This window comes from Lolium rigidum, chromosome 7, assembly GCF_022539505.1.
Source record: "Lolium rigidum isolate FL_2022 chromosome 7, APGP_CSIRO_Lrig_0.1, whole genome shotgun sequence".
NCBI lineage: Eukaryota > Viridiplantae > Streptophyta > Magnoliopsida > Poales > Poaceae > Lolium > Lolium rigidum.
Window position 1 is genome coordinate 94,801,895 of NC_061514.1, and position 72,089 is coordinate 94,873,983.

At 45.8% G+C, this 72,089-nt stretch overlaps 2 protein-coding genes across 2 annotated transcripts; one reads left to right on the forward strand and one right to left on the reverse strand.

The window, feature by feature from the left end:
• Positions 1 to 5,591: 5,591 nt before the first annotated feature.
• On the forward strand, positions 5,592 to 25,667 carry LOC124671695 (pentatricopeptide repeat-containing protein At2g16880-like). The gene is made up of 6 exons (XM_047208037.1): positions 5,592 to 5,788; positions 13,452 to 15,969; positions 16,184 to 16,365; positions 23,856 to 24,022; positions 24,161 to 24,285; positions 25,391 to 25,667. Exons 1-2 carry the CDS (start codon positions 5,592 to 5,594, stop codon positions 15,865 to 15,867), a joined length of 2,613 nt encoding a protein of 870 aa, XP_047063993.1. The 3' UTR covers positions 15,868 to 15,969; positions 16,184 to 16,365; positions 23,856 to 24,022; positions 24,161 to 24,285; positions 25,391 to 25,667.
• A 31,672-nt stretch (positions 25,668 to 57,339) lies between these two features.
• LOC124678060 (brassinosteroid-responsive RING protein 1-like) lies at positions 57,340 to 58,427 on the reverse strand. The gene has a single exon (XM_047213997.1). It carries the CDS (start codon positions 58,398 to 58,400, stop codon positions 57,768 to 57,770), a length of 633 nt encoding a protein of 210 aa, XP_047069953.1. The 5' UTR covers positions 58,401 to 58,427; the 3' UTR covers positions 57,340 to 57,767.
• Between the last annotated feature and the right edge of the window lie 13,662 nt (positions 58,428 to 72,089).

Consider the following 72,089-nt stretch of genomic DNA (forward strand, 5'->3'; position numbering starts at 1 on the left):
CTTATTGATGCTTGTCTTGAAAGTACTATTCATGAAAAGTCTTTGCTTTATGATTCATTTGTTTACTCATGTCATTACCATTGTTTTTGATCGCTGCATTCATTACATATGCTTACAATAGTATGATCAAGGTTATGATGGCATGTCACTTAAGAAATTATCATTGTTATCGTTTACCTACTCGAGGACGAGTAGGAACTAAGCTTGGGGATGCTGATACGTCTCCAACGTATCTATAATTTCTTATGTTCCATGCTACTTTATTGATGATACCTACATGTTTTATACACATTATATGTCATTATTATGCGTTTTCCGGAACTAACCTATTGACGAGATGCCGAAGGGCCAGTTCCTGTTTTCTGCTGTTTTTGGTTCCAGAAATCCTAGTAAGGAAATATTCTCAGAATCGGACGAAATCAATGCCCAGCATCTTATTTTTCCACGAAGCTTCCAGAACACCCGAGAGCCACCAGAGGGGAGCCCTGGTGGGCCCAGATGATAGGGCGGCGCGGCCAGGGCTGGGCCCGCGCCCCCCTAGTGTGTCGACCCTCCGACTCCGCCTCTTCGCCTATTTAAGGGTCCCTGACCTAAACCTCGATACGAATAAACCACGGTACGCGAAACCTTCCAGAGCCGCCGCCATCGTGAAGCCAAGATCTGGGGGACAGGAGTCTCTGTTCCGGCACGCCGCCGGGACGGGGAAGTGCCCCCGGAAGGCTTCTCCATCGACACCGCTGCCATCTCCACCGCCATCTTCATCAACGCTGCTGCTCCCATGAGGAGGGAGTAGTTCTCCATCGAGGCTCGGGGCTGTACTCGGTAGCTATGTGGTTCATCTCTCTCCTATGTACTTCAATACAATAATCTCATGAGCTGCCTTACATGATTGAGATTCATATGATGATGCTTGTAATCTAGATGTCATTATGCTAGTCAAGTGGGTTTTACTTATGTGATCTCCGGAGACTCCTTGTCCCACGTGTGTAAAGGTGACAGTGTGTGCACCGTGTGGGTCTCTTAGGCTATATTTCACAGAATACTTATTCACTGTTATGAATGGCGTAGTGAAGTGCTTATTTATATCCCTTTATGATTGCAATATCTTTTGTATCACTATTTATCTATGTGCTACTCATGTGATGTTATTAAAGTAGTCTATTCCTCCTGCATGGTGTAATGGTGACAAGTGTGTGCATCGTGTAGTTCTTGTCGTAGATTATGATCATAATCTCTTGTAGATTGTGGAGTTAATTGTCATTATGATAGTATTGATGTGATCTATGCCTCCTTCGTAGTGTGATGGTGACGAGTGTGCATGCTATGTTAGTACTTGGTTTATTTTGCAAAGATCTATTATACTCTAAGGTTACTTAAACATGAATATCGAATGTTGTGGAGCTTGTTAACTCCGGCATTGAGGGTTCGTGTAATCCTACACAATTAGTGGTGTTCATCATCTAACAAGAGTATATGTAGCACAAAGGAAAGAGAACTTATTTATTATGTGATCAATGTTGAGAGTGTCCACTAGCGAAAGTATGATCCCTAGGCTTTGTTTCCACCACAAAGAATTGCTTCCTACGCCAGCAAGTTATTTTACGGCGCCGCTTGTTCTATCGTTTTTACTGCATCTTTACTTTCTGCAATATTACCACCATCTATACCACATGTGTTTTACTATCTCTTCGCCGAACTAGTGCACCTATACATCTGACAAGTGTATTTGGTGTGTTGGGGACACAAGAGACTTCTTGTTTTGTGGTTGCAGGGTTGCTTGAGAGGGATATCTTTGACCTCTTCCTCCCTGAGTTCGATAAACCTTGGGTGATCCACTTAAGGGAAAACTTGCTGCTCCTCTGCTCTTGGAGGCCCAACACTGTCTACAGGAAAAGAAGCGTGAGTAGACATCACACACATGAAAAATTAAAGCCAAATCCCTGATAAATATCCATCAGCCGCGCCAATCAACAAGGGAAAAGCACCTGGACATGTGGTAATTTGAACCACCATACCCACATGTCTACATCATAGTCACAACATGTACGTTATTCATGTATCGAATCTCTATGAACAAAGCATCCGTACAAAACCATCAATCAGCTACACTAGAACCCATTCCACACACCAACACCATTGTTCACGATCTTTAGAACAACTAGAACATCAAGATCACCATCATTTGCACCTATAATACTAGGAATTAATCAAGTATTGAGGAGGAAATCTAGTGATGGCCTGCAAGAGCAGATGTTCGTCAGAGCACTTTTTCGTAGAAGTATTAATTTTAGTTTTTATATCAATCCCAACAAAGATCTTAGGAGAGTGTTTATCTGAGGCATTTATGTCGCACTCAAGGTGCCAATGGTCTTGAGTGAATTGACTGCAAAAATTGAGATGGAAATGGGTGAATGTAAATAGATGAGTATGGAGTATTGAACAATGTAAAAGTAAAAATAAAAACATAAAAATAAAAAAGCACGAATGATGTTTCGAGTTTACTGCAGATGAAAGTGAATGTGCCAGGTGAAATAAATAATGTAAGTTATTATAGTACTTCTTATTAATATGCAAGCAGGCACAACTATATGATAGTCCAGACTCCTCTTGGTACATTCGCTTGATTCCAATGATCATTTTGCCTTTTACCAGAAGCCATGGCCAGCACAACAATTAAGGCCGCGAGACCAGAGCAAGGATTTAAACTTAATGGTTTCTCGTACTCCCTGGATTATATTAGCTCCTCTTTGATATTGGCCGTGTCACTCATAGGTTGCCGATTCACTAGCAAATAAGTTCATGTTTATGAAATCTCATGATCATATTCGCAAATATCTCAATTGAGCTTGAGCAGAAACTATATGGGAGATTATTTCATCCTATATGTTATTCTCTATTCATGTTTATTTGTGTTTTATTCAAACTATTTGATTGATTCGACCATATTTAATTACTGATTTCCACTTTGTTGTAATTTGAAATATTGTTGCACTATGTTATGGTTAAACATAATAAAATTGATTAATATGTGTGTTACAATATTTTTTGAATATACTTTGTATGCGCGTCCATGTGGACATAGTGAAAACACTTTTTAAAACGAGATAAAGCTTTTCACCAATTACATTAATTAAGAAGGAGTTGTGATAACAAAAGAGTAAAAAATACTGCGAAGGAGCCTACTCTCCCGACATGATTTCACTCAAACGCTTGGCACCTGCAGTGACCCCCAAAGGCTAGCCTCGTTTTGATTTTTTCTAGAAGGATAATACGATCCCTGAGTTTATTCCGTTCCAAATTTCCCAATAAGCAAGCATGGGAGGACCCTCGAGTTTATTCCATTCCAAATTTCCCAAAAAACAAGCATGGCAAGGGTTGTCATGACCTTCCGGTTGGGGGCAGATACATCCAACATCTGCAACCACCATGCCTTGAGAAATAGCATTGACCATTGTTGGAGGTCTAGTGGGTGGAGGTGCATCCAATATTTAATGACTACCCAAAGGTGGATGAATAAGCGACAATTTATAAGGAGGTGATTGATTGATTCCGGAGCTTTCTTGAAAAGTAGACAAAGGCCACAATTTGGCTAACCACGATTGGCCAAACGGCTGGCCGTCCACAAACGGTTTTGGGGAGCAAGCCAACCGAAGAACTTGATTTTCAGAAGGGCCCAATTCTTCCAAACCAATATATTCATGCAAGAGAGTTGTACCCAAAAGTGGTGCATTGTATGCTAAGGAAGCGGAGTAATCTCCATTGGCCGAAAGATTCCAACTGTTGGTGTCATCTGTAGTGGCATTGAGGTGCAGATCCCTTAGTTGGATCCAAAGGTCAGAATTGTTGAGTATGTTTCAAAGTGAAAGCTTCTTCCATGGTGATTTTCCTATCCATGCGTTTTCCTCCAACGCTTTAGAAACGCTCCACTTCTTACTTTTAGGGACTTGAAGATTAGTGGGGCAATCTCTTTCGGTTTCCTTTCATCAAGCCAAGGAGCCTCCCATAAAGGAGCATTCTTTCTATTGCCAATCGTGATTGATGTGGCGGCGTAGAATTAATCCATATTATTAACGGTGCAAGTGTTCCTAGTCCCCACCCTATTTTTTCTAGGCTATTTCCACTCAACCCAAGATCTTAATCTTAGTGCTCTTGCAAACTTTTCATGTTTAGCACACCAAGGCCCCCAAGATTCTTGGGATGGCGAACCGATTCCCAAATGACCTTGCATTTAGCACATGTGGTCTTGTCGGTCCCAACCAAAGAATTGCTCACTCCAACTTGTTGATTTACTTGATGGTATCTGGATGCAAATAAAATGGAGTCAAGTGATAGATTGTTTGCATGGTGAGGACAGATTTTACTACGGATGTACGGCCGGCCATGGTAATGAATTTCCACTCCACGTGGTAACTTGCCATCAACCTTGTCTTCAAGATGTTGGAAATCAACTCTTCGCAGGCACCAAACCAAGAGCGGGAGGCCAAGACATCTCATGAAAATGTAGTGATCTCATGAAAAATTTAGTGTGCAGAGAGGCCGGAAGGATGACATCAAGATCAATGTTTCCACATCCAATTCAAACGATGGGAGATCTTTTAAAGTACTCCTATCCGCCTAAAAATAGGTATCCCATTTTTGCATTTTAGTTAGAGATAGATTTATCTACATAAAATTACTTATTTTTAGATGGAGGAAGTATGTATAGAGACTAGTCAGCTCCCCAAAACCCTGGAAGGCAGAAGATAGGTTTTTGAGTTGTCCTCTTTTGCGTATCCGAAACGAAAATGCTTCACACACGACAATGCCCGTCCGATGTGTGTACGATACTCCTTCCACCAGTGCTAGCTAATTCCCCAGTGGCTAAGTCCAGCCCAAACTCAAACCCGCAATACTGCCAAGCGATTCCTGAATCTCGATCTAAAGCAATTTAGCTTATTCTTTGTCACGATTGCCGATTGATCAGTCCGCCATGGAGGAAGAGAAAAATGCTACAGAGCGCTACAATGAGAATCTCAGGACATCTCCAACGGGGCGACGCAAACGGTCGCTCAAGTCCGTTTGCATCCGTTCGGACCGAAAATGCGTCTGGAACACGCTCTAGCGGGGTGACGCATAGTGACCGGCCGTCCGCAGCGACACAAACCCGGCGCATATTTGCGTCTGGAATGCGTCGCGGCGAACGCTCCGCGGCCATTGCTTTCGCGGCCAGCGCTTCCGCGTCTGCGCCGCAGCGCGGCTGCCTCTTCTAAGCGTGCACTAGCGGGCGGCGGCTGGGCTTCCGCGCCGCCTTCAATAGCATAGTTTCCCGCGCGCGGCTGTCTCTTCTGTGCGCGCACTGGCGGACGGCGGTTGGCTTCTGTGCCGCCTTCAATGGCATCGTTTCCCGCGCGCGGCCGGCCTTAAAGGTCGACTGGCATCATTCCTGCCATCGCCCACACCTCCACTCCCACCACCACTGCCGCACACCGCCGCAACACCATGGGGAAGAAGAAGAACGACTTCGAGGCGTCCAGCAGCGGCACCAAGAAGGAGGAGCAGCGGCACAGGGTGCCGCTGCCCGTAACGTGGCGCGGCTGATGCACGCGAACTGGATGCCGTGCGACGGCTGGGGGGACGTGCACATGCCTGGCGGCTGGCGGCCGAGCTACCTCCGGGTGCCCGTCCCGCCCATGCATGCGCGCGAGCCATATAGGGGCGCCGACATCCGGCGCAGGCAGCGGTACCTGCCGCCGGACCTCCTCGTCGATCCCGCCTATGCCATCGACTCCAACAGCTGGCCCTATCGCGAGTCTGAGAAGGATCCGAGGCGTGGGCTGCTCCACCTCCACCACCGGTCTGGGCTCCTCCACCTCCACCACCGGCCTGGGCTCCTCCACTTCCACCACCGTCGGCGGCACCGGCGTATGTTCCGCCGCTTCCCAACTGGCCGTGGGTGGTACCGGAGATTGTCGAAATCGACAGCGATGACGAGAACCAGTAGGCGCAGGCGATCTTAGGGTTTTTATTTTCCTTTCTTTTACTATGTAATTATGTTTCATGTTATAAAAATGCAAAATCGAAAAAAAATGCATCGTGAGCTGGAGCCACCCCCGACGCAAACGGACGCGCTATCGATTTTGACCATTTAGACCAACGAAAACGGAAGTGCGTGGACATTTTCGGCGTCTGAAATGCGTTGACCCATTAAAGATGTCAACATGTGATAAGTGAAAATTTTAGAAGGGCATGCGCCGGTGGCAGCATGTGCTACGCATTGAGCAGTCCTTCTCGCCTCTATCGCTGGAAAGTGATGAGCCAGAGGTTGGAGGAGGAAGAAAGCCAGAGCTTATTTGAGATTTTTTTTTTTAATCTTCATGGGAGAATAGGCTTGGTATTTTTTTTCCATCTCCAGTAGTAGTGCGTCCAAAGCCAAACCGCTAGTCGGCCAGCCTGTGGTAAGTCTGATCGTACAGGAATCGGACAAACTTTATCGTACGTATAGCAGGACTCTATCCGAAAAGGCAGCAGCTTCCAGAAACGCAAAACCGATGCTAGAGCTTAGCCGTATCGTCTTATCATCTCATCCATTTTCCAAGATTGCGTTCAGTTGTTCAAGCTGCGTCGGCTTGCCCGAAGCGGTGGCGTGTGCTATATCGACTTGGACCTGAAAGCTGAGACTTCTGCCCAAGCTCAGCAACTTAGAGATGCGAGTACGTCAATGTTGCATGATTGCTGTGTACTAGTGTGTACATGAACTTTTGGACTGTCTGAAATTCACGTGGTGCTGTTGGCTTATGGCCGTATGGGTCTCGTGTCTGTCTATTTGCTCTACATAACTAGGTGCAGCGAAAATTAGAAACCAGAGGCCGGGCCCGAATTTAACGATGGCATACTGCCAAACAAAACCAAATTAGTCCGATTGCTTTAATAAAGAGAAGATAATGTGATTCTCCTACACTACCTAGGACTATATAAAAATGTCGATGGCTTATGGCACCACGGGAAAGGAAAGGACCATGAAAGGAACGGGGCAGCTCGATCCTACTGCCTACAATGGAGCACTCGATCATCAGCAATCATCACGCCTACCCCCGACAAATATTATACTACCTCTATCCATAAAATAATGTTGGAGATATATCTAATTTAGATATAGCTATACACTAAAGAGTATCTAGACACAAGTTTAAATTTAAACAAATTTGAAGCATCTTTTTATAGCTAGAGCGAGCCGCCGGCGTATCGCTGTCGTGCCTCCCTTACTGGAGCTGGCATGACGTTGTTGATGTCAGCCGAGAAGTTTTAGTGCATATGCCCTTAAGGACCAACGTCCCAGAGCTGAAGCAGTTGCCATTAAACGCTTGAGTTAATCTGAATCTTCTGACACAAACCTCTAACACACGTAGATTGAACGGGATTCACCATCGCTGGTTGATCAACGATCAGATGATTCCCCGTGGCACCGACGAGATTATCGTAGACAAGGTGGACGAGGAAACGAGTATACCATGGGCGGGCACATGTTGATAATGGGTATTCAAAGTCAGCAAAAAAAATCCAATGAGAAAACGTGAAGGTTCACAATTTTTGTTTAACAACGAAGTACATGACATAAAGATTGATAATTGTTCGAACTAAAACGAATTCATTGGCTCGGCTGGCTTTTGTGGCTGAGTGTAGCCTGCTTCCGGTCATGAACTGAATCCAGAGCCGCCTCATCCTTGCTCTGTCGCTGGAGCTTGACTGTTGGAGCCTCACAGGGAGATTATGGAGGCTAATAGTGCTGCTGTTCGGCCAGATCGGCCAGAAGAGTAGCTAGATTTGCTGGATTATGCGGATGAATACTATACGATTTTGTCTAGCCAAAATTGATGGGTATTCAACTGAATACCCATGAATAGCTTTGTGCCCGCCTATGGAGTATACTTATTATTGGCCCACACAACACCGCCATAGCCACCATAGCATTGTCGTTGGTTGATCAATCTCTAGCTTTAGGAGGTCGGTGGTCCCTATCTGCTCCTGCCGCCGGAGCGACCAACTGAAAATGGCACAAACCCGTCGATTCCTGGTCATACACAAGGCAGACGGCGGCGGCTAGGGTGGAATCCTAGGTCGCCTCCTTGTTTCTTTCGCTGGAGGAAAACTCTTAGGGCCTGTTTGATTCACAGGATTTCACAAACTTATGAATAGGAAAACCATAGAAGTGTGATAGAAATGTATGTGTAATCCCATAAGATTGTAAAAGCGTAGGAATTTGTTATATTAGGTGTTTGATTCGCAGGATTAGGAAGAAGACAATAAGCATTTAAATCATAATTAAATCATGATTAAAATAAATGTAAAGATAAGATTAGGTCATTATCGTGCAACTTATGACCTTTGCCTTCTTCTTTATGCATATGAACGATAAAAAAGAGATTTGAGTGGATTGTAGAATTTCTTTGATTTCTCTATAAAACCTATACCAAAGGAAATGTTCCTGCACTTTTCCTATACTCAATTCTTTTAAATCAAATAGATGAATAGTGTCACCGAAGAAAATTTTCTATTTTTAATATTTTTCTCCAACATTCCTATGAATCAAACATGGCCTTAAATGACTGACTTGTGCTGAAATGACGCACTTAAGCCAAACAACTACATTGTCTGGATTCTTCACAACTTCTAGCGGTTGCAGATTCAACAGCTTCAATTACCATGGCACACACGAACTAGGGGTGGAAACTGGTAGTGGATAGTCTGTATTATCCGACATTCTTATTAGAGATATTGAAAATGGAAGTGGTAATATCTGAATCCGGGCGTCCATGATAATGGATATGGTAAATATCCGAATCCATTTTACAAAAACAAATACAAATATGGTATTAAATTTTGAAGCAAATGTGGATATGAAAATGTATATACCCGTATCCGAATAAGGTTATGTTAGCCAATTTTAGTAATTTGGCCCCAATATACCAATTACCTAACCTAGAGAAACTAAAAAATCGATTAAATGTTCTTTTATATGATTGAATGAATTTGATACTACTATGCATTATATCAATATATTTATCTCTCTGTTATTCTATAGTTGGCTCATTATAAAACACGAGTCTATTTTTTTATTTATTCGTATCCGCTCCAAATTGAGAAAACCTCGGATCCGTATTCGTATTCGAGTAACATCTGCTCCAAATTCATATTCGGCAACATCCGTATCCACATATATAATCGTTTTGAAAATACGAAAACGGATATAGTAAGAACACTATTCGAACCGCATCTGATCCGTTTGCACCCTGCGCACGACCGTAGACAATGTTCCGCTTTAACAAGAAAGCTCAGTGAGACTAATCAGCTGATCATAGTCCTAGTGGCAGCCTAAGTGGAAAGCTAGTCGCACGCTCGCACGGCCGACGTATCCAGGAGGAGAATGAGAAAAGGATCGAAATAAGATCTGTGCAATAAGTGCTTCCCTCCGCGGCGACGTCTTGTGCAAGAAGAGGTAAACGGTAGTGAATCCGTTGCCTTTCCACCATCTCAGGCGGCGTCGCCTTCGGCTGCCCAACCATGCCGAGACCATTCCCTTTTGCCCGTTCTACATCCATTTCTCGTCGTGCGGCGCCGGGAATGTTGGTGCTGTCCGCAGCAATATTTGGTTGCCCGTATTCATGCTCGCATTGGAAAGTTGCTGATTGAAAATCCGAGCAGGCGTGCTGCTTGGTCGCTTTCCGTGTCCACTCTTTCGGAGGGAATTAAGTGCGCACATTCTTCGCCGTGTAGCTAGAGGGTCCTCCGCCTACGAGCTTTTGTCAAAATCATTCCTCGAGTGGCACATATGCGTCACCCAAAAAAGAGCCTACTGGTCAAACTCTATATATATAGTCATCCTATTGTGCTTTGAATGAAAGAAGTAAACATCTAATCACGAGATATGAATTGAGAAAGATGAACAGTTGCAATTTATTACTGCCTTCGCTCAATATAAAACATTTTAGGAAGTTAGGCTTATATTTTAAAACGGAGGCACTATACAGTGTGACACAGGTTATAAGTTTTAGAATCAGCAAAACATCGTTCAGCAGCATCGCAAGCTTGGTGATGTGGTTTCCACGAGGTTGGACGCCCAATCTTCGAGTCTTCTCAATTTCTCATGAAACCTAGCTGGCATCACCGCTGCACGCCGCCGAACCTTAATTCGGTAAGGAACTGCAGAACGTAACAAACTATCTTACGGCACATGCTTTTATGGCTATCTGTGTGGATAGGCCGTGATAAGGATGACGGCGCAAGCCGTTTGTCTACGACCATAGCCTTCGAACCGATAGCCATACAAATCCGTATTACCGGTGTTTGTCTGTTTGTCGAGTGCATGGAGAGTTGGAGACGCCTTTTCCTTGAGAAATATCTCAAGACCGACGTAGAAAATGAGAAATGATGTTGTCCCGTGCATGGGAGGTCACATGCATGTTTCTGCCATTGATTCTCTGCTTTTAGATTCGTGCCACACTATGTTGCTAAGTTTCATTGAGTTTGAATATGTTTCAGTTTGGTTCAACATATTGATATGCAATGAAAACGAATGAACTAGTACATGAGATGTCCCGTGCACGGAAGAATCGATGTATTCCGTCGAAAATATGTTCTAGACTCATTCTATCTGCGCTTTGATATGACATGGGCCCTAAGATCGATAAATTTCAAATATTGTGAAAGCATATAGTTGGCTAGTTGCCATTCGTTAGAAGAGTGTGAGCCCAAAAGTGAAAGAAGAGACCAACTAATGCTTTATGCATTGACTATATGGCCCATTAGTTATGCACAAAAGCACTACTGCACAAGCCACTTGTTACGCGGAATCCACTTCCAACGGTGCAGAAATGCCGTAGCCCGTAGGGCCCAAATATATAAATTAACCTTTGTTGTGGCACGAATGGAAAATTGGCTAAACCTCGATCCATCCCAGAGTAGCCGCTGGCTGGACGGCGGCGAACAGGGGGAAAATATTCATGAAAATAAAAAGAATGTGGCTCCCTGTCAAGTTAGCTGATGGTGTTGAATCGGGATTCTGTAGTGTTTTGTCTCTATGTGGAGTTCTAGATTTGGCGATGTATTGTACTCCATGGTTTGTAATTATCTTCCCATAATCTTTCACCTGAAGCTTTGCATAAGCTACATGCGTATATTTCTATAATTTCAAAAGTAGATAATGTATAGACAGAGTATACAGATCCTAGGGCTACGAAGGCTTGTCGCCGCAGGTGAGCATCCCATGGAAATGGATAAGAGCGTTTCCACTTGTGTCCCCCAAACGGTGTTGGGCAAAAACGCCAATCGAATGAACCGGGACGTGGTTGGGAATGAATGTTCCCCAAATACGACCTCAACCATATTTTTCAACCAAAATATGAATGGTCGCGGCTCCTCCATCAGCATCAGCGACCACACCATCGATGACCTCGGCCTGCTTTGCCGACGTCGATGTTGTTGGCGCTGGCGCCGGCGATGCCGATGCCGTCGATGGTGTGGTTGCAGACGCTGATTCTGATGGAGGAGCCGCGACCATTCGATAAAAAGTTTCTTTCAACATCATGCCGCGGTAGAACATGTGTGACGCCAACACTTGGGGATCCATTCCCATCGTGTCGGCGGTCAAGATCATGAACCCCTTTCCGTTTCTTCACGTCGACTCTCTCCTTCTCGGTCATGATCTTCTCTTCTTACTTCAGCAGCAACACCTTCCACCTCTCATCGCTCTTCGCGTTGCGCATGAGCAGTATTGACAAGACAACAACGAGGCAATTATCGATCGACGTGCGGACCCTTTTAGCCGAGGCTATTTCAAGCGTGGTGGTCGTGGTCGCCTAGTTGCTGACAGATATCCCGCTGAGGTTGCGAGGGGCGGGTCCAGATCAATGATGCCATCGTTGTTCTTCGCTAATTGGATGCATGTCAACTTCCACTGCTTACACTCCTTGAGCTTGTTGTAGCAAGACAACAAGCCGAACTGTTTGTCGTTGTTCTTCGACTCTATACAAGCCAAGAGCCTTGTCCAACTAGTCAAAAAATGGCATATACATGAATGCATAGCCGGTCGGAAGCAGACTTGACAAGGGATGGTGTCGCACTTACATGGTTGAGCGATCCACCGGGTGGGAGCTAGGGAGGGTAAGTGCGACGGTGTGTGTGGCTGGCTGAAGGGCTCGGGCAGACAGATAATCGCCCCGCGGACGTGTGGCACGTCCGCTGAATCGCAAACCCCGCCCCAAATTTGAAGTAAGTTTGCTCCAGAACGGACATGGCCACGGGACACGGTTCATTTGCGGGGCACCGCGGCCTCCCAATTATGCAGCATGGACACCAACAGACACAATGTGTCTATTTGCACGACACCGTTGGAAATAGGCTAAGTGGCCAGTTGCGCTTAACGCATCAGAATGGGGAGGTGCTATATGCCAACCTGTGTGGATCGGTACAAGTGTGGCATACCCTCAGGCGGGTGTGTTGGGCCAACCTATACCTGGCCATGGGCACCCCGGCCCGGCCTGGCCCGAAATTCCCGGGCCAAGCCCGACCCGACCATGCCTGTGGGCCGGGCCTGGGCCAGATTTTTCTGCCCGATGGTCAGCATGGGCCGGGCCTGGGCCACCATTTTGCGCGATTTAAGGAAGCGGTCCGGCCCGAGGCCCGCGGCCCGACGGGCTTTCCTTATGATGGGCCGGGCTTGGGCCAAGATTTCCGGCCCGACGGTCGGGCCGGGCCGGGCCTGGGCCGAGATTTTCCGCGTCGGCCCTTGGTCGGCCCGGCCCGGCCCGAGAAATGCTCAGGTATAGGCCAACCCACACTCTCTTTTTTCTTTTTTCCTTATCTCTTTGTTATTTCATTTTTTGTTTTTGTTTTTATGTTTCTTTTTAGCGTTTTCTAAAATATATAATTTGGACATTTTTCGAAAATCAAAATAATTTTTGAAATTTTGTATATCTGAACATTTTTTTTAATATTTTCGAAATACACATATTATCAAAATCTGAACTTTTTAAATAAACTTTTTCAATTTTTGAATAAATTTGAATTTTTTTTTAATTTTTTTTGAAATTCAAACAAATTTTAACTCTAGACAGTTTTAGGTTTAAACTTTCAAATGAAATAATTTGAAATTTAACGATTTTTAAGTTAAACTTTGCAAATTTAAATATTCGAAAATTATTATTTTAAGCAGAAAAGGTAAAACAAAAAAACAGAACGAAAATAGAAACAAAAAGAACGCCTAACCAGGCGGGTCCATACCTCGCGCGGTAGGTGCCGACTTAGGCGGCATATAGCATTGGTGGCTCAATGCTAATTTTACCATGGACCTTAGTTCTCCAATGCTCCGGCCCAAAATCCCCAACTGCCACTCTTCCAGAGCTGGGCCGCAGCCCGCAGGGCAGCCCACGCCATATCCTCTGTTCAGCAGTTTCCCTCTCGTCCTTTCCCATTTGCAGCGCCGTCACCGGACCGCCGCGCCGTCCGCCGCCTCCCCTCCTCCGCATGGACACCCCGCCGTTCTCCTCCGCCTCGCAGGCGGCCGCCTCCGAACCGGACTCCGCGCTCGTCGCGTCTGTGGCGGATGCGCTCGTATCGGCGTCCCGCCTACCCGCGCCGCCGCCCATGCCCACCCTACTAGCCGCCTACCTCCCGCGGCTCACCGCCTCCCACCACCCGCGCGTGCTCTCCCTCGCCGCCAACAACCCGGGGCTCGCCTCGCCGGATCCGCTCCTCGCCTACCGCAGCCTCGTCTCGCCGCCCTCCTGCCTCCCTTCCCTCCTCCCGCTCCTCCCCGTCCTCCCCTACCGCCACCTCTTCCCGCTGCTCCTCTCCTTCCTCCCGCTCGACCCGCTCCGCCACCTCCACCGCCACCTCCTCGGCAACCTCCCCTCGACTCCGCTCGCCGACGCCGCGCTCTCCGCCTACTCCCGCCTCCGCCTCCCCCACCTCGCCGCCCAGCTCCTCCACTCCATCCGCCGCCGCGGCCACGTCCGCCCCTCCCTCCAGGCAGCAAACGCCGTCCTCTCCGCGCTCGCGCGCAGCCCCTCCACCTCGCCGCAGGCCTCCCTCGACGCCTTCCGCTCCCTCGTCGCGCTCCGCCTCCACCCCAACCACTACACCTTCAACCTCCTCCTGCACACCCACTGCTCCAAGGGCACGCTCGCCGACGCCCTCGCCACTTTCTCCACCATGCAGGGCTTCGGCCTCTCCCCCGACGCCGTCACCTACAACACGCTCCTCCACGCGCACTGCCGGAAGGGCATGCTCGGCGAGGCCAGGGCGCTCCTCGCCTGGATGAAGAAAGACGGGATTGCGCCTACACAGTCGACTTACAATACCCTCGTGTCGGCTTACGCGAGGCTCGGCTGGATCAAGCAGGCCACCAAGGTCGTGGAGGCTATGACAGCCAACGGCTTTGAGCCTGACCTCTGGACCTACAATGTGCTTACCGCTGGGCTATGCCAGGCGGGGAAGGTGGACGAGGCGTTTAAGCTTAAGCATGAGATGGAGCGGCTCGGAACTTTGTTCCCTGACGTAGTGACCTACAATACGCTCGCCGATGCGTGCTTCAAGTGGCGGCGCTCGTGTGATGCACTAAAGCTGCTCGAGGAAATGCAGGACAAGGGGGTGAAGGCGACTTTGGTCACGCATAACATTGTTATTAAGGGCCTTTGCAAGGATGGGGATCTGGAGGAGGCACTGGGGTGTCTGAAGAAGATGGCAGAAGAGGGTTTAGCGCCAGATGTGATCACATACAATACGTTGATTGATGCGTACTGCAAGGCTGGCAATGCTGCCAAAGCATATGCACTGATGGATGAGATGGTAGGGAGGAGACTCAAATTGGACACCTTCACACTTAATACTGTGTTGTACAACCTATGCAAGGAGAAGCGTTATGAAGAAGCTCAAGCGCTGTTGCAGTCTCCAGCGCAAAGGGGTTTTGTGCCTGATGAAGTCAGCTACGGTACAGTGATGGCAGCCTACTTCAAGGAGTATAATCCTGAGCCTGCTCTGCATCTCTGGGATGCGATGATTGAGAGGAAGTTGACGCCAAGCATTTCAACTTACAACACATTGATCAAGGGGCTTTGCAGAATGGGGAGGTTGAAAGAGGCGATTGACAAGCTGAACGAGCTCATGGAGAAGGGGTTGGTGCCAGATGACACCACGTATAATATCATCATCCATGCCTATTGCAAGGAAGGGGACTTGGAGAATGCCTTCCAATTCCACAACAAGATGGTGGAAAATTCCTTTAAACCGGATGTTGTTACCTGCAACACTTTGATGAATGGACTCTGTCAGCAGGGAAAGCTTGACAAAGCATTGAAGCTCTTTGAGTCATGGGTAGAGAAAGGGAAGAAGGTTGATGTTATCACATATAACACACTAATTCAAGCTATGTGCAAAGATGGGGATGTTGATTCTGCGTTGCAATTTTTTTCTGATATGGAGGTCCGGGAATTGCAGCCCGATGCATTTACTTACAATGTAGTGTTATCTGCACTATCGGAGGCAGGGAGACCAGAAGAAGCACAGAATATGCTGGATAAGTTAGCTGATAGTGGAAAATTGTCTCAAAGCTTTTCTTCTCCCCTCTTGAAGCCTCCTTCTCTGGATGAAACAGAGTCGGGGAAGGATCTCCAGAGTAAAACCGAGGAAGAAACTGGTGGAAATCCACAAGATAGTATTCTGGAGGCCTACACGAAACGCCTAAATGAGCTATGCACCGGTGGGCAATTGAAAGAAGCTAAGGCCATTTTGGATGAGATGTTGCAAAAGGGAATGTCTGTTGACAGTTCAACGTATATATCTTTGATGGAAGGGCTTATCAAGAGACAGAAAAGGCTAACACATGCAGCTCGGTAGTACAGAATGTTCATTTTTGCTGCTTTATGATATGAGTTTAGTCATAACTCTGACAAACTTGAGCGCTTCATATCGATGAGCATGATGTACATAAAAGGGTAGGTATGTGATCTGCATCTTACCTAATTTCACCATTAGAATCGTTGTTAGTTTTTGTTTTTAGGTTTTCAATACAAAATAAATCCATTTCAAAATACAATCAGTACCAAAATTTTTTTTTGTTATACAATGACAAGGCCCCTAACACCGTACTGGGAGCTGCTTCTGCTCGTTATGGTGCATACGCTTATCCCCATCTCTCTCTCTGCATGTACAGACTTTTGTTGAGATAGAAGTAATCTTTTCGGTGGGTGAAGTTTGTGGATATTAAGGTATGGCCATGCACATCGATCTAGCTAGCTTGCCTCTTCAGCGGAAGCTGCACATCCCTGCCGTGTCCTCATCTTCTCGGAAAGGGCAGCTTACCATCTCTGGCATGCCCTCCTGCTAATTTCCAAGGTTAGCACGCTGCTCCATAGCTAATGACCAGGATTAGCATATTGTTCCCTGCCATTTAAGAGTATGTCATGTATTGCCGCGTGCACGTCTTGGTCGTCACTACTTGTTTCAGTAAACAGTATTCCCTGGGATCAGCCATGTATGCTCTACAAAAATACAGCCTTTTCCCCTATTTACATGTGCCGTGTGGTGCGGCTTAATCGGTGCCGAGTGCCTGCCACTTGCGCTAGAATATATTAGATTCAGGTGAGCATTGCTTGTGGCCTCACTGATCAGGTCAGCAAGGATGTTTAGGAATCTGATCTTAATCGCTACAACCTAGACCTTGGATACTGGCTCGAAGTGTAGTTGTCCCGGAAAATAATTATATTTAAAAAAAATTACTAGCCTTGCTTACTGATTAATAAACCCAAATCCTATTATCCGATTACAATTATTACTTTATTATTAGTCAAAAGCATGACTTTTCAATAGTTGATTGGCATCCGAGTGTAGCCTTTCAAAGAAGCTTCCAGTCTGTTTCAGTTGCTCACCCACTCCACAACTATATGTAACGTAGATTTCAAAATATTATTCATGTACTACTTTACATATATAATTTAAGGATGATAGTGTTGTGATCATTCTTTCTTCCCATTTCCAATTTCATTTACAACAATGGTAATGCATTATTCTGATTTTATGTTCATCCATGCAACTTAAAACATGTGTTTAATTTGTAGGATGCTAAACAAAATTCAAGGTGCAAACATACAAAGTTTTTGATGGGTCATATTATGAGTTTAAGTTAAATCAACATATTCTACCTACAGAGCTCTGGTCATCGTTCACTGGGGTAGGAGTAGACATCCAAACCGTATCTACAGATTTACGTCATTGATGGTCCTATTTGTATGGGAAGTCCAAGGACAACATATTTCTAATACGTCTCATCTTAAAACATACACTATAGCTTTCAGTTTTACTCTTCTGTAGTTCCAAATTGACGAAAATGGCCATGTTTAGGAGTTGATTCACTACTAAAAAGGAAACAACCTTCACCATATTTGCTTTCAAAGCCATAATATATATTATGGTGGTATGAAGGAATCATACTATAACTAGAACATCAAACCTATTATTAATAGTCTCTAGGTGGCCTCTGGCCTTTAAAAAGAGATTATAGACATACGCATATGCACACTGTTTTTCTCCTCCCATTTATGTGACATTAATGAGTAACTTTAGTGAATTGTTCCATGATGTTTATTTATGCTATATTTTGTGGCAGGCAATATCCATCTAGTACTTAACATGTTGACTTTTCACTTCCATTGCATCGTGTCCGGACATCAGAACCATTCAAATCTTAATTTATTGCATCTTACTTGAGTGACACAAAATCAAGTTGTGCCCACTTCACATTTATTGGGTGTGCCAACGGCGATCAAAATTTTTACAAGGATTAATGCAGGTTTCTGCACATGTAATCAAAGTGTATGGATGCATAATTAGCTTTGCTACTGAAAAAATTATGAAAATGCAGGTTTCTGCATTGTTTTTGGCTTTTGTTACAAGGATCAGATGATTAGAAATAACAGAACAACATGCTTTGTTTTCCAATTGACTGATTTGTATGGCGCCACATGTTCTAATCTAGATCAACTGCATCCATTGTTTTCCAAAGTATTGTCCTGTTCTTCTCGCGTCGTTTAGTGCATAAGAAACCATGTAGTTCATTTCGTACAACAAAATGCCAGCATATGCTCTCTTAATTTCTTTCAAGTTATGTAAATTACCTTGCAATAATTATGGATGATATGGAGCATTCAGCACTCTATTAGTTGTCATTTCAGTTTCCCATACTCGAAATAGTTTGGCAATTTCTCTTATCCAGGTGAAGTAGGTTTCCTCCAAACAGTGAAAAAAATATTTGAAAATTAGAAATTAAATTTTAGGTTTACCTTGAATATTCTCCTATCACATACTCTAATACTGTAATTCACTGTTACTAAATAGGATGACAATATTTGTGTGTTGGATGCATCTGGCAATATAGGGATCAGGAAACAAAGCAGATATTATACAAGCCAGACTTCATCATTGTTGACCGTGAGGTACTTCCTCCAAGATTGGAACACTGAATATACTTATCCGTACTTCCAAACAAATAAAAGACTGTTGCAGTATACTACCTTTTTCTCTATACAAACCATGTAAATCATTAGAACAGTTTATTGTTTTTCCTCAGACAGACATATTGCTATCCATGACCGCCATGCTTTGTTCAGAAGTCGTCGCCCAGTCGTCGCCTAAACGGCGTCTAGTCGTCGGGGCGGTCTGGAGAAGACGACTGGGAAGGACGCCCAGAGGATCTGAGTTAGGCGCGCGCCCAGGGAAAAAAGTCGTCGCCACGCTCGCCTGGGCGTCGTCGCGGGCTGTTAAGTCGCGCGCCCAGGGCAGTTGGCGCGTACGTGGGAAGGGGAAAAGAAAATTTAGCGGGAAGGAGAGGGAATCGAGCGGGAGGGAGAGGGAATCGAGCGGGAGAGAGAGGGAATCGAGCGCACCTGAAGTCAATCGAGCGGGAGCGGAAGGACATCGCGCGGGAGCAGAAGCACATCGAGCCAGCACCACCAAGGTCGCCGCCACCACCAAGGTCGCCGCCACCACCAAGGGCGCTCCGCTCCACCTCCGGTAAGCCTCCTGCCCTCCTTCTCTGCTTCTCCCCTCCGCCTCCCTTTCCGCGTTCCTCTCCCGCCGCCCCCTCTACAGCTCCTGCTCTTCTCCTCCCTCTCCAGCCGCCCCTTCTGCAGCTCTGCTGCTCCTCCCTCTCTGTGCCTGTGTGGTGTGCCTGTGTGGTGTGCCTGTGCCCCTCTTCTGTGTGCTCTGCAACTCTATACTGTGACTCTGTATTGCTCTGTGTTGATTTTATTTCTTGCTGTGTTGATCATTTGACAGCCTGAGATGGCTGATACTGTTGAGCCGTATGATCCAAAGAAGGATCCAAAGAGGAGAGCCAAGTCAAAGGATCCAGGTTGGAAATACGCGTACTGGCCAACCGAGGACAAACAAATTGTCGAGTGTCTCCTTTGCGGGAAGATTGTGTCTTCTGGTATCAAGAGGCTGAAGCAGCATCTCTTAGGAGGCTTTGGAGATGTGCTTGTATGCGAGAAAACCACCACTGCAATCATGAAGGAGATGCAAGAATGGATGGATAAGAAGCGGCGAAAGATGCCACTCGGGATAGATGAAAGTGAAGAGCAAGAAGGTGGTGATCAAGATGATGAAGTGCAAGAAGTTGTGGCAGTGGGACAGCAAGCAAGCCAAGCATCATGTACTGGTCCTCCTCCTCCTGTAGCAAGTTCTGGGACAGCCTCCAAGAAAAGGGCTGCAGCTGCATTCTTCAAGCCAGCGCCAACCAAGCAACTAAAAATTGCTCCATTGTTGTTGAAGTCTCCGGAAGAACTAGTGCGGCTGAGGCATGCCCCGGGTGCTAAGCAATTGAGCTTGTATAGATCTGGTAAGAGTGATGCAGAGAGGAATGTGGCTGTCAAGTACATTTGCAAGTTCTTGTATGACAATGCCATTGCATTCAATGTGGTGAACTCAAGGAGCTTTGAGGAGATGGTTGAAGCAATTGGGCAGTATGGACATGGACTGAAACCACCTAGCTATCACGAGGCAAGTGACAAGTACATCAAAGAAGCTGTCAATGATTTATCCGACATGAGGAAGAAGCATGAACTTGCTTGGAAAACCTATGGATGCACACTTATGTCGGATGCATGGTCGGATAGGAAGCAAAGACACTTGGTCAACTTTCTTGTCAATAGCCTGGAAGGGACATTCTTCTTGGGTTCTGTTAATGCATCTAGTGAGACACATGATGCTGCTTACTTGGCAGGCTTACTTGGGCAGAAAATGGAGGAGATAGGTGTGGATAATGTTGTTCAAATCTGCACGGACAATGGTTCCAATTACAAGGCTGCAGGAAGGTTGCTAATGGAGAAGTATCCTAAGCTATATTGGACCCCTTGTGCTGCACATTGTTTGGACCTGATGCTTGAGGACATTGCAAAGATAGATAGATTTAAGGATTGGATTGTGAAAGCAAAGCGTGTCACAACCTTTGTTTATAGGCATTTGAAGCTTCTTGACAAGATGAGAGAATACACAGGTGGGAATGAGTTGGTGAGGCCAGCAGCTACTAGGTTTGCCACCACTTTCTACACCCTGCAAAGCATGCACAAAAATAAAGAAGCTTTGAGGAAACTATTTGTTAGTGACTTCTGGACAAAGAACAAGTTAGCAAAAACTGAAACAGGGAAGCATGTGTATGAGGTTGTGATGTCAATGACATTCTGGAATGTTGTGGAAGATTGCATAAGAGCATCACACCCTGTCCTAATTGTGTTGAGGCTAGTTGATGGCGATGAGAATCCAGCAATGCCCCAGCTTACAGCAGCCATGGAAATGTGCAAGAATAAACTCAATGAAAGCTTCTCAAGAAAGCCACCATTGCTGCAGAAGTTAATGCAGATTTTTAGGAAACGTTGGGATGATCAAATGATGCAAAAGTTACATGGGGCAGCTTTGTTTTTGAACCCTGGCCGGTTCTTTGACATAATGGAAAATGATCCAGACTATGCACAAACCTTGAGGATGACATTTAATCAGGTGGTGACAAAAATGATGTTCCTCAGACAGACATATTGCTATCCATGACCGCCATGGCGCCATGCCTCCACATTACAGGCTGCCTTCTCTGTTTAGTACTACTAAAATGGCATCCTTTGTAAAAAAAATTATTTCTATCCTCATGCAACCACAGTTCAGTACCTGTTATTTATTCCATATTTGTAAGCTATACAAACAATTAGTCTGAAAGTCATCACAAGGGACTGAGAATAAATAGTTTTGACACCATAGGATGGCACAAAATGCAGGTTCAAGCCGTTTTTCAGCTTTTCCCAAGGCACACCAGTCAGAAAAGTAGTTTTACAAAACGAGAATGCTACACTATCGCAGCTGCCTTTCAAAATATTTAGCACATTGTCAGAGAACCAATATATGAGAAAATATGTGCGCCCCATTATCAAGGTTTATACATTTCTTCTCTTGCTGTTGAATTCACTAACAGTGAACTTAATTACCTCCTGTGCAAAATAAATATTTAGGTTCGATTTGCATTTCAGGGAAACTTGATAGAAGGTTGTGTGCCAGCCAAATGCATAGATCATTTCATAAAACAATTGAAGGAAGGGTCGAAATGTTCATCGTTCGCTAACACACAAAGGACAAATAAAATAATAGATCACCCGTACATAATGGAGTTTCTCATTGTACAAACATCGACGACTCCATGTGCTGATGATTTCCTCTCTGTTTGCATATGATTCACATCCCTTTAGCATGCTAGAGGTGCATATAGGAAATAATATCCTCTATCAGGTACTTGCCCAATGCTGCATATGCCAAGGTTCGGGAAAGCGGAAAAAAGCGGTCGCTTAAGCGCGATGAAGCGTGAAGCGGAGGGGTACCGCATCGATTAGGGCCAAAGCGGCTAATTAAGCGCTAGGCACGCTTAATCATTACGCTTTAAAAAAAATCTTGATTAGGCACGCGTGAGCGTTGAAAAAGCAATCCCGAAGCGTTACGTGCGGTAACTTTTGGGCCCGCGAGAAATTACCGGGACGTGGTAACTTTTGGCACGAGCGCGGGGTTTAGCACGGGGATTAGCGCGCCCAATCGGGCTATAAAACCATCATTGATACATCTCCTAATTTCAATTGACATCACCATCAAAGCTGACGGCGGCAGAACTGCTCCTCCGCGTCTAGCCCATCCCTGCTGCAAGCAATTCCCGGCCATTCCGTTGTCTCCCCGACATGAAATTTGGCCTGAAATTCCTGATTTTCGCTAGGTTTCTGTCCAAATAATACTTGTTCTTTGGCATGAAATCCTGATTTTCGCTAGTTTTTGGTCCTGAAGTTGACTAAGTCAATAACGCTTTAGCACCGCTTAAGCATGCACTCAATGCATAAGCTCTAGGCGGAAGGCCACTGCACCAATTACGCTTTCCGCTTTCCTGAACCTTGGCATATGCTTTATTGTTTGGACCCTTTATTTTTATCCTACCACACATATTTCTACTTCTCAACTGCTGCTTGGCTTGCTTCTAATGTACTGAAATAATACTGCTTTCCATGTCCCGATACATTGTCGGAGTAGCCATTGCTCTAACAGACATTATTCCATCAAAAGAAAACCAAGAATCATGAACACACAATCACTTAACTGATGCAAGATGCAGTTTACAGTGTGAGCATCAGTAGTTCAGAAGCACCACACAATTCCATACTCAGTAATACTACATTATTGCTTAAAGTTGTAATCATGCCATCATCACCTTGGGGAGAGCAGTCGCCCTTCATAGAGCCTATTTTGAAGATACCATTGTTATATTGTTTGTCAGGATGATAGTCAAGTATTGCAATCTCAAATGCACACTCATACAAAATTTATTAATTGGACAAACTATTCACTAATTGGCGTATTACCCACGCTGCTACAGGATTGTTAGCATTCAAGAGCACATGTCAATCAGCAGAACCGTTGTAACTACTTCCATATTGAGTGCTTATATAATGCAATTCCATGAGCTATGTAATGAAGTCGGTTTATTACCGCTACTGCTTTACCACTGCTTAACAAGCACATATCCTTTATAACCATTGAGACCATTATTTGGTGACGGAATTGGCTGCCCTGGACTCGCCCATGAATTGGCCAAAAAGTGCACTTTAACTGAGGGGGAGCTGGTGGGCAGCCAAAACTTTGGCCTTCAACTAAACACAAACTTACAGCAACCAGATTTGATGGGTGTGCTAAATTTATTTGGTAACGCCAGTTTTGCTCAAATCCAAACAAACTCACAATTTGCAAGTTGTCTAGAAGCTCTTTGTGCCTGCTAAATGTTAAGATGATGTGCCTTTTTGTCTGACAATGTACATCGCACACCAACACCATCCACCCACTTCTCGCCTAACATCGTTGCCTAGATCAAGCTGAAGAAGAGCATTATTGCAAAGTCTGTACCACCAATAGATCACTCCTTGATAAGGTTCTCGCCAGAAAGACAAGCCTGCCGGGATTGCCGATATCGCATCTTCCTCGGCAATGGAGTGGGAGCCAAAGAAAGCATGTTGTCTTTATGTAGGTGACACCAAGATTGTAGACATATCATCCGATGGAGCAGATTCAAGAGTGGCTAAAATAGAGTTCGTGCATAGAGTTAGAACATTGTGTACCATGCATATTGTCAAAAGTAGCAAGTCTACTGTTGTATGTTGTAGTGTCAGTGTTCACGGTCTTTCTCTATGCCCTCATTTACTTGATCCTCAAGGTTAATTCAAGTGTGGCCTTAAAATTATTACTACCATAGTATTACACAGTTGGCGCGGCGTGCCGCCGTGCCCTTCCATGCTAGTAACTCTTTATGATTGTTGCAGATTAATTGCGAGGACTTGGTGCTCCCTCATCTCCTCCCTGGAGATGTCACCGAGATGTCTTGAAACAGTAGTATGTTGGGCATCATTAGATAGTCACCCAGAGTTTGGTCAAACTTGACATTATTTGGCTTTACCATTTGTGATTTTGCAATCTGGTTTCCCAAAATGTAAATATTCGTTTGTTAATTTATTCAACCTTTTGAGCAATTGATTTTAGCCTGCAACCCCTGGTAAAATTGTATACTCCCCTGCAACAAATTCAAAGAGCAGAATAATCAAACCATTTGTGTTTTTCCTTTTTGTAGCTGACCACACATTATAGAAAGCTATATCTTCCATTATGCAGCTGTGTGCTCATCTGCGCGCAAGTGCAGCTATAATATGGTGAAGGGACACTACATGTAGAGAAGAAAGGAAGGAAGAAATGATGGTAAGAAGCCAGAACATGTGTCAATTTACGAGTAGTTTCTTTCTTCAAGGAAATAGGTGGTGTGGTTTGGCTCTGCCTGCACAGTCTTGTTGGTCTGCATTTTCTCTCTCGTCTGCTGTATGGTTTTCCTCCTTTGCACCTTGCATGTTTGATGAAATGCCTGCCTGGTGATTCCTTCTCGGTTCTTGTTGTTTTCTTATAAGTTTTTCTGTCCCTCCGGTAGCTGCTTCCTCGGGAGATTTCTTGCTGCCTCTGTCCGCCCTCCGAAGAAAGGTGTGTGCCTTTGCCTCTTTTCTATGTGGATCTGCCACGATTTCCTTGGCTGCAATATTTTCCTACGAGAGCCACGGTTTCCTTGGTTGCAATATTTTCCTGCGAGAGCTTGCGTGCTTTCAGTGTTGTCTGTGGCTTATAATTTTGTGTTCATATTTCTGCAAGTCTTGGTGTCTGGGGATTTTACAGGCTTGAACATTTCTCGTGTTGTGCTCGCTGCTGTCAAGGCTTGCTTCAGGTTGCCTTTTCATGATGTATGTGTGTTTTACGATCCCCGCGTATGTTTTCAGTACAGAGTGTAGTTGCTTCGTTTTGATTTACTCTAGCAGCGTGGTTGAGACAGGCTAATAATTTCAGTGCTAGATTCTATCTTTTGGTGGAGTTTCGGTTGCTACATCAAGTGGTAGTTTTTTAAGAAAAAATAATTTAGCCTACAAATCTTTAATGCATGATTGAAGTGATTTTGCAGAATAGCTTACGTATCCAAGTAATAAGACTTGCTACTTAGTTGGTATTAATGGAAAGCTGCAGAACGAAAAAGATAGCTTAGTTGCAGTTGTATGTGATTCATTACATCGCTGCATATTCTCAGTTCTGGGCCCCTATAGTCTTAGAGAGCATAATATAGATAATATTAGAAGCAATTTGGTTGCTTGATCTGCAGCTTAAAGGATAAAAAGCTGCCCGTTTACTTCTTAATCTTGGACTGTCTGAACTAAATGGGCATGTTTAAAGGATATAAAGTTTGGCCCTTCTGCTGTTTGAATATTCTAAGCACTTCATATTAATGCATTGTCTGTCGCTTATAAACTTTTGGTTTATATTTCTGCAGGTCTTGGTGTCTGAGGATTTGATGGGCTTGAACTTTGCCCGTGTTGTCCTTGCTGCTGCTGTCAAGGTTTGATTCTGGTTGTCCATATAATGTGTATACTTGTTTTATGTCTGCTTATTCAAATACTTACTCCTGTTTTTATGCTGTGGATAGTGTCTGTGCGTTGCGTATATGTTTTTAATTTTTATGTTCCTTATTGTTCGATTGCGATTCTCCGCAAGATGTGTAGTTTCGTGTCCGTTGCTGTTCCTATTTTAGAGACCCTTGAAGCACATTGTGCTCTGCCAGCATTATTTTACCTGTGTGAGGTGAGGGAGGATAGGTCCGTTCCTGCCGAGTTAGAGCTTTAGCTTCCTGGGGCTGGTGCTGGCGTGATCCCGTGAAGGAAGTTCTTCTGGAGTGCGGTTCAGGTTACCTCTTCGATTGATCACTCTAACAAATGCTGATGCTGAACCGCATGTTTGCTACTGATGCTGATTCTTTTTTTTTTGATGCATTGTTGGTTTGCTTCCAAATTCAGGGAATAATTAACCCCTTTTTTGATTAACTTTGGCAGAGGTGCTACCTCTAAATTCAGGGAATATTTATGGATCAGTACTTGGTCTGCTGATACAAGGTAAAGTTATTTTTTCATTAACCTTTTGAGAGTAGCCTTTATGCTTTCCTAAATACATGTGGACATCTAAAGCATCCGTAGTTCATTACCATAGTAATTGTTTACTTTGCTATTAGAAAAGCATAGAGGCCTATTAGGAAGAAGAATTCTTTTTTATTTCAGTGGCTTAGCTCTGATTGTTGATAAGAAAATGAAATTTGCGAAGAGGGTTTCGTTCAAAGGAGAAAAGAAAAGCAAATTGGTGAGATATTTGACACTAGAGATCTGGTTATATGTTTTAATATGGTTCCCCAGTCTGTGGTAATACATATTTTGTGTTTGTATTTTCATGTATTCCAATAGAGCTATGCAGACCTCTGAGTCGGACTGAGCCCCGATCAACCGAGCTACTTCGTTGGATGTGTTACCCTCGTGATTTTATCGTTTTTATTTATACCGGCGCTACCGTGCCGACCGCTGGGCCCGTCCCTTCCACAGTGGCGAAAGGGTAGAGCTGCCTGAAAAGGTGCTATGTAGAAGAGGGTAGCGCTACCAGAGAGGGTTAGATTTAAAGTCTTTTTGAAACAAGGTTAGATCGTGCTGAACTTTGAAAAAAGTGTTATTTTTGTCGAAATGGACTAGTCTGTGCGCCAGCGGCCAGCCGGTCACCCGTAGTCTGGTAGAGAGCGGGGAGCCGGGGAGGCCGACAAGATCTCTCGTCGTTGAGATACTACGCCGATGCGTCAACGTGCAGGTTGTGGGATGGTGACAGATATCCATACACACACCTATTCCGTATTCGCTAGCTTACTGAAGGTCGAAGCTTGCCCGACCAAACTGTGATCTCTTTTCTCAGCCAGTGTCTTGGTTAAACGAAACGAGACGGTCGTGCACGAGCTCCAGCTTCAGGATGTGTACTATGCTACGGTAGCAGTTTGGTGGGAGGTGTCACCTGGTTCAGAGCCTCCTGCAAACGAGTGCTTCAGAGATTCTCCACATGCGCGATTCCCAGTGACCGGGACATGTTTAGCGGCACGCCGCCCGGCGATAACCTGACGTGCGTTTGCTACAGGGCAATGCAGCGCAAGAGCAACCACACGACACTCGACAACGTTGTGTGCGAGCGGGGCAACACGTTGGTGGCACCGCGGATCTGGCGTATCGGCCAGGCTCTAAAGCTGATGACGACGGCCGGGGTGGCGTCGACGCCTGTCGAGCTCGGCGGGCGGCGACAGCGGTGGCCGGTGGGGCGCTCTCGATTCATTCTTATCCCCTGTAGCCGTAGCTCAGCCAGGACTGGACGCCGATCGATTCGCTCGCATAGCTTTCGCTTGTTGGAGAAGGACGAGAGGTACGTCGTCGGGTGGTGGAGGGCGACAACCATGGATCTATCGCTTGAGAGTTGAGAGGGCGAGAGGCTCTGGAAGAACATGAGCATGCGGGTGCGGCTGGTTCCCTGATGGGCCTAGCATGAGCTTTCAGGAATTTGATCCTCTCATGTAGTCATGTCATGAGCCGAAGCTTGCGTTCTATCCCCGGAATAACATGAGGTCATTATCACACTGCTGATATCCGTTACATCTAATCGAGTAGAGTAAAAATCTGGAGGACAGCACTCCGGTGTTAAATCTGCCCTTTCATCAAATATTCAAATGTAACCAGCCGCGCAAGGACTTGAAAAATGAAACTTTGATGTAAACCGATATGTTGTCTTTGTAGAAGGATAGAGAGAGGGATTGGCGTACACCAAATATATCTCTAACACTCCCCCGCAATCGTAGCGGTAGTGACGTGAACAACAGTATCGTCACGGACGGTCAGACTGGAGATAAACCGAAGTGGACCCCAGAAGGCTGACACTCCCCCGTAGTCGTAGCGGGAGCGTCGTGGACGGAGTTGCGTCGCGGCAGCTTGGACTGGAGAGGAGGCTGGTGAGGCGCAAGCGAGGTGGTAGCCCTTTATGCCGATGTCGAGGTAGCCGAGAGCGTGGGTGCTACAGCCTTGGTCGAGGGAGCCGCGCGAGGAATTGCCGTGGTCGATGTCGTGGGCGGGTGCCGGTGTCGATGTAGCCGCAAACGCGTAGTGCGCGAGGAGAGTGACGGAGACGCGTCGAGGCAGTCGTGGAGGTTGTCGATGCCGAAGTCGATGCGGTCCGAGCCGTCGGGGACGAGGTGCGGCCCTAGTTTTGCCGGAACCGAGGCGCACGTCGGGGACGAAGGCATACTCCGGTTTTGCCGGAGCCAGAGTACACATAGAAGAAGTCGGTGACGCGGTCGAGGCGGTCGTAGAGGCGATGCCGAAGAAGACGTTGTCGAAGCCGATGAAGACGAGACGTCCGGCGCGAGTTTGCCGGACTCGGGAACGTGTCGGGGACGAAGGCACTCCGGTGTTGCCGGTCACGGGCATGCGAGGCGGGGACCATCATGAACTTGTCGCCATGTCAGAGGGACTAGCAGAGGAGGCCTCCGGAAGCGTCACGGTCGCAGATCGACGGAGAGATGTCGACGCTGCCCGCGGTTCTCGGAGTAGAGTAGCAGGTGGTGTAGACGGGGACGAGGCGATGACACGGGCGACGAAGTCAAAACGGTTGGAGTCGTAGAAGGCGGCTAACCCAGCGGTGACCAGGGGTGGTCATGCTGGACGCCTAGACGGGCGTTGCGGTGGTCGGCGAGACCAGCGCGACCTGAAGTGGTTGGCGAGCCCAGCGGCGACCTGCGGTGGGGGCGCGGCGGCGGTACACGAAGTAGGCGAGGAAGACCCAGCGGCATGACGAAGACCATGCGCGGACGGAGGCGACCCGCGCCGAAGGGGCGGCGCTGTGGTGGCATCGGGCGTCGATGCGCGGGGGACGGCGAAGGTGTTGCCTGCCAAAGCCCACCGGCGAGCAGTGGTTAAGCAACACGAAGAGCCGGGAGGCTTCCAAGGCGGCAGCGGGCCCTGGTCCCTCGACGTCGTCCCGCAAATGCTCCGGCACACGACCTGGCGGCTGCTAGGGCGTGCCACCCGACCTATACCCGGCCGGAAGGTGTGGATTGCTTCGATTAGTTCCTGCATGGCGAGACACGTAAACATTAAATACGAGCCCTATCGGCTCTCAGGTTGCCCTGTGGATCGGCTCAAAGAGCCGATCGCCCCATGGTTCATGTTGGATTTTCAATGACATGGGGATCCTGCTTGATCACAACAAAGCTAAACCAATCTACGACAGTTTAGGGTTTTCACCGTATGATCGGAACATCCTACGCGTAGTTGAGCCTAATAGACACGAAAGATAACGGAAAACTAACCCTAAAAGAGGCCTAAAAACCAACATTACGTTAATTCCCGGAACATCCCTCTTAGGACTAGCAAACCATACCTAACGCACTACCGGATCGTTCAACCCGTTTGCAAGGCCTAACCATACGGATATTAAACTAATCCTTGATGAACAAGGAGCACCTATAACAGATCGGATCTACTAAGTAACGAACAAGCAAGATGCTGCCCTTACACCCAGATAGGTGTAAGGGCAGCTAGATGTTGAGGGACGGCATAGCCAAGCAGATATATGCAAGAAAAGCATCTACGCAAGCCCCAAAACACCTATGGTAAATAGTGCTACTCGCCATCAACAACGCTTCAGTACGAGCAACACAAGGTAAACGAATAAACGTTGTGTTGCCTAGATCGCAAGATGCGATCTAGGCAGCATGATGCTTACCCGGGAGAAACCCTCGAAAGAAGGGGTGGCGATGCGCCTGATTTGTGTTTGTTGTGAACGTGATTGTCCTCCTTTTCCGATAACCCTAGATACATATTTATAGTCCAATACTTTCTAATTTGGACGTGCACCTAACCGTGCACGAGTTAAACTCTATCTTTTAATCTAAACTACAATGCGATCTACTATATTACAGATACATAGGCAATTAAGCCCAAACTCTTCGTGCAAGGCCGCTTCAAAGATGCTCCACGTGTGTATCCTTCAAGCCCATCTTCACTTACGGCCCATCTCCTGATTTGGCCAAAATCCGGTGATAACACATGCCCCCCTGGTTATGATAATGATAATTTCAAAACCACTCTGTTTTTCCTTCGAGGGGTCATGTCGTGGCAGAGCAGAACCGTCGCATTATTCTTCATCATGACGACTTGCCTTCCCAACTTCTCTGCACGATTTGACAGTTTTGGCACCACGTCCTCGAAAACTGCTCGAAAATTAAATCTCCATCTCCTTTTATTTAACCGCATCGAACAGTTCTCCTCTTCATCCCCTTCACATTAGCACTTCCAAAAGCCCTCCTCTACCACCATGTCCTCTTCTTCTTCCTCCTCATCGGGTCTTTCCGCGCAGTCCTCTCCCTTCCGCGAGCCGACGCCGGAGTGGAACCCGGAGGAGGCCCATGCGGCCAACATCCGCCGCGCCATCGAGGCCGGGGACGAGCTGAGCCACAACTTCTCCATCTGGTCAGAGGACGACAAGTCCCTGACCGACGGGGAGAGCGACCTCCGCTTCCTTGCCAATGGGGAAGCGGAAGAGGAAAGCGACGACGACCGCTTTCCCTGGGACGGGGTCACCTCCTCCGAGGAGGCAAAGGAGGAGGAGGAGGAGGAGGAGGAGGATGACAGCTCCTCCGACGAGCCGCCGGCCAAGCGCCACTGCCCCTGGCCCGGGAACCTCAGCGACTTCGACAGCGACGACGACGACGCTGTCGAGGAGGACGAGGACAACGAGGGTCCTGGCGGCGGTCGCTACAGCAGCGACGACGAGCCGGCCGGGAGCAGCGCCGACAACGGCGACGACGGCAGCAACGGCCCCTAGATAGGATCTTAGCCTAGGGCCAGCAGTAGTAGACGGGGCAATGTATCCCCTAGGACTTCCTTTTGAGAGCAATCAGCTCTTTATGTAAGAAATCTCGTTTATCAATGAAGAATTTCCCCAATTTGATTTTGCCGATTTCCTTTATGATAATTTAGCCGATTGTTCTTCGTACTGAGTCCGCCGATTGTCAATTCGGTCAATGCTCAATGAGCCGATGGCAACGCATCGGTCTCTCACGATAAATTTCGAGATAGATCCATCCGGACCTCCAAACTCCCGATCAAACAGGGCCAAGCCACAATCGTGCAAACCCCAGATCTTGGAAATGCAGACCCAACTGAATGGACTGTTAGACTTAGCGGCAAAACTCCTGAAATAATGTCCAGTCTCCTCATTAACTTTAAATTTCAGACATTCTTCTGCCGCATCCTTCTCTTCCAGATCCTCTTTGCCTTCAGGAGAGCCCTAGGACTCATTCTTGGATCAACTCGAATGCTGAAGCTAACACTTTGCAAAACAGGCACCATTCGCCCATAACTGTCCTTGTGATGCTCCATTTCTTTGCAGCAACCAACTGGTCCAGAGCCTATCAACGATAACGGCTCCTTCTTCAAACTCCTCCCATCAACCCTAGTGGTTCTCTTCTACAAGAATTCACCATCTTTCAGTATGGTTGTGATGCAGAGACAGCCGATTTCAACGCAACCGGCTTCAAAAGCAAAGAATCTTCAGGGTTAGCTGCCCCCCCGAGCCTTAGTCAAGGCGAGAATAGCAGTGAAACAGGTGCCGCTTAGATCAGCTCACCATCCTTGACGATGACTCTGCAGTTGAAGCCCTGACCAATCGTGATGTTGTCCCCCTTCGGGCCAAGGATGACGATGATGAGGCCGTGAGATTCTCCTTCATCGAGCTTACACTCTGTAATTCTAAAGTCGATATCCAAGCATCGGCTGTGGTGAAATTTTTTGTATCTTCGATTTTTTATTAGCCGATCGATTTCATGAATCGGCTTCCCCTGGGTACATACTTCGTGGCCTTGTACCTTCTCCGTGTGTATGCCCCCCGAGCCGAATCCTTCAAGTGATTGAAGATATCGGTTTTTTTCAGCCAATTCAGGCTTGTCTCACAAATCAGCATGTTAAAAACATAGCAACTAGCAAATGTGGTGAGACTGATTTTAGCCGATTGCTGGAATCGGCTTCCCTTGCAGTTGTTGATCCGACTATTTGCTGATAAATGTTGGCCATGGCTTATCCCCAGGACCAATTTCGATCTCTTCTAGTCCATCAGCTGCTGTAAACCCAAATCTCAGCCTTCCATTGCCTGCCAAATCGCTGACGAACACAGGCATAAGGTAGGTTGAGGGTGATTGTGGCCGATTGCTAGAATCGGCCTCCTTTTCCATTGCAATGTTGAACGTGGGTTTACAACTTCTTGGCTCCCTGCTATGACAACGTGGCCTGTTTGAAGTGAGACCCTTGTTTCCTATTTTTTGGGGCCGATCGCAGGGATCGGCCTCGCCACGTACGTTCATAGACTTGGATCTTGCTACTCTGTCAGGCCAGTGGATAAGACTAGCCTCACCCCGTTTTTTGTAGCTTCGATGCGTTCGCAGTCGTCCAGATTGATTCCAGAGAGCGGCTCTTGGTCGTTTGCTTCCCAGATGTTCATGGCAGCCAAAGAGATATCAACTGAATCATCTGCATGAACAACCTCCACTTCATCTCCATCCCATTGTATGATGCACTGATGCATTGTGGATGGGATGCAACAATTAGCATGGATCCAATCCCTTCCTAGCAGCACAACATAAGTGCTCTTGCTGTCGACGATGAAGAAGGACGTGGGGATGGTCTTTCGGCCGACGGTTAAGTCCACGTTCGGAACACCCTTGGCTTCGACGGCTGGCCGTTGAAGTCGCTTAGCGTGACGTTGGTCTTGATCGGATCTTCGGTAGAACGTCCCAAACGTCGTAACATGGAGTACGGCATTATGTTGATCTGCTTGCTCCCGTGTCAACCAGACATCTTGATAATAGGCTGCCCATTGATATAACCCTTCGGGTATAGGGCCTTGAGATGCTCGTAGCTCTTTTCTTTTGGCTTCTCGAAGATAACCGGTCGTGGTCCGCAATCAAACTCGCGCCATCGATACCTCTTCATCTCTCGGAGCACAAAACTCTGACGGGAGAACGAACACCATGTTTGTATCAGCCGATGTCCCTGCATCGGCTTTTGTCTGCTTGGGTCGCCACGCTTTCTTTGGTGGGCGAGCCTCTGTCTCCAGCGTTTGCTGAATTTTCACGGCCAGATCGGGCCGTGCCTTCCTCAACGTGTACAGGTACTGCGCCTCGGCTTCTTCCAAGTTCCTTAGCCGCTGCACTCTGCGCTTTTGGGAGTGGCTGAGCCCATCAGGACACCACCTTGGTCGGTGATATCTATCTTCTTCTTCTGACTCGTCGAAGTCTTCATCTTGAGATGACTCAGCTCGTTTGTTCTGAGGTTTGAGAGGTCCTAGTCGCTCGAACACTGAAACTTCATTTGTTCCCCTCCTCTTCTGTTTGCATTACTGGCGGTTCTCGATTGTAGGCAATCGGCTCATTCCTGAGTCCCAGCAATGTTTGAAGAAAGGACAGTTCCGAGTGCCTATCCACGTCCTCTCGCTCTCTTGACCTCCCTCTAGCGTGACGCTCATACCCTTCGTGTCGACGGTATTTCCTGTTGTCTGCATCAGACCGACGATATCTATCCTCATCTTCGTCGTAGCGCCGACGTCGGTCGTACTGCTGCTCATACTTGTTGAGGAGATGTGCGGAGAGTGGTCGTTGGTACCGGACGCTTATCACCTCTTTCTCGGTTAAATACCGTCTGTCATCAGGCTGGGGCCGGTCGCGTGGATCGGCCTCCTTCTTATCCTTGCCACGAGAGTGACTACTCTCTGGCTTATCATCTCCATGGCGATCTGCAAACCCTGCCATATTGATACCAAACGAGAAACCTGGCTCGCGTCCTATGCACTGGCTGAGATCGACCATGTTGACTTCCGGAAACGGCTGCGTGTCAACTCTCATGGCAAACTGACCGAATAGCAATCGGCCTTGCTCTATCGCCATCTGAATCTGTCCGCGAAGGACTTTGCAGTCGTTGGTGGCATGGGTGAACGTGTGATGCCATTTGCAGTATGGCTTGCCGTTCATCTCTTGTGGCGTGGGGATTTTGTGACCTTCGGGTAACTTCAGTTGTTTCTCCTTCAGCAGCAAATCAAAAATCTGCTCCGTTTTGCTCAAATCGAAGTCGAACCCCTTGATACGTCTCCAACGTATCGATAATTTCTTATGTTCCATGCTACTTTATTGATGATACCTACATGTTTTATGCACACTTTATGTCATATTCGTGCATTTTCTGGAACTAACCTATTAACAAGATGCCGAAGTGCCGGTTCCTGTTTTCCTGCTGTTTTTGGTTTCGAAATCCTAGTAACGAAATATTCTCGGAATTGGACGAAATCAACGCCCGGGTTCCTATTTTGCCCGGAAGCATCCGGAACACCCGAGAGCCGCCGGAGGAGGGCCCTGTGGGCCCGGATGATAGGGTGGCGCGGCCTGGGCCCTGGCCGCGCCAGCCTATGGTGTCGTCGCCCCTTCGACCTTCTGACGCTGCCCTTTCGCCTATATAAAGCCCCTGCGTCGAAAACCCTTAAGGAGGAAGCCACGATACGGAAAACCTTCCAGAGCCGTCGCCATCGCGAAGCCAAGATCTGGGGGACAGGAGTCTCTGTTCCGGCACGCCGCCGGACGGGGAAGTGCCCCCGGAAGGCTTCTCCATCGACACCGCTGCCATCTCCACCGCCATCTTCATCAACGCTGCTGCTCCCATGAAGAGGGAGTAGTTCTCCATCGAGGCTCGGGGCTATGCCGGTAGCTATGTGGTTCATCTCTCTCCTATGTACTTCAATACAATAATCTCATGAGCTGCCTTACATGATTGAGATTCATATGATGATGCTTGTAATCTAGATGTCATTATGCTAGTCAAGTGAGTTTTACTTATGTGATCTCCGGAGACTCCTTGTCCCACGTGTGTAAAGGTGACGAGTGTGTGCACCGTGTGGGTCTCTTAGGCTATATTTCACGAGAATACTTATTCATCTGTTATGAAAGGCATAGTGAAGTGCTTATTTATATCTCTTTATGATTGCAATGTGTTTTGTATCACAATTTATCTATGTGCTACTCTAGCAATGTTATTAAAGTAGTTTTATTCCTCCCGCACGATGTAATGGTGACGGTGTGTGCATCCGTGTTAGTACTTGGTTTATGCTATGATCATGATCTCTTGTAGATTGCGAAGTTAACTATTGCTATGATAGTATTGATGTGTATTATTCCTCCTACATAAGCATGAAGGTGACAGGTGTGCATGCTACGTTAGTACTTGGTTTAGTCGTATTGATCTATCTTACACTCTAAGGTTATTTAAATATGAACATTGAATTGTGGAGCTTGTTAACTCGGCATTGAGGGTTCGTGTAATCCTACGCAATGTGTTCATCATCCAACAAGAGAGTGTAGAGTATGCATTTATCTATTCTGTTATGTGATCAAAGTTGAGAGTGTCCACTAGTGAAAGTCTAATCCCTAGGCCTTGTTCCTAAATACTGCTATCGCTTCTTGTAAAGCTGTTTCTTCGCGTTACTCTCTGCTGCGTTACTACGCTTGTTTACTTCCTACAATATTACTACCATCAAGCTGCACGCCGGTAAGCTATTTTACGGCGCCGTACTACTTGCTCATATTCATTCATACCACTTGTATTTCACTATCTCTTCGCCGAACTAGTGCACCTATTAGGTGTGTTGGGGACACAAGAGACTTCTTGCTTTGTGGTTGCGGGGTTGCATGAGAGGGATATCTTTGACCTCTTCCTCCACGAGTTCGATAAACCTTGGGTAATCCACTTAAGAGAAACTTGCTTGTTGTTCTACAAACCTCTCGCTCTTGGAGGCCCAACACTTGTCTACAAGAATAGAAGCACCCGTAGACATCAAGCACTTTTACGGCGCCGTTGCTCGGGGAGGAAAGGTAAAAGGCACTCATACTTCGGTTCCAGTGTAACGGTACTTTTACGGCGCCATTGTGTGTGTGCTCGAAGCTATTTCCTTTAGACTCTGCAATTGCGACATTTGGTTTCTTGTTTACACTAGTTAGGCATAATGGACAACAATGACCTTTTTATTCTATTTCTGATTTAAGACATGGATGGTTTGATGCGAAAATTAAAAAACCCATGGAACATATTAATATGAATGCTTTGAACACTATTGTTGCTAATGCTATGGAAAATTCTAAGCTTGGGGAAGCTGGCTTTGATGAGCATGATATTTTTAGTCCCCCAAGCATTGAGGAGAAAATTTACTTTGATGATACTTTGCCTCCCATTTATGATGATTATAATGATAGTAGTCTTTTGTTACCACCTGTTATGGAGGATAAATTTGATTATGATTACAATATACCTCCTATATTTGATAGCTACTTTGTTGAATTTGCTACCACTACAATTAATAAGAATGACTATGCTTATGTTGGGAGTAGTAATAATTTTATGCATGAGACTCATGATAAGAATGCTTTATGTGATATTTATATTGTTGAGTTTGCTCATGATGCTAATGAAAGTTATTATGAGAGAGGAAAATATGGTTATAGAAATTTTCATGTTACTAAAATGCCTCTCTATGTGCTGAATTTTTTTAAGCTACACTTGTTTTATCTTTCTATGATTGTTGCATTATGCTTCTTGAACTTGTTTATTTACAAGATTCCTTTTCATAGAAAGCATGTTAGACTTAAATGTGTTTTGAATTTGCCTCTTGATGCTCTCTTTTGCTTCAACTTCTATTTCTTGCGAGTGCATCATTAAAACTGCTGAGCCCATCTTAATGGCTATAAAGAAAGAACTTTTTGGGAGATAACCCATGTGTTTTTTTACTACAGTACTTTGTTTTATATTTGAGTCTTGGAAGTTGTTTACTACTGTAGCAACCTCTCCTTATCATGTTTTTGAGCCAAGTAAAGTTTCTATGTTAAAGTTGATGTTATATTTGGGATCGCTGCTGCGAAACAGCATTGCTGTCTGATCACGAATTCTGGCACAAGTGTCTGTAGCAAATTCGAAAAAATCTGCCAATTTACGAGCGTGATCCTCAGATATGTACGCAACTTTCATTAGTTTTGAGTTTTTCCGTTTGAGTAAGTCTGGTGCCATTTTAAAATTCGTCTTTACGGACTGTTCTGTTTTTGACAGATTCTGCCTTTTATTTTGCATTGCCTCTTTTGCTATGTTGGATGAATCTCTTTGATCCATTAATGTCCAGTAGCTTTATGCAATGTCCAGAAGTGTAAAGAATGATTGTGTCACCTCTGAACATGTAAATTTTTATTGTGCACTAACACTCTAATGAGTTTGCTTGAAGTTTGGTGTGAAGGAAGTTTTCAAGGGTCAAGAGAGGAGTATGATATACTATGATCAAGAGGAGTGAAAGCTCTAAGCTTGGGGATGCCCCCGTGGTTCACCCCTGCATATTTCAAGAAGACTCAAGCATCTAAGCTTGGGGATGCCCAAGGCATCCCCTTCTTCATCAACAAAGTATCAGGTTCCTTCTCTTGAAACTATATTTTTATTCGGTCACATCTTATGTACTTTACTTGGAGCGTCTGTGTGTGCTTTTATTTTTGTTTTGTTATCTTAGTTCTCTGAATAAGTTCATCCTTGTGTGGGAGAGAGACACGCTCCGCTGGTTCGTATGAACACATGTGTTCTTTACTCATAATGTTCAAGGCGAAGTTTCTTCTTCGTTAAATTGTTATATGGTTGGAATTGGAAAATGCTACATGTAGTAATTCTAAAATGTCTTGGATAATGTGATACTTAGAAATTGTTGTGCTCATGTTTAAGCTCTTGCATCATATGCTTTGCACCCATTAATGAAGAAATACATAGAGCTTGCTAAAATTTGATTTGCATATTTGGTCTCTCTAAGGTCTAGATAATATCTAGTATTGAGTTTTGAACAACAAGGAAGACGGTGTAGAGTCTTATAATGTTTACAATATGCCTTTTATGTGAGTTTTGCTGCACCGTTTCATCCTTGAGTTTGCTTCAAATAACCTTGCTAGCCTAAACCTTGTATCGAGAGGGAATACTTCTCATGCATCCAAAATCCTTGAGCCAACCACTATGCCATTTGTGTCCACCATACCTACCTACTACATGGTATTTCTCCGCCATTCCAAAGTAAATTGCTTGAGTGCTACCTTTAAAATTCCATCATTCACCTTTGCAATATATAGCTCATGGGACAAAATAGCCTTAAAAACTATCGTAGTATTGAATATGTACTTATGCACTTTATCTTTTATTAAGTTGCTTGTTGTGCGATAACCATGCTTACGGGAACGCCATCAACTATTGTTGAATATCATGTGAGTTGCTATGCATGTCCGTCTTGTCTGAAGGATCTATCACCTTAATGATTGGAGCATGCAAATTGTTAGAGAAGAACATTGGGCCGCTAACTAAAGCCATGAATCATGGTTGAAGTTTTAGTTTTGGACATATATCCTCAATCTCATATGAGAATAATAATTGTTGCTACATGCTTATGCATTAAAGAGGAGTCCATTATCTCGTTGTCCATGTTGTCCCGGTATGGATGTCTAAGTTGAGAATAATCAAAAGCGAGAAATCCAAAATGCGAGCTTTCTCCTTAGACCTTTGTACGGGCGGCATGGAGGTACCCCTTTGTGACACTTGGTTGAAACATGGCATGCAAAGATCCGGTAGTCCAAGCTAAGTAGGACGAGGTGCGGGCACTATTAGTATACTATGCATGAGGCTTGCAACTTGTAAGATATAATTTACATAACTCATATGCTTTATTACTACCGTTGACAAAATTGTTTCATGTTTTCAAAATAAAAGCTCTAGCACAAATACAGCAATCGATGCTTTCCTCTTTGAAGGACCATTCTTTTACCTTTATGTTGAGTCAGTTCACCTATTTCTCTCCATCCCAAGAAGCAAACACTTGTGTGAACTGTGCATTGATTCTTACATACTTGCTTATTGCATTTGTTATATTACTCTATGTTGACAATTATCCATGAGATATACATGTTACAAGTTGAAAGCAACCGCTGAAACTTAATCTTCCATTGTGTTGCTTCAATGTCTATACTTTAAATTATTGCTTTATGAGTTAACTCTTATGCAAGACTTATTTATGCTTGTCTTGAAGTACTATTCATGAAAAGTCTTTGCTTTATGATTCACTTGTTTACTCATGTCATTACCATTGTTTTGATCGCTGCATTCATTACATATGTTTACAAATAGTATGATCAAGATTATGATGGCATGTCACTTCAGAAATTATCTTTGTTATCGTTTTACCTGCTCGGGACGAGCAGAACTAAGCTTGGGGATGCTGATACGTCTCCAACGTATCGATAATTTCTTATGTTCCATGCTACTTTATTGATGATACCTACATGTTTTATGCACACTTTATGTCATTGATACGTCTCCAACGTATCGATAATTTCTTATGTTCCATGCTACTTTATTGATGATACCTACATGTTTTATGCACATTATATGTCATATTTATGCATTTTCTGGAACTAACCTATTAACAAGATGCCGAAGAGCCGATTGCTGTTTTCTCGCTGTTTTTGGTTTCAGAAATCCTAGTAAAGAAATATTCTCGGAATTGGACGAAACTTTCGCCCAGGGTCCTATTTTTGCACGAAGCTTCCAGAAGACCGAAGACCTAACGAAGTGGGGCCACGAGGTGGCCAGAAGGGTGGCCGGCGCGGCCCAAGCCCTGGCCGCGCCGACCTACCCCCTGGGCCCCTCGTGTGGCCCCCCGCGTTGACCCTCCGCCTACTTAAAGCCTCCGTCGCGAAAACCCCAGTACCGAGAGCCACGATACGGAAAACCTTCCAGAGACGCCGCCGCCGCGAATCCCATCTCGGGGGATTACGGAGATCGCCTCCGGCACCTCTGCCGGAGAGGGGATTCATCTCCCGGAGGACTCTACACCGCCATGGTCGCCTCCGGAGTGATGAGTGAGTAGTCCACCCCTGGACCATGGGTCCATAGCGGTAGCTAGATGGTCGTCTTCTCCTTGTTGTGCTTCATTGTTGGATCTTGTGAGCTGCCTAACATGATCAAGATCATCTATCACGTAATACTATATGTTGTGTTTGTCGGGATCCGATGGATAGAGAGTACTATGATTATGGTGATTATCAATCTATTGTTTATGTGTTGTTTATGATCTTGCATGCTCTCCGTTATTAGTAGAGGCTCGGCCAAGTTTTTGCTCTTAACTCCAAGAGGGGGTATTTATGCTCGATAGTGGGTTCATGCCTTCATTGAATGCGGGATCGTGACGGTAGGTTCTAAGGTTGTGATGTGCTGTTGCCACTAGGGATAAAACATTGATGCTATGTCTAAGGATGTAGTTGTTGATTACATTACGCACCATACTTAATGCAATTGTACTGTTGCTTTGCAACTTAATGCTGGAGGGGGTTCGGACGATAACTCTGAAGGTGGACTTTTTAGGCATAGATGCGGTTGGATGGCGGTCTATGTACTTTGTCGTAATGCCCGGATTAAATCTCACTATATTTATCATATCATGTATATGCATTGTTATGCCTTTCTCTATTTGTCAATTGCCCGATTGTAATTTGTTCACCCAACATGCTTTATCTTATGGGAGAGACACCTCTAGTGAACTGTGGACCCCGGTCCTATTCTTTACATAGCATACAATCTACTTGTTTTACTTGTTTTCTTTGCAAACATCTTCCACTCGATACGCTTAATCCTTTGTTACGAGCAAGCCGGTGAGATTGACAACCTCACTCTGTTTCGTTGGGGCAAAGTACTTGGGTTGTGTTGTGCGGGTTCCGCGTTGGCGCCGGAATCCCCGGTGTTGCGCCGCATCACATTTCGCGACCATCAACCTTCAACGTGCTTCTTGGCTCCCTACTGGTTCGATTAAACCTTGGTTTCTTTACGAGGGAAAACTTGCTACGTGCGCATCATACCTTCCTCTTGGGGTTCCCAACGAACGTGTGAGTTACACGCCATCAAGCTCTTTTTACGGCGCCGTTGCCGGGGAGATCAAGACACGCTGCAAGGGGAGTCTCCACTTCTCAATCTCTTTACTTTGTTTTTGTCTTGCTTTATTTTATTTACTACTTTGTTTGCTGCACTAAATCAAAACACAAAAAAATTAGTTGCTAGTTTTACTATATTTACTGTCTTGCTCTCTATATCAAAAACACAAAAAAAAAATTAGTTACTTGCATTTACTTCATCTAGTTTGTTTTATTTACCGTTGCTAAAATGGCCAACCATGAAAATACTAAATTGTGTGACTTCACAAATGCAAATAATAATGATTTCCTATGCACACCTATTGCTCCACCTGCTACTACAGTGAGAATTCTTTGAAATTAAACCCGCTTTACTCGAATTTGGTTATGAGAGAACAATTTTCCGGTACTAGTTCGATGATGCTTGCTGCCCATCTCAATAATTTTGTTGAACTTTGTGAAATGCAAAAGTATAAAGATGTAGATGGTGATATTATTAAATTAAAAGTGTTTCCTTTCTCATTAAGAGGAAGAGCTAAAGATTGGTTGCTATCTTTGCCTAAGAATAGTATTGATTCATGGACTAAATGCAAGGATGCTTTTATTGGTAGATATTATCCTCCCGCTAAAATTATATCTTTGAGAAGTAGCATAATGAATTTTAAACAATTAGATACTTGAACATGTTGCTCAAGCATGGGAGAGAATGAAAACTTTGGTAAAGAATTGCCCAACCCATGGACTGACTACTTGGATGATCATCCAAACCTTCTATGCGGGACTAAATTTTTCTTCGCGGAATTTATTGGATTCAGCTGCTTGGAGGTACCTTTATGTCCATCACATTGGGGCGGCTGCAAAACTTCTTGATGATATGATGATAAATTACTCCGAATGGCACACGGAAAGAGCTCCACAAGGTAAGAAGGTAAATTCTGTTGAAGAAACCTCTTCCTTGAGTGATAAGATTGATGTGATTATGTCTATGCTTGTGAATGGTAGATCTAATGTTGATCCAAATAATGTTCCTTTAGCTTCATTGGTTGTTCAAGAAGAAAATGTTGATGTGAATTTCATTAAAAATAATAATTTCAACAACAATGCTTATAGGAACAACTCTGGTAATAACTATAGGCCATATCCTTCTGCTAATGGTAATGGTTATGGTAATTCTTATGGGAATTCTTACAACAATAATAGGAATGTACCCTCTGGTCTTGAAGCTATGCTTAAAGAATTTATTAGTACACAAAGCGCTTTTAACAAATGCTGTTGAGGAAAAGCTTGATAAAATTGATATTATTGCTTCTAGAGTTGATAGACTTGCCTCCGATGTTAATCTTCTAAAATTGAAAGTTATGCCTAATAATGATATTGATAATAAGATTACTACTACAGCAAATGCCATCCAAGTTATAATTAATGAGAATATAAGATTAATGGCTGAACTGCGTGCTAGGTGGGATAGAGAAGAAAATGAAAAACTAGCTAAAGAGAATAATGTAGCTAAAGTTTGGACTATTACCACCACTAGTAATGCTAATTCTTCACATGTTGCTGCACCTCCTTCTATCAATGGTAAAATAATTGGTGTTGGCAATGTTTCTACTCCTAGTGCAAAGCGTACAAAACCGCTCGAAATTGCTAAAGCTGCTTGAAACTGCTTGTGATAAAGCTGCTGAAATTTTTTCCAACCTTGGGAACAATGATCCCATTGCTGTAGCTCATAATGATTTAGATTTTGATGATTGCCACATCTCTGAAGTTATAAAGTTCTTACAAAAACTTGCTAAAAGTCCTAATGCTAGTGCTATAAATTTAGCCTTTACCAAACATATTACAAATGCTCTCATAAAAGCTAGAGAAGAGAAACTAAAACTTGAAACTTCTATTCCTAGAAAGTTAGAAGATGGTTGGGAGCCCATCATTAAAATGAAATTCAATGACTTTGAATGTAATGCTTTATGTGATCTTGGTGCAAGTATTTCGTTATGCCTAAAAAGATTTATGATATGCTTGACTTGCCACCATTGAAGAATTGTTATTTGGATGTTAATCTTGCCGATAATGTTAAAAAGAAACCTTTGGGGAGGATTGATAATGTGCATATTACGGTTAACAATAACCTTGTCCCCGTTGATTTTGTTGTCTTGGATATCGAATGCAATGCATCTTGTCCAATTGTGTTGGGAAGACCTTTTCTTCGAACTGTTGGTGCTTGTTATTGATATGAGGGAAGGTAATATTAAATATCAATTTCCTCTCAAGAAAGGTATGGAACACTTCCCTAGAAAGAGAATGAAGTTGCCTTTTGATTCTATTATTAGAACAAGCTATGATGTTGATGCTTCTACTCTCGATGTTACTTGATTTGCGCTTTCGCGCCTAGGCTGAAAGGCGTTAAAGAAAAGCGCTTATGGGAGACAACCCATGTTTTTACCTACAGCAATTTTTTGTTTTGTTGAGTCTTGGAAGTTGTTTACTACTGTAGCAACCTCTCCTTATCATGTTTTTGTGCCAAGTAAAGTTTCTATGTTAAAGTTGATGTTATATTTGGGATTGCTGCGCAGAAACAGCATTGCTGTCTGTCACGAATCTGGGCACAGTTCCCTGTAGAAAATTCGAAAAAATCTGCCAATTTACGAGCGTGATCCTCAGATATGTACGCAACTTTCATTAGTTTTGAGTTTTTCCATTTGAGCAAGTCTGGTGCCATCTCTAAATTCGTCTTTACGGACTGTTCTGTTTTTGACAGATTCTGCCTTTTATTTCGCATTGCCTCTTTTGCTATGTTGGATTTATTTCTTTGATCCACTAATGTCCAGTAGCATTATGCAATGTCCAGAAGTGAAAATAATGATTGTGTCACCTCTGAATGTGTGAATTATTAATTGTGCACTAACCCTCTAATGAGTTTGCTTGAAGTTTGGTGTGAAGGAAGTTTTCAAGGGTCAAGAGAGGAGTATGATATACTATGATCAAGAGGAGTGAAAGCTCTAAGCTTGGGGATGCCCCCGTGGTTCACCCCTGCATATTTTAAGAAGACTCAAGCGTCTAAGCTTGGGGATGCCCAAGGCATCCCCTTCTTCATCAACAACATCATCGGGTTCCTCCCCGAAACTATATTTTTATTCAATCACATCTTGTGTTCTTTACTTGGAGCGTCGGTTTGTTTTCGTTTTTGTTTTTGTTTGAATAAGATGGATCCTAGCATTCACTTTGTGGGAGAGAGACACGCTCCGCTGTTGCATATGGACACATGTGTCCTTAGGCTTTACTCATAATGTTCATGGCGAAGTTTCTTCTTCGTTAAATTGTTATATGGTTGGAATTGGAAAATGCTACATGTAGTAATTCTAAACTGTCTTGGATAATGTGATACTTGGTAATTGTTGTGCTCATGTTTAAGCTCTTGCATCATATGCTTTGCACCCATTAATGAAGAAATACATAGAGCTTGCTAAAATTTGATTTGCATATTTGGTTTCTCTAAGGTCTAGATAATATCTAGTATTGAGTTTTGAACAACAAGGAAGACAGTGTGGAGTCTTATAATGTTTACAATATGTATTTTATGTAAGTCTTGCTGCACTTGTTCATCCTTGAGTTTGCTTCAAATAACCTTGCTAGCCTAAACCTTGTATCGAGAGGGAATACTTCTCATGCATCCAAATACTTGAGCCAATATTCATGCCATTTGTGTCCACCATACCTACCTACTACATGGTATTTCTCCGCCATTCCAAAGTAAATTGCTTGAGTGCTACCTTTAAACAATTCAAAAGTTATTACCTCTTATTTGTGTCAATGTTTTATAGCTCATGAGGAAGTATGTGGTGTTTATCTTTCAATCTTGTTGGGCAACTTTCACCAATGGACTAGTGGCTTCATCCGCTTATCCAATAATTTTGCAAAAAGAGCTGGCAATGGGATTCCCAGTCCCAAATTAATTAACAAAAATAGACACTCCTCCATGGTATGTGATTGTTGGACGGCACCTGAAGGATTCGGTTAGCCATGGCTTGAGAAAGCAAAGGTGGGGAGGAGTGTCATCATAATAAAACTAAAATAAAAAGGCACTCCTTCATGGTATGAGATTGTTGGCAGGCACCCGAGGATTCGGTTAGCCACGGTTTGTGAAAGAAAGGTTGGGAGGAGTGCCACCCAAAAATAAAATAAAATGGGAGCCGCTCTTTGAAGGTTTGTCTGGCAAGGGGGTTAGAGTACCCGCTACCATTCGTTGACAACAACAAACACCTCTCAAAACTTTATTTTTATGCTCTCTTGATGTTTTCAAAATAAAAGCTCTAGCACAAATACAGCAATCGATGCTTTCCTCTTGAAGGACCATTCTTTTACTTTTATTGTTGAGTCAGTTTACCTATCTCCTTCCACCTAAGAAGCAAACACTTGTGTGAACTCGTGCATTGATTCCTACATATTTGCATATTGCACTTGTTATATTACTTTATGTTGACAATATCCATGAGATATACATGTTACAAGTTGAAAGCAACCGCTGAAACTTAATCTTCCTTTGTGTTGCTTCAACACCTTTACTTTGATTTATTGCTTTATGAGTTAACTCTTATGCAAGACTTATTGATGCTTGTCTTGAAGTACTATTCATGAAAAGTCTTTGTCATATGATTCACTTGTTTACTCATGTCATTACCTTTGCTTTGATCGCTGCATTCATTACGTATGTTTACAAATAGTATGATCAAGATTATGATGGCATGTCACTTAAGAAATTATCTTTGTTATCGTTTTACCTGCTCGGGACGAGCAGAACTAAGCTTGGGGATGCTTGATACGTCTCCAACGTATCGATAATTTCTTATGTTCCATGCTACTTTATTGATGATACCTACATGTTTTATGCACATTATATGTCATATTTATGCATTTTCCGGAACTAACCTATTAACAAGATGCCGAAGAGCCGATTCTTGTTTTACTGCTGTTTTTGGTTTCGAAATCCTAGTAAAGAAATATTCTCGGAATTGGACGAAACTTTCGCCCGGGGTCCTATTTTTGCACGAAGCTTCCGGAAGACCGAAGACCTAACGAAGTGGGGCCACGAGGTGGCCGAAGGGTGGCCGGCGCGGCCCAAGCCCCGGCCGCGCCGACCTACCCCCGGGCCCCTCGTGTGGCCCCCGCGTTGACCCTCCGCCTACTTAAAGCCTCCGTCGCGAAAACCCCGATGCACGAGAGCCACGATACGGAAAACCTTCCGGAGACGCGCCGCCGCGAATCCCATCTCGGGGGATTCCGGAGATCGCCTCCGGCACCCTGCCGGAGAGGGGATTCATCTCCCGGAGGACTCTACACCGCCATGGTCGCCTCCGGAGTGATGAGTGAGTAGTCCACCCCTGGACCATGGGTCCATAGCGGTAGCTAGATGGTCGTCTTCTCCTTGTTGTGCTTCATTGTTGGATCTTGTGAGCTGCCTAACATGATCAAGATCATCTATCCGTAATACTATATGTTGTGTTTGTCGGGATCCGATGGATAGAGAGTACTATGATTATGGTGATTATCAATCTATTGTTTATGTGTTGTTTATGATCTTGCATGCTCTCCGTTATTAGTAGAGGCTGCGGCCAAGTTTTTGCTCTTAACTCCAAGAGGGGGTATTTATGCTCGATAGTGGGTTCATGCCTTCATTGAATGCGGGATCGTGACGAGAGGTTCTAAGGTTGTGATGTGCTTGTTGCCACTAGGGATAAAACATTGATGCTATGTCTAAGGATGTAGTTGTTGATTACATTACGCACCATACTTAATGCAATTGTGCTGTTGCTTTGCAACTTAATACTTGGAGGGGGTTCGGACGATAACTCGAAGGTGGACTTTTTAGGCATAGATGCAGTTGGATGGCGGTCTATGTACTTTGTCGTAATGCCCGGATTAAATCTCACTATATTTATCATATCATGTATATGCATTGTTATGCCTTTCTCTATTTGTCAATTGCCCGACTGTAATTTGTTCACCCAACATGCTTTATCTTATGGGAGAGACACCTCTAGTGAACTGTGGACCCCGGTCCTATTCTTTACATAGCATACAATCTACTTGTTTTACTTGTTTTCTTTGCAAACATCTTCCACTCGATACGCTTAATCCTTTGTTACAGCAAGCCGGTGAGATTGACAACCTCACTTGTTTCGTTGGGGCAAAGTACTTGGGTTGTGTTGTGCAGGTTCCGCGTTGGCGCCGGAATCCACGGTGTTGCGCCGCATCACATTTCGCGACCATCAACCTTCAACGTGCTTCTTGGCTCCTCATCGGTTCGATTAAACCTTGGTTTCTTTCTCGAGGGAAAACTTGCTACCGTGCGCATCATACCTTCCTCTTGGGGTTCCCAACGAACGTGTGAGTTACACGCCATCGATCATATTCGTGCATTTTCCGGAACTAACCTATTAACAAGATGCCGAAGTGCCGGCTTCCGTTTTCTCGCTGTTTTTGGTTTCGAAATCCTAGTAACGAAATATTCTCTGAATTGGACGAAATCAACGCCCGGGTTCCTATTTTGCCCGAAGCATCCAGAACACCCGAGAGCCGCCGGAGGAGGGCCCTGTGGGCCCCAGATGATAGGGTGGCGCGGCCTGGGCCCTGGCCACGCCAGCCTATGGTGTCGTCGCCCCTTCGACCTTCTGACGCTGCCCTTTCGCCTATATAAAGCCCCTGCGTCGAAAACCCTTAAGGAGGAAGCCACGATACGGAAAACCTTCCAGAGCCGCCGCCATCGCGAAGCCAAGATCTGGGGGACAGGAGTCTCTGTTCCGGCACGCCGCCGGACGGGGAAGTGCCCCCGGAAGGCTTCTCCATCGACACCGCTGCAATCTCCACCGCCATCTTCATCAACGCCGTCTGCTCCCATGAAGAGGGAGTAGTTCTCCATCGAGGCTCGGGGCTGTACCGGTAGCTATGTGGTTCATCTCTCTCCTATGTACTTCAATACAATAATCTCATGAGCTGCCTTACATGATTGAGATTCATATGATGATGCTTGTAATCTAGATGTCATTATGCTAGTCAAGTGAGTTTTACTTATGTGATCTCCGGAGACTCCTTGTCCCACGTGTGTAAAGGTGACAGTGTGTGCACCGTGTGGGTCTCTTAGGCTATATTTCACAGAATACTTATTCACTGTTATGAAAGGCATAGTGAAGTGCTTATTTATATCTCTTTATGATTGCAATGTGTTTTGTATCACAATTTATCTATGTGCTACTCTAGCAATGTTATTAAAGTAGTTTTATTCCTCCCGCACGATGTAATGGTGACAGGTGTGTGCATCCGTGTTAGTACTTGGTTTATGCTATGATCATGATCTCTTGTAGATTGCGAAGTTAACTATTGCTATGATAGTATTGATGTGTATTATTCCTCCTACATAAGCATGAAGGTGACAGGTGTGCATGCTACGTTAGTACTTGGTTTAGTCGTATTGATCTATCTTACACTCTAAGGTTATTTAAATATGAACATTGAATTGTGGAGCTTGTTAACTCGGCATTGAGGGTTCGTGTAATCCTACGCAATGTGTTCATCATCCAACAAGAGAGTGTAGAGTATGCATTTATCTATTCTCGTTATGTGATCAAAGTTGAGAGTGTCCACTAGTGAAAGTCTAATCCCTAGGCCTTGTTCCTAAATATCGCTATCGCTGCTTGTAAAGCTGTTTTACTCGCGTTACTACTCGCTGCGTTACTACTCGCTTGTTTACTTCCTACAATATTACTACCATCAACCGCACGCCGGTAAGCTATTTTACGGCGCCGTACTACTCTGCTCATATTCATTCATACCACTTGTATTTCACTATCTCTTCGCCGAACTAGTGCACCTATTAGGTGTGTTGGGGACACAAGAGACTTCTTGCTTTGTGGTTGCAGGGTTGCATGAGAGGGATATCTTTGACCTCTTCCTCCCTGAGTTCGATAAACCTTGGGTAATCCACTTAAGGGAAACTTGCTGCTGTTCTACAAACCTCTGCTTTTGGAGGCCCAACACTGTCTACAAGAATAGAAGCACCCGTAGACATCACCCCTTTGCAGGCCCTGGTTGTTTCACCCACTTGCAGGACACAGGTTTTGCCCCCCGAGTCCACTCAGCTACGGCGACCTCCTGATCTCCTTCGAAATCTTCATCTTCGTCTGTCTCGATCAGGGCGACGCGCTTGTATTTGTCCTGGTACAGTTCGGATGGCGCTGTTCATATGCGGTCAACTTCGAACCATGTGCGCCGGTGAACCGTACTCGCTTGGAAGGTCGGATCTTTGAGCGGCGCCGATAATCCCGCTACCGCCGGCTCGATCGCTTCCTTCTCAGTTAGGCGAACCGAATAACATCGGTTCCTGACGGTCCTGAACCTCTGGATGTACTCAGATACCGTCTCTCCTCGTCTCTGCCGAACTTGGGTCAGATCGGCAAGGCTAGCTTCCGTGGCTTCTGAATGGTATTGTTCATGGAATTGCTCTTCCAGCTGCTTCCACGTCCGAACCGAGTTTGGTAGCAACGAGGTGTACCACCCAAAGGCTGGACCCGTGAGAGACTGCGAGAAGAACCTCACGCGTAGCTCATCCGAAGCTGAGACCATGCCCAACTGTGCCAAGTATCGGCTCACGTGCTCGATCGAGCTGGTTCCTTCTGATCCACTGAATTTCGTGAAGTCAGGGAGCCGATACTTAGGTGGCAGCGGGATCAGGTCGTAGTCGTTAGGATACGGCTTGGAATAGCCGATCATCCTCTTCTTCGGCAATATGCCGAACTTGTCTCTTATGATGGCGGTGATCTCATCCACCGTAGGAGCTGCAGAAGCCGATCGTTCATGACTTGTACTGGTGGCATATTTAGTTAGCCACGCCTGTTTTTCAGCATCTGCTCCAGAACTGCTTCCTGCTCCAGCGACCCCTCCTGCCGTGACAGTCCTTCCTGCTGTAACCTGAGTCATCCAGTCGTTGCAGTCGGGCACGTATGTGCACACGTATCCATGTGGAATCTCCTTGGGCGGCTCATACAGGAATTGGTAGTCGTCAGGATCACCTCCAGTCTTGTAGACAACGTACGCTGGTGAACCTTGCTCGTCGTGGAGCTGCAAACGTGTGTTGCGGTGGTGGCCTTGTGTAGAGCGGTACCTCCCCTTGGTGAGTTCCTAGAGCAGGACACTGACGGAGAGTACTTGTGCTTCGTGACTTCTTGCACCACATTGAGCGCGACACGCTCCGGAGTATTCACCAAGCTCTCGGCATGCCGATGAAGAGAGTGAGCAACGGCATAGTTGACTTCCTCGTCGCAGGGCTGCGGTTCGTTCGTCCGAAGGGAGAGATAGATCTAGTCCATCTAGCGCGCCTTCGGGTTGGAACCCTTTGAACTTGATCCCGTGCGAACGGGTTTTCTCGAAGCGCCGATGAGATCGGCTTCCGGGATGACCTTGAGCTCGTCATATCTCTTCTTATGCTCGGGAGGCAGATCCTCATACTTGACTCGGTTCTCCCGCAATCTGAGGTGCGAGATGACGACATGGTTGTTGCGGAAGATTGTCCCGATGTCCCACCGGGCGTGCCGAAATGTGTTGCCTGCCAAAGCCCACCGGCGAGCGGTGGTTAAGCAACACGAAGAGTCGGGAGGCTTCCAAGGCGGCAGCGGGCCCCGGTCCCTCGACGTCGTCCCGCAAATGCTCCGGCACACGACACGGCGGCTGCTAGGGCGTGCCACCTGACCTATACCCGGCCGGGAAGGTGTGGATTGCTTCGATTAGTTCCTCGCATGGCAGACACGTAAACATTAAATACGAGCCCTATCGGCTCTCAGGTTGCCCTGTGGATCGGCTCAAAGAGCCGATCGCCCCATGGTTCATGTTGGATTTTCAATGACATGGGGATCCTGCTTGATCACAACAAAGCTAAACCAATCTACGACAGTTTAGGGTTTTCACCGTATGATCGGAACATCCTACGCGTAGTTGAGCCTAATAGACACGAAAGATAACGGAAAACTAACCCTAAAAGAGGCCTAAAAACCAACATTACGTTAATTCCCGGAACATCCCTCTTAGGACTAGCAAACCATACCTAACGCACTACCGCATCGTTCAACCCGTTTGCAAGGCCTAACCATACGGATATTAAACTAATCTTTGATGAACAAGGAGCACCTATAACAGATCGGATCTACTAAGTAACGAACAAGCAAGATCTTGCCCTTACACCCGAGATAGGTGTAAGGGCAGCTAGATGTTGAGGGACGGCATAGCCAAGCAGATATATGCAAGAAAAGCATCTACGCAAGCCCCAAAACACCTATGGTAAATAGTGCTACTCGCCATCAACAATGCTTCGATACGAGCAACACAAGGTAAACGAATAAACGTTGTCTGCCTAGATCGTGCGATCTAGGCAGACATGATGCTTACCGGGAGAAACCCTCGAAAGAAGGGGTGGCGATGCGCCTGATTTGTGTTTGTTGTGAACGTGATTGTCCTCCTTTTCCGATAACCCTAGATACATATTTATAGTCCAATACTTTCTAATTTGGACGTGCACCTAACCGTGCACGAGTTAAACTCTATCTTTTAATCTAAACTACAATGCGATCTACTATATTACAGATACATAGGCAATTAAGCCCAAACTCTTCGTGCAAGGCCGCTTCAAAGATGCTCCACGTGTGTATCCTTCAAGCCCATCTTCACTTACGGCCCATCTCCTGATTTGGCCAAAATCCGGTGATAACAGAAGGTGACCGCGTGCGGCGACGCCACGGCCTGAGGGGCCGGCGTAGCTGCAGGGCGCAAGTCGGTGCAGCGGCGGGACGCCACCAGCGACGTACGCGCCTCAGAATGCGCGTCGTTGGCTAGCAGCGTGGACCAAAGGCGGCGGCGCTGCGACCCGAAGGGGCGACGCAGCGGCAACCTGATACTCGATCGGTGGTAGGTGCGTGCTCGGGGACGTGCTTGGCTAGACGTGTGCGGGGTCGGTTGATCAGACCGACGGTGGCGCTACACGTGCCATGGCGTGGATGACGCGCCGCAGATCGGAGTCGTTGGCGACGTTGTCGGTGATGTCCTTGGCGATGACGGCGAAGACGAAGCGGCGATGGAGACCGTGCAGGCGGAACAGCCTGCTGCGTCGCACGTAGGGGCGCCCCATGTGCGACACGTCCGGCTGTGCCATGCGGTTGATGGCCGGTGCATGTCGTTGTCGGAGTAGAGGCGCAAGTGGACGACGGCGATGGGCGACTCAATCCGATCTATGATCGGTAAACCAAAAAAGAAAAACGCCGGTCGAGCGACCGACGACGCAAAAAAGAAAACCAATCTACAGATTGGAAAAAAAAGACTCGAGGGCAGCGGATCAACGGATCGGCGAACGAACCCTCATACGGGTTGCGCGGCCCCCGGAGTAGATCATGGAGATCGACCTCCCCGGGGGCGGCGCGGCGCGGAAGCTTGGGCGGCGGCTAGGTCAAGGAGCGTGCCGCTCTGATACCATGTAGAAGGATAGAGAGAGGGATTGGCGGAATATGTTGGATGTATTATTGAGCCTCATGGGCGAGTATATATAGGTGTACAGGGATCATCTTAGAGTGCAAGACAAGACACAAGATCTATCTCTATCCTAGACTACCTAAACCGTACGTATACCAAATATATCTCTAACAGTCTTCTTTGGCTCACAGGACCCAAAATAGGATATTGACCCAAAATGTCCGATTTTGATCGAGCTGTTTTTTTTAAAAAAAAAATACAATTTCAAATACTTTGTATCCTGGGCTATGTGAAAAGTATAAAAGTGTTGACCTGGGTATGCATATTTTGTAATCTCAGCGTTTTTTTCATTTTTGTGTAGCCCACGACACAAAGAATCATTGGAATTTTGCATTTTCATATTTACATCATTGACTGTGTTCTTATTTGTTTTCAGATTTTTAAAACTTATAAATATGGTTTTTTATATTTTTTTCAATGGAAGAGTCACTGGGTATGAAGTTTGATGATGGCCTCGGCTGAGAACAAAATCGTACGGCACCTGTCGGCTGTCGCTTTGGTGTTTATTTTCTGTACAAGATGCAGGACAAGATGGCCGCTGGCCAGCCGTTCTGCGGCACGTCGAAAGCGAGGCTGGCCCAACACCGCAGCGTCCCGTGTACGAATTCATGGGGCCGGTGGACCTGATGTTTGATGTGCCATTATTTCCACGAAATCAGGGATTAGGACACCCCCGTTCTTTTCTGGTTCCACCACCCAGCGCACGGATCAGTTTTAATGACCACTGTTTCACTTCGCTGTCCCTCGACCGGAGCTGCCTAGCACAGTCGCATCTTGTTTAGTTGTTGCCTTGTGTTGTTTCCAAGCAAAACTACTCGTCTCTGTAGCAGCATGAATGAAAAAAAGTTGGGCTAACGACTGCCTGACCTCGTTAACACGAACACTCGTAATGCACAACAGAGAAGGACTGAAAGTGTGAACCTAAGCAACAAAACAATAGAGCATCTCCAGCCGTTTCCGCATATGGCTTGTTTTTGCGTCGTATAAGTCCATGCACTATGTTGCAGCAAAGTGAACCGTTGGGCATTTGTCAAAACGAATTAACATGCCCCACCTGACATAGAGAGAACAATGGACAGAGTATGTAGTAAGGGCCAACACACAAAGCGAATCATAACATATCACTACCGGTTTCCTAAATCTGACATGTTTTTGTTTGAACCGATACCACATAGTTGAGGCCTTTTGTTGTTTCCAAGCAAAGTTACTTAGCTCTGTAGCACCATGAATGAAAAAGGTTGGGCGATCATAATGCACAACAGAAAAGGGCTGAGAGTGCGAACCTAAGCAAGACCAAAACAACATAGCATCTCCAATAGTTCCCTATACACGTACGATGATTTCTCCTTTTGCCTTGCATGGGGTGCCAACTAAGACAATCTTCATTAATAGCTTTTGGTCCATCCTGAAACAACGCTGAAATGTCACCTCGCCGTGCAATGCATCGTCAATGAGGTGGTCGGCGTAATGCCTTGGCTTGCTTTTGCGGCGCCCCGACTTCAAGCATCCACGCTGCGGCTATGCATTCCAGGCTTACAAGCCTAGGAAACAAGAGAGGATCATCAAATGATCGTCATTGTCGGCGGTAGCATCGACTTCCTCCTCCATCAGAGCAGTGAACATGTTCTCATCGTCGTCCGAATACGTGGCTGCAAGGTGGTATCTGAACTTCTGATGGAAGCCAAAGGATGGGGAAACAAGGCTGGTGGAAGGGGTAGGGTCGATGCTACAGCCACGGGTGGGCCTATTTGTATTCATGGGTATTTAGGTGAATACCCAAAAAAAATTGTCAAACTTTTCAAATTATATGATACAACTATCAATTTTTGTTTTCATGGTATAGAATCTAATCCAACTATTGACACAATCATATGTTTGTGCTGTTAGCTAGAGGAAGTTAACATGCAAAATCACTTCTTGTGTTCAAACCCTTGGTCTCTTATTATTTTTCTTAGGTTTATTTGTATTTTATATATACTTTGAATACACATTATTGAAGTCCTGGGCTCGCCCACGGCGGTAGTATCGCATTTTTGTCATCGTGGGAACGGTGGAGGCGGAGATGGGTGGTGTTGGCGTCAACCTGGTGGTCATGGGACAAACATAGGGGCACCAGATTAAAAAAAAGTGGCCACACCGGATAAAATTGAGCTAAGGGGCTGGTTTGGCGAGATTTTCGCCTCCAACTCCTCAATAGCCCGTTTGGGGATTGCTCGAGATGCTCTTTCTCCATTTTCATACTTGTTTATGAAGACAGTTTGAGATGCTCTTACTTCCGTCGTCGTACTTGTTTATAATCCGTGTGCTAAAGGCTCTCAATATCTTTTTCTTGCGATGAATAATGCTCTCCCTAATCAAAGTTTCAGTGCCTTTTGATTCTCCCTGTACTGCAAATGCATTTGCCAGTCCAATACCACTCGGGCTCTCTTTCGGTGCGCGCGAATGAGTGAGTGAGCGACGCGCGTATCATCGGTTGCCGGCCGTGCGTTCCAGGTAGAGTCCATCTGCACTACACCTGTCCAAAGCTCTTCCCTTTTGAGCGAGGCAGACTGAGTTTTTTCTACTCGGCTTTCTGCAGATTGCCCCCGTACGTTTAAGCATAGGCTCATTGGACGTGCGCTTTACCTGGACGTCTGGTCCCTGTACGTGCGTCGGTAGGCTTGCTTCTACGCTTGAAACTTTTCCGCTTTACCGTAGACCTGATGAGCCCTCATCAGTCATCATCGGCTGGCGTCGAAATGTTCTCGCTCTCGTGCACGTCCGTTCCCCGCCAGGCATGTCAAGATAGGTAGCTTGAACTCTCAGAGTCAGCTTCTGTCAGGGAGGAGTGTAGACTTGAACCCTCACAATGAGCTTGCTTCTTTCTCTGTATCTTCCACGCCAACTCTCGTTCCTGTTTGTTCCTGTCTAGCCGGAGACTAGTCGCCCTACCAGAGGAATGTGACCAATCATTTCCCTCTCGTACACGACGGATGGACTGGACCTACTGCATGGGTTTCAGTGTCTGCAGTGGCAGGAGCTGTCGTAGATCGGATCCAATGCAAGCCTGCTTCTGTACTGTACCGTTGGAGCAAAAATGCCCTGCCACTTGCCGGAAATTCACATGGTTGCATCTCTAGCGGACGCGACGCATTTTATTGTCCGCGCGTCCGTTTGCGTCGCACCGAGGACGCTGAAATGAACGATTTTGTCCGCGCGTCTGTTTGCGTCTGGGGTGGCTCCAGCCGCCCGATGCATTTTTTGTTTTTGTTATTTTTTTCTCTTTTCCATTTGAACATAGTTCCAAATATTATATATTGGAAGATTATTTTACATAAACTAATACATAGTTTAGAACATGGTTTGCACAAACTAATACATAGTTTGAACCATGGTTGACACAAATAAAAACATTTTAAAAATAGAAACCAGTTGTGTTGATTTCCGTTTGTTCGCTGCCAAGAAAGAACATTCGAGGACACAACCAGTCCCCAAACTGGAAAATCCAGCGGGAAGCATGACGGTGCCCTTGTTGGTTCTACCGAGGAAGAACAGACAGAAACCTTCCACTACTGGCTTCGTCTGGCCCATAGCTAGATTCGCTGCAAAGAAAGAACATTCTAAGTTCTAACTATCGGTGTCCGAGCCGGATTCGCCGGTGTGGTAGTGCCTGCGGTAGGCTGTGTCGTTGAACACCTTGACGATCATCTCGCCGTCCTCCTCGTAGAGGAAGGTGAGCTGGCAGCCGGGCTCGAGCGCGAGGTCACGGGCGAACTTGTCCCATCCCGTGTGCAGGTACATCTTGCCCTGCCCGTCGAACATGACCTCCACGGTCCAACGGCAGAAGTTGTAGCTGGCCTCCCGTAGCTGCAAATGCGCCGGCTCGACGCCATCGACGAACTCGGCGAACTTGTCCGAGAGCCGCTTGATGCCGAGTGGGTCGTCGTCGATGCGGAGGAGGAACTCGAAGCAGCGGTCCTCTTGTGAGGCGTTCTCCGGGAGGCTCCTCTCCTCCGGCGTCATCTCGGCCCGCCGTTGCCTGGCGAGGGCCCGCGTCTGTGGTCCTGGCGGTGGCGGCGGCGGCATGGCGAAGCCGCCGTTGGAGACTTGCCGGCCATGCAGCAACCTGTATTGCACTGGCACGGGGATGCGGTGCCAGAGCATGCCGCCGCCGCTGCCGCTGGGCCTGGTCATTGTGCGTCATCGCGTTTGCGTGCGGGTGGTGGTTCGCGCTGAGGTTGAGGACGGCGACGGCTAGGGATGGCGACAACTAGGGTGGGGTTTTAAGGGAGGCGGCGGACGCGCATTGAAGGCGCGTGGGTATGGTAGGTGGACGCCGCGTGGCCAGTCGTCGCCCTCGCCGTTTTGGTTTCCGCGCGGGAGGCCATTAACACCGATGACCAACCTCCACGCGTCATTTCCGATGCGACCCGCCGCGTCCCCTCGCTGACAAGGCGCGCCCGATTCCCTTGGCGAAGGGGCCGTCACGGGGTTGCCGGCGATTTTTTTGAGCTTCAAAATTGGCCGGCGCCGTTTTGGGCGCGTGAGCCCATTTTTGCTTCCGGCCTCCAAATTGTTATTGGGCCTGCCGGTGGGCTCTGAGCGTCCGTTTACATCGTGTCGCTGGAGATACCCTAACCGCGACGAGATTTTCCCCTCGGCTTGGGGGAGTGCGGGGGCTGAAGTAGTACTTGCAATCCTTCTGTTGGAGTAAATTTCCTCCGGTCGGAACTGGGTATACAGTGTATATACTCAGTTTTGTGTGGTGTGGGTAGGTTGACCTAAATTTTGCGACGAAAGGCCAAGCAGCCCGGCGACCTGAGCAGCACACGGAGGAGAAAAGGTCCCAATAAATTCCAAACTGAAGGAATTCTTCACTCGTAAGCGCCTAGCTCATCAACAAATTTAATCTGCGGAAAGATTCACAGCTCCGCGCAAACTTTGGAGGGTGGAATCTACGGACCTATACATGACCCGAATCTAATCTCCTAGTAGCCCTTTTTTTTCCGGGCGCGAGGTTACTTTACTCCTTTTGCTGCCTATGTACACAGTTTGTTGGAGGAGGCTGCCTGCCTGAAGGCGAGCGTGCGACTCGTATTCTTCCTTGGCCGGCCGGCCTCGGACGCGGCGACCGATTCAGTCAGCTATGTCAAGCTGCGCATTCTACGCGGCCCGCTGCCTCTCTTCGCACGGTCACCGGCGACGTCCAATTGCTTGCTGTTCGATGTTGGAACAGAGGGCTCGTTGATGATGGATGGGCTCACTGGTACCCGCCGAGGCCGGTGAGGAGCAGCTCGTGCGGCCTCAGCAGCGCCGGGGCGGGCGCCGACGCGCCGGGTAGGTAGAAGAAGTCGAAGTCGGATGCGTCGGGGATGCCTGCGGCGGAGGCCCAGAGCGCGCCGGCCATCTCGTCGGGGATGAGCGGCGCGCGGCAGAGCGGGCAGGTGCGCTGGTCGTGCTCCATCCAGCGGTCGAGGCAGGCGCGGTGGAAGACGTGGCGGCAGTTGCTGAGCCTGCGCACCTCGTCGCGGCCGCCGATGGCGCTCAGGCACACGGCGCAGTCGCAAGATGAGGACGCGTCGGAGGTCTCGAGCTCGTCGAAGCGCACCACGGGGAGCACCTCCTCGATGACCATGGCTGGGACGGGCCCGAACTCGGAGCGCCGGTGCTGCTGCGGATGCGGCTGCAGCGCAGAGGAGGATGAGGATGGGGGGAAGGAGTGGTGGTCGTGGAGGGTGAGGTGGTGGGCGTCGTCGGCGAGATCCAGCAGGTCGCCGAGGCCGACGGCGTGGAAGGCCCAGAGGAGGCAGCGGCGGACGTAGCCGAGGAGGAGGAGGAGGTGGAGCAGCTGCTTGGGGAGCAGCAGCTCGGAGTAGCCGACGGGGAAGCCCATGGGTGTCGGGCGAGAGGCCGGAGAGGGCAGTGAGGAAGATGGATGGATGATATGCGGTGGTGGTGGTGCGCGGACGGAGGAATGGGAATGGCAGGCGGGGCGGCTTATATAAAGGTCCGGGGCCTGGGGTTGGGTGGCGCGGCACCGGCACGGAGCGTGCCGTGTGCTGTCACCGGTGTCGTGTGCGCGACCCTGACCGGACGACTGACCACGCCCCCGGCGTGCCCAGGGATTTCTTGTGACGGACCGGTCCCGCGCGCGCCGTCGGCCGCCGGGCGCCACTCGCCACTCACCGGCACGCGTGACGGTGCGGGGTGGCCCGGCGCGCCTCCGGATTTCGCAACTGGTGTGGCCTCCACGGTCGGTGCATTGCACTTGCACATTGGCTAAGCGGCAATGGTGCACCACCCTTCTCCACCTCTCAACTTGATCCACCTCGGTACATACATGCACCCGTACCTGCATGCGCGCACGTTTAATCGCACCAACGAAACTTATGTATACCTCCGCAGCAGTGGCGCCCCAGGAATAAATTGAAGGTGGGCACATCTCCAAAAAAAAAAAAAAATTGGCGCTAACCTACATGCTATATTTTTCTTCTGTTTTTTAGGACCAAATGAATAATAGCATTTCTATCCGATGATTTATGACATGGCATATAAAACTAGTGGCCTATTGGTTATAATACATAACCAAAAATTGGGATACAAAGTAGTTTTTTTTTGGTTTACAAGATGATGCAAAATTTATTTCACACTACATGTTTGGTGATGTATAATTGCATCAATGGGGGATTTGTGTTACTTTACGAATAACGCTAAGCGGAGATATATAGAGAATTTGCTCGAGACTCAAGCTCTCGACTGGTTCAGCGTCGAAAGATTTTAACAATTTCGGTCGAAGGAACAACCAAACGTGTGACTCAAGCTGGCGAAAGAGGGGGGACAAGGCCCATATGACTGTTTAATGAGCTTCCAAAATTCGTAATTCAGTAATGATACTAAATAATTTCCAAAAATTCTGCGCACCCACTGGGTACGCCCATTAGTCATCTCGGCCTAGATAGATTTATGCAATGTTTTCTCTAGCTTTAGCCATCTCCACGGAATTGTATAGTACACCCCATTCATGGAGTTGTGCACCGGTACTCTTGTGCTATAAGTATTATGCTTAAAAAAATTCAACAATTAATAATGTCAAAAGAGTCAAAAAATAAATTGAGGCCAAAAGAATTCTTTCGGACGGACAGAAGCAAGGCACATTGCAAGATTTAGGCAACATTTTTTTCCTAATTTTACGATAATTGATTTGAATGAGATAGACTAAATTATTATTGCCTCCATCTCAAAATAAGCTGCTCAAGTTTGTCTTTAGGATTGCACACGATGGCCTAATCTACCATGTGGCATTTCCTCTTATTTTCATGCCTTCGTAGAAGAAGCGTGGGTGTGGTTTATACATAGCCTTGTGAGTGATGTCTTGTAGCACATATAGGATCATGGGAAACATAGGCACGCTGGACATGCAGGAGTTCGTCAACTCCAATCTCCCGCCATGCAAGAAAGAGGTTTTGCCATGGATCGATCCTATGACCCGTCTTATCAGAAAGGAAACCCCAGTTCGGTTACCCTAAGCGGTCCGTCACTAATCGGGGACTATGTATTTAATGGGGAAATTGCCTACCTACAGCTGAATATGTTAGCCAATAGCCACCCTGGACTATTCTCTAATGATGACTAATACATTTGTATCTAGAAAAAATTTGAGCAGATTATTTTGGGATATAGAAAATACTAATATTACACCTTAACTATCTCTGCCAAATTAGAGTACAGTCCATTTGTGGAGCTGTGATCCAGTACCACTTACAATAATTAGTACGCGCCCAAAAGATTTCAAAACTTAATATGGTCATAATAGTTTAAATATATTATGGTCTTTATTTCTTTTTGACCGACGACGAGCGAGGGACCTTTGCAACTTGCCGGCGGTTGCGAGTCGTGTTTCACAGAAGAAAATGGTTGCGAGTCGTGTTGGCTTATCCTGGTAAAAAGAAATGGATGGCTGCACGAAGGTTCTTGGATCCTTTTGCTTTCGTGGCCACAAAGTGACAACGAGCGCAGGTAGTTGGGTCGAGACGTCAAGTACTTTGTCCTCTCGCGCGCAAGTTACGAGCGCTGCTGCTTCCCGGCCATGCGTACCGTTTCCTTTGCTAGGATTGATATTTTCTTGTTTACTGAATTATTCTCTCATCATGGGGTCAGTTGTACCTATAGCCATGTTTTTACGAAAACTATCGTTATAAAAATGGGAAAACAATGCATGAATGTGAAGGATAGTAGAAACAAATAGAATGTAAAGCTTGGCGAAACGATATCTATCATCTGCAAGCTAGATATATACTACACCAAAATCAAGTTAAGTAATGTATATGTATCCTTGGCCACACCAAAAGGTTACTGCATAGTCGGCACGAGACAGGTTATATAACTTCTCTTATAATAGTATTTAAGTTATAGGGTCAAAATAATATTTAAGTTAGAATAACCACACAATGCAAGAAATCGAGTATTTTTTTTATGAAATGTGCTTATTGTATCTACAATAGCGCTACCAGAACCACTCTTCACCGAATTCAATCACAACCCTTTCATGGTGTCGAAATCAGCTACGATATTATTGGATTTGACGCTTTGCTGGTGGTAGGGGAAAAGTAAACCCTAATAAGACAAATATGAAAACATCAACTGAGTCAAGCGAGATACTATGTACTTATAGTATCATACTAAAATTTGGATGCATACTCCTCAAGGCACTTATACCATGATTGTTTATGGCAACAGATTTGGCTGATTTTTTTTTTATGATCGTAGCAACGAGGAACTCGTGCGAGCAAGATTACATATGCTACAAGACATATGGTATTGCTTTTGTTAAATCTAAGTCGTTTGAGTTTTTGCTATTTCCGAGTCAACACCCTGATATCCCCTCTTGGAGATCGAATCATGGTAAACTCAATATTAGCTTAACCAACTAGCAGAATCGCCTTACACGTAAGAAAGAAAATACCGGTCTATTTAGGTGTGGACACACCTTTGAAATAAATAAAGAATGAATGTTGTGGTAAACGAAATTTGTTTGTCCTTGCTCTTCGGGCTCAAGCAAAACAATAGTTGCCATCTCTTGGTCCTCATTCATATGCCTAAAATCGTTATTCTACCCCTCCATGTTGTTTGAATGAACATTTTGAAAAGGAGGCATGGCCACAGCCAGGCTAGGCGCTAACAGTGTTGTAGCACCGGCCTATCAGCTGCACCACTAAGCCAGTTTTAGCCCTAGGGTTGTGCTGTTTCTGGCTACGCCCTTGCAAGAAGGTGAAAATATGCTAGAGAGTAGAGGCTCCATGCCACCTGAAATATACAGTGGGGTTTTGATTCTAGGCTTGATTTTCTTGGCATTCGTGCTTTGTTGTCTTGTTAAGACTCTTCTACTTAACTAATGGAATGAGGCAAATATTTTACCTTCTTTTATAGTATAAAATATGAGTATGCTATGTTTTTTTCAAAAAAAGGAGGACGTATTGCGGGTTCTGCATCGCACATAAAAATATGTTATCAATATAAATCAGATTAAGGTCTTAAGATGGACTATCGTTGGGACCCAGCTGAAAGTGTGGATGTAGTCCAACTTTCATGCAGACGCGTTAATCCCCTTTTCTAAGCTCGACCATCAAATTCCTCGGCCAAGTACTGAAGCTCGCTTATTGTTTCTTTAATCACCCAAAGTAGAATTCCTTTCACACACGCGTCGGTTCAAATCGATTGCTTCCTCTCCTGGTCAATCGCTTGCACACGACCGGCCTAATCTAAAGTTGCCTCTCCATGACGAATTCCGTTGGATTTCCAAACGTCCAGAAGAACAGATAAGATATCTCCTTTCCAGAGCTAAACAATGGCGACCCAGTAAGCGGGGCGGCTATCTTTATCGCCATCTAAAGAGCGATCATGAATCCGTGTCCCTGATGTAACCAGTTGGATATCCTAAAGATTGCGTCGTTCGTGCGTACCTAGCCTGTACCTAATATAATCTTCAGGTGGTGGGGTTTAATTCGAATGGACAGCGTTTGTACGTTGACAACACTGTTGATATACGTGCGACGCCTAATTATTGATCGTGTCCATGCTGGAGTACTCGACCTAGTTTAAGTCGTTATGTACCAAAAGATGGACGATGGACTTGATCAGTAGGAGCAACAGAACAGTTCCGCACAAAAGCTGTTAAACGACAAGATGTCATTAGTGCTACTTTTGCATCAGTTTATGTGAAATGATTATGCCAAACTCCAAACTCTAGCTGTGCTTTTTGGAGTGGAAAATGTTTGGCATGAAAGTGGAAAAGAGTAGGTGGTTGGCATATTTTATGGCCCCGTTGCACGAACTGAAAGAGACGTTCGTCGAACCAGTCGCCCTAGTCAAACAGTCAAGTGTGTTGACTTTCAAACTTTGCAACAGGACGAGCGTTGAGCAAGGCCAGGCCGATTGCCAATAAAATTAATGAAAATCATTTTAATTTTAAGACGTGTATAACTGGCAAAGATAATAGTGAGTTAGGTACCCGTACCTGTGAACCCGTCGGTGAAATCAACAAATAATAATCTCGCGGCGCTACAAGACGACAAAACAATTGTTGATGATCCCCTAAATTTTTGTTGTTAATGATATGAATTTTAAGCTAGGCTGCCTGATGTAATTTAGATATGCTCAATCTCTTTATTTAATTAGGTGGATTGTATTGGCATTACTGACACGGCTTAGTTGAGTGTGATAGCCAACCATGGCGTGGTGTTTGGTCTAACCAACAAAGAGATAACCCGACATAAGTGGTCAACAAGTCTTGTTGATTAAGAACATGTTCCTACTTTCCGTCTTGAGATTTTACACCGAGAGTGACTTAGGGAGAGCATGAGGGTCTCTAGTTGGAAATTGATTCTTTTTTTGTTAATTTTTGGAAATATATTCGATTTTACTTAAATACGACTAATTTGGTACAGTAATAAACTTCATAATTTCAGGCAGCCACTAAGTGATCCAATACCAAAGTGCATACTCTTTTGTGGTTGGTGTTGCACAATAAGTGGACAAGTGTAGCGTTGTTTAGAGAACTAGCAAAGTGGTCCGCACATATGCCTAGGCAACATCTTAAACAATTATTATGATTTATAAATTGTAAAGAGAGTAATATTTACATGTATTCTAGCATTCTTATTATAAATTTATTTTTTTATGAATGGGATTTGATGATGAGCATGTCATTCAGTTTTGCTAAAGAAGTTTCTTACTGGGAGTAATAATTTGACATAGCCACTGACTTAATCACCTTTGGCAAAATTTGTAACAGTATGAGGTATGATAGGAGTATACCGATATTTTACAATCCATACAAAGATAGAATAATCAAGAAAGTTTTAGTTGATGGTAAACAATATAGCTCCTTTCCTTGATCAAGTAGTACTTAAACTGATCTTGAGTTATCCAGTGTATTCACTGAACTTTAAGTTAAAGCTAGTACATGAACTGATCTTGCACTATTCACCAAAACCTTAAGTTTATGATACTATATGATTTTATTTATCATGGATATCCTACTAAAGTTTTACTTTGTAGAATGTATGTACCCATTAGCTTTGTATTTGTGATCAAACCATCTGCATATGTACTTATGCGGGGCTCCTTTTGTATCATCGACCACCGTTTATTTTCTTGGGTAGAAAAAAATACTGGTTTAAACCGCAAATACGGTCATAATAACCGTTCCAGATTTGTTAATCGAATTTAGAATTCTTCGAAATTTAATAAAAAAAATAAAATTGAGGAAATTCGGTAAATTTCATCTGGTGCAATTTTTTCTCGGTGGTAACCGGGAAAATCGGCTTTCGGTGATATTTCAGAAATACTGGCCGAGAAAATATACACCGCAGTGGGAAATAATCATCAATAATGGTTTTTTTCACTAGGTATACCGACATGCTTGGTACAGATTTGAATTACATCGCAAATATTGCATAGCTCGTTTTCTTTGACGGTGCATTCTGTGCGACAGATGTCACTATGTCGGACTCTTCACATATTTCAGTATGGATCCACATCCACTGTTTTTTTTCCAAAGGTTGGAAGAATCATTCCAGCTGACGCGCAAAGACCTACTAGAACGTCGCCGTGCTGCTCTCCGGTTATTGGCTGATCAGCCGTCGGTCGTGTGCAAGCTGGCCAGGGAAGCAATCTGTCGAACAAGTGCACGCTTGAGTATATCTTATCTACCCATCAGCTCCCCCACCCCCAGCTGCTCGCCACCGCTTGACCCTGCTGATTTGCGCTTTCGGTGCACAGCCAACGACGATTCCATCTTATCTTGGGACTTCGCCAATTAAGCTGCTGCATCATTAAGCCAGCTGCTCGACTGTACTTCAATATACTGCTAAATCCTTTGGAGTCTTGAGCTATAGCTAGCACCGGTATATACATTGACGACGACGAGTCATGGAAGAGGGGAAAGGGGAAGAAAATGGCAGATCCAATGGAAATGTACTGGCCTCACAGCTGTATCCTCGCCACCATCACGGACCGTACTATGGCTGCGCCCTTTTCTTCTCCAACTTGGCCAAGTGGTGCCTGTCTCCGGCGTAGATCGGCCGCCGGAGAGAGACAAGACGAGACGAGACGGCGACGCCACCGTTGGCGCCTCGCGTCGCGTGCACCTGATTGCTCTCCGAAACAGCTGCAAGCATTGTGTGACCAATAATTCGATTGCGCTAAAGAGCACATTGTTGTGCTGCTACTAGTCTCCTAGCACGTACGTACTAACTGTGTGTTCATCAGTGTCATCCTTGGTTACAGTTCGATTCATGATTACCAGGTGTACAATGTGTGCGAGGGAAACGACAGCAGGTTTGAATCTGCTGGACAGAATTTTGCTCGCGTCACATGGTACCAGTGGCGGAGCGTGGCCAAAAGTAGAGGGGGGGCCAAAGAAAAAATTTGCCGCCAAATTAACTCTTTACGCGAATATTGTTAACAGGTTCACACTATTTTTTCTGAAATTTCATTTGTAATACTAAGTCATGATTTTCAAGCTTGAAAATGCACCTAATTTCTTGATTTACTAAGGAATTTACATAGTATCAAGCAAGGGATGATTTTTTTTTTTTGCCAAGATCCACCAATGTAAGCAGCGATTTCTTGATTTAAGACTTGTGTTTCTATTTGTAATAGTAGAGGAGCTAACCTGAAGAACTACGGATGGCCAGTAAGAAAAAAACATGCAGGATAAGGCGATGGCCCAAGCCTGCCCGCAGGTTAATCAAAAAATAATCTACTGCTATTAAATTGGGCACTGCCCGTCAGACCCCATCGCGTCACACAACTGCTAATTAAATTGGACCCTGTGTATTGAGTGGCTGTTCTCTTTCTCCTTCCTAGCCCTGTGCTTGATTGGAAGTGTAAGAAACGAAAGCTTGTCGAGGAAACAAAAGACAGCCGATACAGATTAAGCCTAGCTGCGATTATGGAAGGGGGGGTTGTAGCCCACTTTCGCCTCCAAGGCGCTCCGCCCATGCATGGTACATTGAACATTGCAGGCCCTGGCGGTCGTGTCTCGAGGCTCTGCCTCTGGTTTCAAGATTCCAATTATGTGGGTGTCTCTGTGATCGGTCACTGGAATCTGCAGTTGCGCTCACTTGTAGCACTAGCTAAACATGCAGGAGCAGCAGTGTGGTCTGTCCTGTGAATGATTGATCCGATCGACTCTGGTAACCTTCCTGGTTAAACTTCATATCAAGAGGCTTCCAACCTTAATAAGTTGTCACCCTTTTGTTGCCCCAGGATTTGCACCACGGGAATGGCATTTTTCACCGCTCCTTTGTATTCAACGTTTTTCTTTGTGTGTGAAGAACACTCCCTCCGACCTTCACGTCTGGGCTTGCGACCTCTGTCTTGTCCGCTTATTAGCGTGCAAACTTCTAGCAAGACGTTCTGCAATCTGCATCAAGGTGAATACTACCACTCGTGATACATCTCTGTCATGCCCCGACCAAAGCCGACAACTGGGCCCTAATGTTCCGCTTCACTAGATGGTTGTGTTGATTCAGTGGCTCGGTGCTAGCCTGATGAGGACGGGTCTCTTAGATGATCCATCAGTTTTGTCATTTGTAAGTACTACTCCAGTGCGGCCAGGGTACAGTTATGGCTTGGATAGCCGAGAGACGCTAATTGGCGAGTATAGTTTTGGAATTTGCAGCTCTCCTTATGCATTCAGCCTTTTTTTTTTTTGGAAATGGTGGTGCAATGAGCATGCAAGGTGACTAGGTGAGGCGGTAACTAGCCCGGTTGTGGGCGATGATAGGGGCGTCAAGCCTAGCGACACTTCTTCAGCATAACCTAGCTTCTAGGGTATGTTGTATCCTCGAGTGTGGCCTTTCTCGGTATGTAAGTCTGATTTTTTATTACGCAACCCTAACATAAAGGCTTTGCCTTTTTCATAAAAGAATTAGAACTATGATTGGTGTATTTCGGGTGGGCCTTTATTGAAGTTACTCTCTCTCTCTCCAAATTTTCTCCACCGGCTCCCCTCGACGTGATGTCGCTTATGCCCCACCATTTTGTCCACATCATGGATGCATATGCAAATCATCAACGACCCCCCCCCCCCCTAAAAACCTCTGAGCATGAACCTAACCTCGCCAAGAACGGTGGAGTTGAGGAATGAAAAAGCAAGAGAATGAACTTAAGAGCATCTCCAACGGGTAGACCTTTTTAGACAACGAAACAATCCATATTGATCCATTTGGGGAGCCGTGGGCACACAAACGGATGGGTTGTCCTCCCATGTGTGTGTGTGCCCACAACGGTGGCCCATTTTTGCCCGCCCTTTCACCTATCTTGGCCAATTCCCCAATTTTTGCCGTTTCGGCAGTTTGCACATAAAGAACAAAGTCCCCCTCCCCATCTAAACTTTACTTGGCTCAGAAAATACCCCTAAACTATCACTAATGGTCCATTTAGCCCCTTAACCTTGGATTTTGACCTAACCTTTTGAACCAGGCCAGGGGTTAAACAGACCATTATTCCTAGTTTAGGGAGGTTTAATGATCCAAATAAAGTTTATGGGGGAAATATGAGCCAAGTGAAAATTTGAGGGTAGAGGGGGGGATAAGTTTTGCAATCAAACAAATTTAAACATTATAATACATAGTTTACACAATCATAGATAAGGTCAAATAAAATAAGTTTGTGGCAACGTCTCGAGCCAACGGCAAGTGAAATCAAGTTGTGTTGGCCAGATCTGAGAGCATAGTCACAAGCACGGGACCTCCTCCGGCGAAGACGTGGACTGCAATGGCGGTAGCGAGCGGGAAGGCACGGGACCTCGTCCTACGACAACGTTGACTTGAATACCTGCGGCTAGAGGCGAGCGATGTGGGCGACTGAAAATTGTCGAACGACACACACGCGAAACCGAGGGTGGGGGGGAGGGGGGTTGGAGGGACACGTGCGGAAACGGACACACCACAAATCCGGCCCAATTTGGGTTACAAATACGTCAGTGTGCGGCCTCATATCCGTTTGCGTCGCACCTTTAACCCTTGTTTCTGTGTTGTCCGTCAACATTGGTCCATTGGAGATGCTCTATTTGCTGGGGTTTTTTTATGCAGAAAAGTATTTGTAGATTAGCACATCCATCGTAAGATCGTATGATGATATTTGGAAAATAATGCAGAAGATAATAGGCTTACAGACACAAGAAGGGTTTCCACCGCTGCACAATTCGTGCCAAGAAGCACATGGAACTTACAAATCTTTTGTATGAGTGGTACAGTAAAATTTGAAGTAAAAAATGAAAGATTTGATCACCAGGTCGTAGCTGCTCCGAGCGAACCCGAAGCAAGATTTCTCGCTGGCATTGAGATTCTTCCATATCCTTCTGCACAATAGACAAAACTAGGTGTTCGAGTGGGACATGAAATCAGATTGCGCCAATCTGCTTTGTCGTAGATTATCAGCAGATCAACCACCTGGATTGGTATATGCTCATGTACCTAAATGATCCGAGGATCCAGAGGCGATCTGATTCCATTTCCACGAGATAGTTTTCCCGATATGCAGCGCTAACCGATGGCAAGCCCAAGAACTGCCATTATTTTATTGATTGAAGGCCTGCCTGGAGATTCAGTTAACTTAACAATGGGAATGTAGGATCATGCTGCCGTTTCGTCCTCGAGCAAGGTCATCTCTTGTCATCTTCTGGGGGTGAGAAAAACGACGGTGCTTGTAGGTTACGAACTTGCTTACAGACGCGCGCATGACGTCTTGCATTGGAAACCGATCGATGTAACAAAAATATTGGGCCGGTCCTTTGAACTGAACTATAGGTTATTAACCTGAACTCCGTGATTCTTTCTATTAGCTTTCTTTTTGTTGCTGACAGCTCCATTTTGTACGTAGAGTGTTTTGGCCGGACATCTTGACTAAACACACCACCTAACCCGACGCGCAGTCCGGCGATTGTTTATAACTAAACCGTGGCGCCCATGCGTGCTTTCTCTCTCGTTGGTGACCGGCGCGGCGAGGAGGCGAGGCAGCGCGTGCACGGTGTGATGGGTCGAGACATTGACAGATGAAGATGTTATCTGCAACCTATCATGTACCACTAGCAGGCTGATGATGGTTTTCCCAACTTCTTCGCCTGCAATGCCGTTCAAAACAGGGAGAAAAAGGAAGATCACGTAAGCATTATCAAGCTTCCAAGTAGTAGTAATTCTCTATCTAGTGGCTCGAAGCATCTCAGAAGTCCGGCCCGACTGTACTTAATTACTCCTGAATATTCTGATCGAAACATGAGCTCTGGGAAGAACATGGCATGTTGGCGCTGACGGAGCCGGACGGTATCGAAAACATATTCAAGGACGCCGGCCGATCGCGCGTCCAGATACGCCCACATGCACGGACAAGCTAGAGCAGATGCCGCGCGCTGCAGGCTGGCACCCTGTGGCCACTGACCCTGGAACCACGCGACGGCCGGGGTCACAAACAAATCAGATGCGCACTATACCGTGGCCAAAGTACAATACGGTCGAACTTGCACTCGCCACCAACACCACGCGGCGCTCGCCGGCCCGTGGAAATGCGGAATCCCCGGACGACGGAGCACCAAAGTCCATGGCAGCTCCAACCACGGCCACGCACGGCCGGGGTGATCGAGACGGCCGGGCGCGGCGGGGGCGGGTGAGCTTTGCTCGCTAGCGACGCGAGAGAGCCGGCGGCCGGTACGTTGCCCGGTAGAGCCACCCACCCACTCCGGTCGCCGTCTTCTGGTGCCTGCAGCAGCGGTCGATTATCAGATAAGGCGATCCAGAAAGGGACCTTGTCTCGCGCTAGCTGTCCCCCAGGCTGTGTGAATTATGTGAACCTAGAGTTTGCTTGTTGGGTACAGATCAAATGGCGTCAATAGTCAACACTGTAACTGAGCAATGAAAGCCGACTGCTCCACTTCAGAAGGTTTACGATTTATATTTGTAGAAATATGTGGTGTTATCTCAGAATTTTTGTAGCAGTTGAAAAATCGTACTACTGTATTCGTATAAGCTAGTTAACGGTTCCTGTTTATTATCAAGTGTTCCACAATTATCTAAGTTTCCTTGCATTGGGTGTGCAAGCTGAAAAAGGAATGGCGCGGTCTTTGATCGATCACAGACACAAGCAGAGTGAGCATGAAAGGGCCGTTAAAGCTCGGGGCACAATAGCAACAAAGATCATTTTTTTTTTGGAGAATATGTCCTGCATCAATAACTTATTATAGATCCGACAGGCTTAGACCCTACTTCCTCTGATTCGTAGTAAGTATCAAGGATTTAGTATAAAATTATATTAACTTTATACTAAAAATCAACACTGATTATAGATTGGACGGAGTTGCTTTCTTTTTCTCGATCAAAAGCATACCAGCTCCAATAACAGAAACAACAATTTTGCTAGGCTGCCATGTATTTTTTTACCGTCTTGTTCTGTAATCAAGACCAAAATAAGATACGTCGAGAAATTCTATAAGTAATATTGACATAATCTTGTGGATACATTACATCGAACATATTAAATCGCAATCGACATAGTAACCATGTTAGTGGTAAATCTAGAACTCCCTAAGAACGTTTTACCCCTATTGAGTTTCAAATACTTTAAAGCATTAGCATTGTCTCGTTTCTCTTTACAGTTTTATTTACTATTACTTCGTTGCCACTTTACAATCACTTTATTCACCCAACCTAGAATTAAGAATAGCTCCTAAGTATAATTTAGTGAAGATAACACGAAGTAGTAAAATCGTTACAAATAAGCTCCATGTGATCTTGCAGTTATCATGGACATGTTCACCAAATAGAATGAAGCTAAACCATTAGGAAGTGCGATGGCACAAGCGCCTTCAAATTTGTCAAAGAAATCGTGGTGAGATTTGGTCTCCCACAAAGTATCATGAAGCATGGAGAATTGCAGGAATATTGTCATGAAACAAGGATCCGCCTTGAAGTTGCCTTTGTGGCACATCCACTATCCAATAGTCAAGTTGAACAGGCCAACGGCCTTATTCTAAGTGGAATCAAACGCCCTTGAAACACCGTTGCAACGCGTCGCAGGAGCCTCAGTGGAATTGTTTGCATCTGTTCTATGAGGTTTATGTACAACTCTTCACAGATCCACGAGGTTTGCACAGTTCTTCATGGTATATGGAGCATAAGTTGTTTTGCCTATCGACATCCTCCATGATTTTCCACGAGTTTCCCCTTACGACGAGAAGGATCCCGAAGAGTCAAGAAACCTCTCTGTGAACCTGCTTGAAGAAGAAAGGGACCTAGTAGCACAAAGATCCACCATCTACTAGCTAAAACTGTGTTGTCATCATGCGTGTTCTACGCTGTTCGTTTAAGGAAGGCGATCTACGGCTCCGTCTCAAGCAGCAAAATGAACACAAGTTTACCACGTAAAGTAATGCGACTCAACTTGAGTAATAAGGCAACCAAACAAATGAACCTAAGTTGCTTCAGAAATGCAACCAACTTTCATATGAGCGACATAAAAAAAAGCACAGGACAGAGGTCGCAAGCCCAGACGTGAAAGTCGGACAAGGTGTTCTTCACACACAAAGAAACGTCGAATACCACCGAGCATCCAAAAATGCCATCCCGTGGTGCAAATCTTGGGGCAACAAAAGGGTGACAAGTTATTAAGGTTGGAAGCCTCTTGATATGAAGTTTAACCAGAAAGCATAGCAGAGTCGATCGGATCAATCATTCACAAGATAGACCACACTGATGCTTCTACATGTTTAGCTAGTGCTACAAGTGAGCGCAACTGCAGGTTCAGTGACCGGTCATAGAGACACCCACGTAATTTGAATCTTGAAACCAGAGCCTCGTCACACGACCGCCAGGCCCGCAAAGGTTCAATGTTCCACATGTGACGTGAGCAAAATTCAAACCTGTTGTCGTCTCCCTCGCACACATTGTACACCTGGTAACCAAGGACGCTGATGAACACACAGTTAAGCTGGTCATAATGCATAGTATCATATACTAGTATCATGCATATGATACTTGTCTATGATACTATCTCTGTAGTGGGTAGTATTATAGAGTAGTATCAT

Excerpts from the sequence above, each read along its gene's own strand:
- LOC124678060 (XM_047213997.1), bottom strand. The coding sequence starts at position 58,400 with ATGGGCTTCCCCGTCGGCTACTCCGAGCTGCTGCTCCCCAAGCAGCTG.
- LOC124671695 (XM_047208037.1), top strand. The coding sequence starts at position 5,592 with ATGCCGTGCGACGGCTGGGGGGACGTGCACATGCCTGGCGGCTGGCGG. Across the intron at positions 5,789-13,451 it reads AACAGCTGGCCCTATCGCGA|CGCCGTCACCGGACCGCCGC; the intron begins GTCTGAGAAGGA and ends TCCCATTTGCAG.